Source organism: Miscanthus floridulus, chromosome 14, assembly GCF_019320115.1.
Source record: "Miscanthus floridulus cultivar M001 chromosome 14, ASM1932011v1, whole genome shotgun sequence".
Lineage (NCBI taxonomy): Eukaryota > Viridiplantae > Streptophyta > Magnoliopsida > Poales > Poaceae > Miscanthus > Miscanthus floridulus.
In genome coordinates this window covers 81,709,495-81,781,583 of record NC_089593.1, presented here as the reverse complement: position 1 = coordinate 81,781,583, position 72,089 = coordinate 81,709,495, and the positions used below count along the sequence as shown (strand labels likewise).

General features: G+C 45.6%; 1 protein-coding gene across 1 annotated transcript; it reads left to right on the top strand.

Annotated features, from left to right (window-relative positions):
- The first annotated feature begins 26,813 nt into the window (after nt 1-26,813).
- On the top strand, nt 26,814-37,175 carry LOC136504300 (dicarboxylate transporter 1, chloroplastic-like). The gene is made up of 3 exons (XM_066499171.1): nt 26,814-27,983; nt 28,404-28,625; nt 36,552-37,175. The coding sequence occupies exons 1-3, from the start codon at nt 26,862-26,864 to the stop codon at nt 36,912-36,914; spliced, it is 1,707 nt and encodes a 568-aa protein (XP_066355268.1). The 5' UTR covers nt 26,814-26,861; the 3' UTR covers nt 36,915-37,175.
- The last annotated feature ends 34,914 nt before the right edge of the window (nt 37,176-72,089 follow it).

Below are 72,089 nucleotides of genomic sequence, written 5' to 3'. Positions count from 1 at the left end.
ATAAGAACAAGCATATTCACCACAAGGTGAAGTGTGTTCACTTAGTCCCCGAGCCTACTGGAAGATGAAGAATGAATCTTGTAGCAGGGTCAAAGAAAAAGAAGTCTGAAAGCTTGCCGACGTCGTTCGACATGTGCGTATCAAGACCCCAGACGTGCTGCCCAAGATCAGTACCCTGATTCGAACAGCATGGAGCAGCTTGATAGCACACCGATGAGACATAGCAAGATCCGACCACCAAGGAAGTCCCTGGCGTCGCTGGCGATGACCAAGCACCAAGGAGTGAGGAGTCCCCAGCGTCGCTGGCGAGATCCGAGCACCGAGAAGCGAGGAGTCCCCGGTGTCGCTGGCAATGACCGAGCATCGAGTCGCTGGTGATATCCGAGCACCGAGGAGCGAGGAGTCCCCGACGTCATTGGCGATGTTCGAGCACCAAGGAGCGAGGAGTCCCCAACGTCGCTGGCGATGACCGAGCACCGAGGAGTCCCCGGCGTAGGCGGCGATGTCCGAGTATTGAGGAGCGAGGAGTCCCCGACGCCGCCGGCGATGACCGAGCACCAAGGAGTCCCGGGTGTAGGCGACGATGTCCGAGCACCGAGGAGTGAGGAGTCCTCGGTGTCGCTGGCGATGACCGAGCACCGAGGAGCGAGGAGTCCCCGGCGTCGCTGGCGATGACCGAGCACCGAGGAGCGAGGAGTCCCCGGCGTCGTTGGCGATGACCGAGCACCAAGGAGCGAGAAGTCCCCGGCGTCGCTGGTGATGTCCGAGCACCGAGGAGCGAGGAGTCCCCGACGTCGCCGGCGATGACCGAGCACCGAAGAGCGAGGAATCCCCGATGTCACTAGCGATGATCGAGCACCGAGGAGCGAGGAGTCCCTGGCGTAGGCGGTGATGTAGGAGCGAGGAGTCCCCGGTGTCGCTGGCGATGACCGAACACCGAGGAGCGAGGAGTCCCCGGCGTCGCTGGCGATGACCGAGCACCGAGGAGCGAGGAGTCCTCGGCGTCGCTGGCGATGATCGAGCACCGAGGAGCGAGGAGTCCCCGGCGTCGCTGGCGATGACCGAGCACGAAGGAGCGAGGAGTCCCCGACGTCACTGGCGATGACCAGCACCGAGGAGCGAGGAGTCCCCAGCATCGCTGGCGATGACCGAGCACCGAGGAGCGAGGAGTCCCCGGCGTCGCTGGTGATGACCGAGCACCAAGGAGCGAAAAGTCCCCGACGTCGCCGGGGATGTCCGAGCACCGAGGAGCGAGGAGTCCCCGGTGTCGCTGGCGATGACCGAGCACCGAGGAGTCCCCGGCGTAGGTGGCGATGTCCGAGTATCGTGGAGTCCCCGGCGTAGGCGGTGATGTCCGAGCAGCGAGGAGTCCCCGGCGAAGCTGGCGATGTCCGAGCACCGAGGAGCGAGGAGTCCTCGGCGCCGCTGGTGATGACCGAGCACCGAGGAGGAAGGAGTCCCCGACGTCATTGGCGATGTCCGAGCACCGAGGAGCGAGGATTCCCCGGCGTCGCTGGCGATGACCGAGCACCGAGGAGTCCCCGGCGTAGGCGGCGATGTCCGAGCACCGAGGAGTCCCCAGCGAAGCTGGCGATGTCCGAGCGCCGAAGAGCGTGGAGTCCCCGATGCTACTGGTGATGACCGAGCACCGAGGAGTCCCCGGCATAGGCGGCGATGCTCGAGCACCGAGGAGTCCCAGGCGAAGCTGGCGAGGTCCAAGCATCGAGGAGTCCCCGGCGTAGCTGGCGACGTCCGTGCGGTGAAGTGTGCCCACTTACTCCTCGAGCATGAAGAAACCGAGCGCTGAGGAGTAACCGGCGTAGCTGACGATGAAGCACGAGCGATGAACAGTCAGTTGATCGGTGGAGAAGTCCGAGCACCAGGTGATCCGATCACCTAGATGATGATCCTACAATACAAACATGTAGAACGGGTAGTACATGATGTAAAAATAAATAAACTCTAGAGAAAAATCAGCAATGGTGATGAAACGACGTATACAGTTCGACGATCAGTTGACGTGAAAATATATTTATGTTTAATATAAACCGCCCGACCAATTAGTGTGTAGCTGAGTCTCCAGCCCTAGCTAGCCCATAGCCCATAACGTCAAGCGCGGAGCCCGTGCACGTGTAGGAGGAACAGGCGTCACCAAAGAACCCCTGCCAACTACACATAACGCAGAGTGCGGAGCCCATAGCACGTGTAGGGAGGAGCCAGAGACAGGGCCATCTCTGGAGGCGTCCGAGCATCAACATGACTGTTCGGGGGTTCGGAAAATCATTTGGAGAGCAAACATGGAGAAAACAGTTCGGAAAAACATTATGCCGATATACGGAGATTGGAGAATATTTAGAAGAATATTAAAACGTGACTTAGCTTTAGACGGAGCGTCTGGTCGGCAACGTATGGCGTTATCTGGTCGACGTTGACGGCGAACACCTGGCGGGCGGTGAGTTGTTGGTGAAGGCTGTAACACCTCGGTGTTAAGCAAGCATTAACATTTTGCAAATCATGAGCATAATCATTATTATGCATTCATAAGCATGACACGAAATATAGAATTGAAACATACTAATGAAGCATGTATGTTGCATAGTTTTGTTTTAATAGATTGGATGCTATGTTTGTTTTACCATGTGTGTACCTTGGTTGATCACTTAGACCACTTAGAAGTAATTAGGATGCAATTTGGAGCAAGGTGTATATTCAAAGTTTTCTCAAATTTTGCTTTTAAAAATAATCTTCTAAAATAGGGTTTTTAATTTAAATTAACTTTAAATCTATAGCTCAAAATCTAATTGGATTTTGGCCTTACTCTTTTTGGCAAAGTTGTAGAGTACATTTTTTGAGCAACTTCTATGTTGGGTCCAACTTTTGAAACTGCTTTGAAAAGGTTTAAAATTTCATTTGAATGAATTTGGGAAAGAAAAGAAAATGAAAAACAGTTCTTACCTTAGTTGGGCCGCCGCTCCGCTTCTGGCCCAGCTAGCGAAGCCGACCTGGCCCGCCCGCACACTCGCCCGCACTCCCACGCCCGCGCCAGCGCTAGCGCCGCACCTCCGCGTGCCCGCGGCAGAGTCCCGCCGCCATGTGGCCGCCATGCGCCGCCGACGTCGCCATGCCCTGACCGTTTTGTCGGCCCGGGCGCGCCCCCGCTCCATCACTCTGCCATTCCCTCCCTTCCTTTGCCTCATCCTCACTAGGACAGCAGCAGCAGCAGCTTCCGTGCGCGCAGGCAGCTCCGCCACCGCACGCGCCTCGCCAGAGTTGGCTCGCCCGGCCACCCCAGCTCACCGTCGACCGCTCCGTCTCGCCCAAAGCTCCGCCTCCACCTCACGCACCCCGTGCTCGCCTCAGTAAGCCATGGGAAGCTTCCCTTCCTCAGGAATCCCTTGGCGGAGTAGTGGTCGAGCTCACCGGAGAGCTCCGCTCCGTGGACTCCCCCTCTCCGCTCCACCTCTCTCCCTATTTTCACGCGCTCAAGCACCGCCCTGACGCGGTGGAGCTCCTAAGCCCCTCCCTGCGCCTCATGTCGGCCGGAGATGGCCGGCCGATGTTGAGCCAGGCCACCGCGCCGCCATGGATGCCGGTGAGCTTGCTCTCAAGCTCCACTGGCCACGATAGCTGCACCAGTAGGTTCGCCTTGCGAAGGAGAGTGCGATAGAGTAGACCTCCTCGCCGGAGAACTCGCCGGCGGCGAGGTTAGCCGTGGTCAGCGCCGCCCTTCTTCCTCTCCCGCTGACAGGTGGGGTCCCGCTGACCCCTAGGCCCGTTTGTCAGCCCCTGTGTGTGTACGCACGTGTACAGATCCGGGTGGATCTAGCGTTTTTGAACCGGGATTTTCAGAAGGAATAAAAGAAACGATTTACAGATTTTGTTTAAATGCTTTAGAAATTCATAAATTGAAAAATGTTGCTCCCAATTTGATGAAACAAATTTCTATATGCTTCTTATTCTTAGATCTACAGTAGAAAAATATTGCATGTGGTTTTTGTGATATTTTGTATAGGGTTTTATTTAATTCTTGTATTTGCTGTTATCTTAGAAAATGTCTAGTAAATAGAATAGTTATCAGAAAAATATGGTTCTAGTTTTGTTAATCTCCTTTAGTGATGTACTTTGTAGGAAAAATATATGTCATGCATGTTCTGTAGAGAAATATTGATGTGTAGTTCAAGTGCCTTTAATTGATGATTTTTGTTATTTTGATAGAGAGCAAAAATTGTATAAAACATGTATATGATAATTTTTGTGCAGTGATTGTTTACTGTGTAAATCATTGGGGCGTAACCCTCTTAGCGACGCGCCATATCGGAACCCGGGTATGGTGTTAAATGGGCAAGGGCCGGGTCGTCACGCCCGTGACGCGCCGTGTCGTGATCTGGGCATGGTGTCAAGTGACCAAGGATCGGGTCGTCGCTTCCTTAGTGGCGCGCTACATCGGCGCCCGGGTGTAGTGAAAAATGAGCAAGGGTCTTCGCATCTGAGTCGACGGGTGCGAAGGGTAAGGAAGCTAGTCGAACCAACTAGGATCCGTTTAGGTAGTTGGAATGTAGGGTCACTTACAGGTAAGTTAAGAGAATTAGTTGATACCGCGACTAGGAGGCGTGTAAATATATTATGCATTCAAGAGACTAAATGGAAGGGTCAGAAGGCGAAGGAGGTGGACAATACATGTTTCAAGCTTTGGTACACAGGGACAGTCGCGAATAGAAATGGAGTAGGAGTTTTGATTGATAAGAGCCTCAAGAATGGTGTGGTGGGAGTGAGAAGGCAAGGAGATAGGATTATCTTAGTCAAGCTTGTTGTTGGTGATATGGTCTTGAACGTAATTAGTGCGTATGCCCCCAAGTAGGCCTCGACGAGAGTGCTAAGAGACGATTCTGGGAAGACTTAGATGGCCTGGTTAGAGCTATACCTAGTAGTGAGAAGCTTTTTATAGGAGGAGATCTTAATGGGCATGTAGGTACTATAAGCGCAGGTTTCGAGGCAGTTCATGGAGGTTTTGGGTATGGTAGTAGGAATCAGGAGGGGGAGGAAGTTCTGGACTTCACAGTAGCTTTTGACCTGATGATAGCCAACACTTTCTTTAGAAAGAGAGAATCTCATCTAGTGACCTTCAGTAGCGGACAACACTGTAGCCAGATTGACTTTGTCCTCGCAAGAAGAAAGGACAAATGAGCATGCTTGGATTGCAAGGTGATATCGGGGGAGTGTGTTGTTTCTCAACATAAGCTTTTGGTGGCAGATTTTCATTTTCAAGTGCGTGCTCGTAGGGATAAACAAGCTAAGATTGAAAGAACAAAGTGGTGGAAACTGAAAGGGGAGATGTCAGAGGTATTTAGGGAAAGGGTTATCAAAGAGGGCTCTTGGAAGGAAGAAGACGACATAAACAACATGTGGGACAAGATTGTAACACCCTAGGTGTTTGGCTTCCACTAAATTGCATGTCATTTCATAAACATGTGCATTATCTATGTCATCATGTCATTGTTACTGAAACGTGCATATGCAACATTTTCAACTGTGTATGTTTCATGCTTGATTGTTGTGAATGGTAGTCATGCAACATGTGAAACATTGTATTGAAACATATGTATGAATTGCTTGTTTTACTTTCTTTATCACATGTGATCAGTAGAAGTGGTATAACAACTTTGTAAAATGGTTGATCATGGTCTAATACACCTTAACTACATTTAGTTTACTTGTTGGAACATTGTTCATGTAGACCAAAATGACCAAAATGTCCTCAAGTGCAAGTTTGACTTGAATTGACCCTTGGAGTCTCACTGTTTGACTGTTTAAAAAGTGTAACTTAGAGTCTATGCATGTTTGAGCAACCTAAAGCAAAGTTGTAGTAAATTTTATAAGGAACAAAAGTTATTTTGTGACCAACTCATGAAAATGTGCACAACATGCTCTAAAGGGTCCCACAAGCCAGTTTTGGGGTTGGATTCCACACTTAGAATTTTTCTAAGTATGAAACTGAGTTTTCAGTTTTATGAACTCAACTTTGGCATAAAGTTTCTCTCTTTACTTTGCGAATTAGACTTTAGTCTCTAAAGGAGTTTTGTAGCTGGTACATAGGGCTTAAACTTTTGTTTAGGAAGTATGCGCTACTGAGCTATGGTTTAGGAGTTTGATCGACGCCAAATCTCTCCGTCAGTCGACTGATCGCGCGTCTGATGGCTGTCTCCGCCGGGCCGAGTGGCCGACCGGCCTCAGGCCGTCGCTGCCGCGTGGACACGCCGTGGAGGCCGTACGCCGGCGCTGGCCCCACCAGCTAGGCCAGGGCGCGCCTCAAGTACACCACGACGCCACCAGCTCACCCACCTCCATTTCCTTTTCCCTCTTCTTCACCGTGCAAGCCGAGGCGGAGGAACGCGCTGCCATCGCCGCCGCGCGCTTCGTCGAGCTCACGTGCGCTCGTCACCGCGCCTCGCCTCGTTCCATCTCGCCCACGGCTTCACCGTCATATCCTCGACCTCGTCCACCTCATCGTTGAGCCGGAAAGTCAAGGTAGAGGCCACGTTTCCTCTTCCTCCGCGGCGGAGCGCCATTACCACTGTGAGCTCCGACGAGCTTCCGCGAGCTCACCTCCGCACCTCAGCTCCCTCCGTCTCTTCCATAGCACCGACGAGACCTCCTCTAGCTTCTCATCTTATCCTTGCCGTCAATCGACCTCGGGTGAGGTCGCATTCGACATTCCCACGCTGCCGCAACCTTGTCGGAGTTGGGTGCTCCGTGGCCAGCTCCATCTGGAGTACTTCAGCACCTCCTCTCTTGTTCTTTTCATTCCCTAGGACACTGTGATGCTCGTTTTGAGCCTAGACAGGTTGCTACCGACCGGAGATGGCCGGCGTACTGCCGAGCCCCTCCGCCGTGCCGCCATGGCCGACGGCGACCCTGCTCCACTCAACCCTAGGTCTCATAAGGGGTACCATTAGATGCGGCTTGACACAGGGAACGCGTAGGTGACGACCTTCTCACCGGCGATCTCGCCGCCGGCGAGAAAACGTCGGTCGAGCCACTCCTCTGCCCTGCTGCGGCTGACGCTGGGGACCCGGCTGTCAGGGCCGAGCGCTTCGAGCGGGCCGGGCCAAGCCGAGCAGGCCGCGCGCGGGTCAGCAGGCCGGCCCAGCAGTGAAGCTTCATTTTTGTTTTTGTTTTTCTTTATTTTACAGATTTACATATGAATTTGTAAAATGTATATCTCAAGTTCTAGGGATCTAAATGATGTGATTCAATTTTTGTAGTGTTCTTTGTGAAGTCTAGTATTTAATAAAAATAGTATATGAGCACATGTTTTAGAAAAATTGGATGAATTAAATAGGACTTTGAAATGTGTTTTTAGAAGCATGCGAACTTGTTTGAATTTTATCTTGAGTTTCTGTGGTCCAAAAATTATGAAATTTTGTGGGTCATCTATTTTTGATTAGTAGAGTATCTGGTTAAAATTTCAGAGCTAGTGCATGTGTAGTTTGTGAGTTATAGAATTTCCTTTTATTAAGGTATGGATCTTGGGTGAATTTTTATAATTTTTCTATAGATCCAGTGAAGGTGAAATTTTATGGGTGCTATTCTTATGCTAGAAGGATGCTAGGAAAAATGGGAAATCTGTTGCTTGACACTTTTTAATAAGGTTTCCTAATTATGCTAGAAATAGACATGTCATCTATTATTTTGGATACAGCAAGTTATGCTGGTCCAATGGCTTTGAAATTTTTATGGTAGTCTATGTGCAGCATGAGATAGCTACTGTAATTTTTGTAGATTTTTATGAATAGTTTTACTATATATTGCTTAAATCACCTAATTAACTAAATAAATTGGAAAAGGATATTAAATAATTTATTTAGAAGTTGGCACTATACTTTCTGATGTTTCTTAGGTATGAAAAACAAGTTGGTAAACTTGGTTTGGTCAAATTAGGCTTTTGCACCATCGTTAAATAATTAAGTTAGCAACCCTGTCATTGCGGGACAGATTCTAGGTCTACTGGAATTGGATTTGGTCAACTTCAGAATCATGCTTTGATGTTTACAAATAAATTGTATAGAATTTCATAAGCTTTCCAGAATGTCCTCTTGCAAGTCATTTGGAGTTATAGAACTCTGGTTATGATAGAATTAAGTTACTACTTGTTGCATATGAAGCTTTAACTGTTATATTAAGTATGTCTTTACTATTCTAAGTTCATGGTACTGTTCCTAGGTGTTAGGCCTTTAACTGAAGATGAGCATCTTTATCTTAGGTTATGAAAGTTAGGTAAGTTGCTCTTATTAGTTAAGTTAAGTTGGATACATGCTTAAAGTGATTTGAATAGAGCTAATTACTCAGTAAACGAGTGTCCAGTGATGTTTTCATAAACACCCATTGTGATTCATTCATCATGAGCATCATGTCATTCCTTATGCATCCATGATATTTATCTTATGCATCGGCATGCAATAGGTGTACCGGAAGGAGTAACCCTGCTGGAATTCGAGGAAACGAACGAGCAGCAGCAGCCGACACCGGAGATTCAGGAGGAGCAGCCTTCAGGAGAAGTGCCAGACGAGGTCGCCGTTGAGTGCCCTGACCACCGTCCTTGCAACTTTGTGAAAGGCAAGCCTCGGAGCATATTAAGCCTCCTAATTTCCGAAATGCAGTTACAGTATTATTATTACATATATTGTTGCATTAAGTTTAGGTGTTGGATGCAAACACTTGCTGCATTGGTTACCCATTCCTTGTCCAGATATTGTTACCCTGAATCCTATGTAGCTCAGGCTCGAGTAGTGCTTAGCCCTGCTTAAACGCGGTAGAAGTCGGGTGATTTCCTGTCACCTGCGAGATATAGGATGATACATGTGGCACGGTTGGCTATATTTGCTATCGTGGAAAAGAACCAGTCTTAATTTGAAATGAAGACCGGGCGGAGGCTTGCCGGTTTGCAGTGACTCCGTCTGTGTCGATTAAGGACTGGATCTTGGAGCCTTTCCTGTTCATGTTGAACGCATGCCTCTCTCTTAGTTGGCCGGCCTGAAGACCGACCGTGAAGCCGAGTAGCTCACCTCAGGCCGGGAGTCGATAAGTATAAAGTGCGCCTCGGAAGGGAGCCGTAGGCGTGAGTCCAAGGGCAGGTGATTTAAAAGTCCTGATCGTCCTGGCAGAAGGGTAATCCCTGAGAGTGCTGGCACTGATCGAACCCGCGAATTTGGTTCCTGAGATGTTCCAAAGGTAACCCACGGCTACCCTTGCAAAGTATGCCAGGGTGAGAGTTAGGAATACCCCCTCAGCTGAGTTGTAATTCGATTCGAGTCGCCGTCTCTCCCGGTTAGTGAGAACTTGACGGGCTTATCTCCAATGTAGATACACTTAATAACTTAATGGTTCGGAAATGATGATATGATGAGGACAGCCTTATGATACCTGCTATGGTTAATATTGTTTGCTCCTAATAAGTGAGTGCTCTAGTACAGGTGCTAATCTAGTGGACAGGTAATTAATGATAAGCTTGATAATCAGTTTAAATTGGTTACTATAATCATAAGCTCTTTTATGCAACTGTGTCAAGCTAGCCCACCTGAAAAGCCTTGCATGATCCTTGGTGTCTTTTATTTCTGATTTTTGTCGGGTAAGTCTAGCTGAGTACCTTCTCGTACTCAGGGTTTATTTCCCACCTGTTGCAGATGACCAGTTCTACTTTGGTTGCTGCAAGTATTGCCTTCTCCCTGCTGGGGATGAAGACTAGACCGTTGGGCGCGGTCTCCTCTAGTTCTCGTATCTGATGATGCTTTTGTGGGACATGACTCAGACCTGGCAATGTATTTGAAACTATGAAGTTATGTACTAAACTATGTTGCTTCCGCAGATTTAAACTTGGTTTGTAATATTTTATTTCGAACTCTGATGGATGTAATCCGAATGCTACTTGTGAACTGTTGTAACGAATGATGTGTTATGTTGAATCATTACGATCTTGGTTTGTATGTCGAGAGTTGGTTGAAATCCTTCGTGATTTCCGGACTACCGGGATTATGGGAGCTTAAGTACAGGAATTTGATCGCTTCGGTGATTGTTTTTGTACTTACGTTCTTATGATTTGGTCGGTTCTGTTACAAAGATGGCAACCAACATTCGGAAGGTAGCCTCAGAGGTGTGTGGAGTTACCAAAGGAAGAGGACGCGAGGCTAAAGATACTTGGTGGTGGAACGAGGAAGTCCAAAGGGCTATTAAGGAGAAGAAAGAATGCTATAGACGCTTGTACCATGATAGGAGTGTGGACAACATAGAGAAGTACAAGGTGGCAAAGAAGACTGCAAAGCAAGCTATAAGTGTGGCAAAGGGTAGAGTGTACGAGGATCTTTACCAACATTTGAGTACAAAGGAAGGAGAGAAGGACATTTATAGGATGGCTAGGGTTCGGGAGAGAAAGACATGGGACTTCAACCAAGTTAAGTGCATTAAGGATGAAAGGGAGCATCTCTTGGTGAAGGAGGATGAGATCCGACATCGATGGCAAGAGTATTTTGACAAATTGTTCAATGGTGAGAATATAGACACAACCTTTTAGTTGGATGACTCTTTTGATGACACCAATAGGCGCTTTGTGCGGAGAATCCAAGAATCTAAGGTCAGAGAGGCGTTGAAAAGGATGAAAGGAGGTAAGGCGATGGGACCGAATGGTATCCCAATCGAGGTGTGGAGATGCCTCGGGGACATAGCTATAGTATGGCTAACCAAGCTGTTCAACCATATTTTTCGATCGAACAAGATGCCTGATGAGTGGAGGAGAAGTATATTGGTACCGATCTACAAGAATAAAGGAGATATTCAAAGTTGTACGAATTACCGAGGAATTAAGTTGATGAGCCATACTATGAAGCTATGGGAGAGAGTTATCGAGCATCGCTTGAGAGCAATAACGCGGGTCTCTATGAACCAATTTGGTTTCATACCCAGAAGGTCAACCATGGAAGCCATTTTCTTAGTAAGACAAGTTATGGAGCGGTATAGGGAGAAGAAGAAGGACCTACACATGGTTTTTATTGACTTGGAGAAGGCTTATGATAAAATACCAAGGAATGTTATGTGGTGGGCTTTGGACAAACATAAAGTCCCAACGAAGTACGTCGGGCTCATTAAGGACATGTACAACAATGTTGTGACTAGAGTTCGAACAAGTGATGGAGACACGGATGACTTCCCGATTAGGATAGGACTACATCAAGGGTCAGCTTTGAGCCCTTATTTGTTTGCTTTAGTGATGGATGAGGTCACAAGGGACATACAAAGGGACATCCCTTGGTGTATGCTTTTCGCGGATGATGTAGTGCTAGTTGATGAAAGCCGGACAGGAGTGAATCAGAAACTGGAGTTATGGCGGGAGACTTTGGAGTCCAAAGGTTTTAGACTCAGTAGAACTAAAACTGAGTATATGAGATGTGACTTCGGCACTACTACTCGGGAGGAGGAAGATGTTAGTTTGGAAGGTCAAGTAGTGCCTAGGAAGGATACCTTTTGATATTTAGGATCAATGCTACAGAGGGACAGGGATATTGATGAAGATGTTAGCCATAGAATCAAAGCAGGGTGGATGAAGTGGCGGCAAGCGTCTGGTGTCCTATGTGACAAAAGGGTACCACAGAAGCTAAAAGGCAAGTTTTATAGGACGGCGATTAGACCTGCTATGTTGTATGGTGCAGAATGTTGGCCTACAAAAAGACGACATGTTCAACAGCTAAGTGTCGCGGAAATGCGTATGTTGCGTTGGATTTGCGGTCATACAAGAAGGGATCGAGTTTGGAACGATAATATACGTGAGAGATTAGGGGTACCGCCAATTGAAGAAAAGCTTGTCCAACACCGGTTGAGATGGTTTGGACATGTGCAACGGAGACCTCCAGATGCACCGGTGCGTAGTGGAATCCTAAGTCAGGATAGTAATGTGAAGAGAGGCAGAGGAAGACCGAAGTTGACTTGGGTAGAGGCAATAAAAGGAGACTTGAAAGGATGGAATATACCCAAAGACTTAGCCTTAGATAGGAGTGCTTGGAAGACAGCTATTCACGTGCCTGAACCTTGATTGCTTCTGATAGGTTTCAACTCTAGCCTACCCCAACTTGTTTGGGACTTAAAGGCTTTGTTGTTGTTGTTGTTGTTGTTGATTGTTTACTGTGTAGAACATAGGAAAAATATTAAATCTGTTGTTTGATACTTTTCATAATACAAAGTATTTTCATGCTCATATTTATGCCATAGCTTGTCATTTTTGTGTAGGCTATTTTACTTATCCAAATGCCATGTAAATTTTGTGGTAGTCTACTTAGAGTAGTACTATGCTACTATAATTTTCTTAGATTTTTCTGTGCTACCAAAATAGGTGTTGCTGTTCAAACCTAGTTTCAATTAGGGTTTAATTAACCTTTTTAATGCATGTTTAGTTGATAATGTTTGCTTTGGTGTATCTTTAAAGCATCTTAGCTTGCTGTGGTCACTTGGCATGTTAGTATAGTGGTTGTAGTAGTAGTATAGTAGTACATATTCTTGGATGATGTTGGCTACCTTGTAGAAGAGCTTTACTTCTACTATGTCCAATAAAGTTAAACATGTTCATCTACATTCTATGCATCATGATCATTACATGTTATCTCTCCGATGCACCTATGCATGAGCACTTATACATCTGCATCATACAGGATCACAGGAGGAGTTGCTAGTAGCAGTTTAGGAAGAGCAGACCGGGACAGATCCACAAGAAATCCAGGCACAGGAGGTGCCAGAGGAAGTGGAGCAAGGAGAGGACTTGCCCGAGTGCGTGGATCATCAACCTAGTTCGTTCAAACGAGGCAAGCCCCGGAGCATTCTAAGTCTCCTACTTTATAAAAGCAATTCTTTCTATATATGAGTTTATATATTGTTGCATTAAGTTGTAGGAGTTGATTGAAACCGTTGATGCATTTATTACTATCCTTGCCTACCTTATTACCTTTTTACCCTGTTAGGTCAGGATCGAATAACTGCTTAGCCTTGCTTAGACCGGTAGCGATCGGTGATTTCCAGTCATCTACATTTATAGGTGGTTACTAGAAGAATTTAGCTATGGAAAGAATGATATCCTGGAATTAACCATGTGTGATGGATAATTGGAGACCGGACGGAAAAGTTGGAGGCAACCAGATAGGGTTCTGGGGTGCTGTTAGTTTTATGTCTGTGTCGATTAAGGATCGATCATTGCTCATCCCTCTTGTCATGTTGAACGTATGCCTCACATTTAGCTTGCCGAATAAAGTACCTTTCGACCGCGAAGCTAGTGACACTATTCGAGCCGGGATAAACTCGGATTGGTAGACTGGTGCTGAAGGGGGTATGACGGGGATGCGAAGAGTGAGCCCAAGGTGCGTCCTGGCTGTTGGGCGGTCCCTGGGTAGTGCGGTCCATGACTGTTATCCCACGGCTACTTTGAAAGTGTCATTAGTGATCCATAGCTCACTTGATCGGTGAGTGTGGTTTGTGTGAGGCATAAATCACCAGCTGGTTAGGAATTGATTCGAATCGCCATCGCTCCTGGATAGTGAGCACTTGACTCGAGCTACAGCATCGTAGTAATTATGATGGAACACTGATGGTTATCTGGATGGTATGGGATATTCTAAATCTAAGTTGGTAACTGGATGTTATTGGTTAATCAAGTGATTGCTATAGTATAGGTGCTTACCTAGATGGATAGGTCATAATAAAGATGATGCAAAGTACTTAAAATGGTTTCTTCATGATAGCTTATGCTTTTCGCAAACGAGTCAGCTAGCCCACGAAAGAAAGCCTTGCATAATCCTTGGTGTCGCTTTATTTTGGTTTAAGACGGGTAAGTCTAGCTGAGTACCTTCTCGTACTCAGGGCATTGTTCCCATTGTTGTTGCAGATGGTCAAATGTACTATGGCTATTGCATTAACTGCCTATACCCGGCGATGGGCGACAACTAGGACCAAGGGCAATGGTCACTCCGTATCTCTCATCTGATGCTTTTGTTGGAGATGACTACCTACTGGCACTGTATCTGAACCAAAAGTGTGTGTGTGGCTTTAAAACTATTTGCTTCCGCTATTTTAGTTTGAACTTGGGTTGTAATAACTTTATGTTCTAAACTCCGATGTATCCAACTGTCATTGCAAACTTTATGTAACATGTGATGATGATTGCTAAACTTGTACGATCTTAGTTTGTATGTCGATTTGTTTGAAATCCTTCATGATTTCACGGACTACCGGGTTATATGGGCTTAAGTTTGCTAAATTATCTGCTTTGGCGAAAGATTTCCTTACTTAATCTCGTATAATTGGTCGGTTCTGTTACAGCTGGTATCGGAGCAAGGTTTAGCAGGTTACTATTCCCATGAGTATTTAAAACCAAAATTGTGTTTAAAACTGAGTTTTAAAACTTAATAGTGTGCTAGTGGTCATATCCTGTATGCCCAGTTAAGGACTCTAGGTGGCTTATTTAAGTACTGACTTGGGGGTCTTTGCATCATATTTCTATTTCGTTGCTCATACGGCGTGCTATTGTATGAGTGCCATTCACTTGAGTGGTAATGTATGGATCCATTGCCTCTACGCCTCGGTAAGTGAGAGTTGTGAGAGCATGATCGGATACACTGCCGATCTAGGGAAGTGCTTATATGATGCCGGATTATTTACATGCCATACGCGTGTTTGTATGAAGGTATCCAATGTGTGGGGAATTCCGTCCTGTGGTGACGATGTCGTCGATAGGACGATGGTTCGGGTAGTTGCTACCGTTGTACGCGTATCTAGGGATGCGTGTAGAGCGAGTAGATTACTTTACTGCTTTCGTGCATATTTTTCATACTGTCAGGGTTTGGGCTGAAGTGGATCTTTTGCAGGTACATAACAGCGCTATCGTGTAGTACGTATTAGCTATGTTTATGAGAGACAGTTGTATGCCACCGTCTATGCCGCTAGCAATTGTTATTTTTCCTAAGTTTGTGAGAACATACGGAACGTGCATGCATCATGTTGTTACATATCATTAATGGCATTGTTCCTCCCCTTATAAGTTGATTATCTCATTTTGATAAAAATGACAACTTAACCTTGTTCTCACGTGGGTAATAAAATTTTTTTTTTGCTACAGATGGCACACACAAAAAGCAGACCGCTCGCAAGTCCACCGAAGGCAGAGCTCCTCGCCATCAGCTTGCTCCACGTACCCGTCAGCACCACACGTTTCTTGGAGAGTTTGGGATGCCTACACTCTTGTGGAGAGTGCTCAGCTATGTAGGCTATCCTGATGGAATGGAGCCCCGCTATTTCTGGACAAATGAGCAGTTGGGGGAAGGTCTCTTGGTTACTGTGGAGGTTGTTGTTCGTCCCCGAGGTGATGGTTCTGAGTGGACTGGTTGGCGTTATGAGTCAACTGGCAGGACCGCTGAAGAAGCAGCTGACAGGGCAGCCTTTGGGATACTGAGGGATATCATGGATCGTTTTCCTTAGGAATTGGCAGCCGCTACAGTTGGAGTCTTTCCAAGGGGCAACCCCTCCACTGACTCGTGGCAGCAAGCAAGAGGAAGATCTCTGGAGATTGGTGCAGCAGAAGGATAGAACAGTGATAACCCTGCTATGAGCACCATGTTCGCAGTGATGAAGGCTTTCGATGGAGTAGAAGGTAGCTTGAGACATGTGTCTGGTGCTCTTGGTCAGGCCCACGATGACCGACGTCAGCTTCAGAGGGATCACGACGCTGAGATTGAGAGGCTCAATGCAGAGATGGCTCAGTTGACTCATCAGAGGGATCAGGCGACCCAGAGGACTGGAGTCTATGAGGGAGACGTACATGCACTGAGAGAGCAGGTTGAGCGTCTGACCACCGCCAACAGGAACGCTGAGCGCATGTTCATCCATGTGCTCCACCAGAGGAATGAAGCCTGGTCTGCAGAAGATGTTCTGAGAGCTCGACAGGTTGAGCTGGAGCAACAGCTGGCCAATGCAGAAGAGTACAACGACAACCTACATGAGGAGGTTCATTAGTTGAATAACCAGCTCCACCCTTACGTCCCTCCTGGAGCAGCAGAGATGGATCTAGATGAGGACGAGGATCCCGAAGAGCCTGAGGCACCAGCTGATGATGACAACGATGATGTGGATGGTGACAATGTCGACATCTCCGACTTAGACAGCGACCACGATGAGTAGGCTAGTAGTTGTTGCGCTAGCTACTAGGGTTTCGTTTGCGATGACCTTTTGCATGGTTGGCATGTCTGGCATGTAATAATGAGTAGAAAGACTAAGACCTTGATGTAATGTTGGAAAACTTGGATGTGTTTGTGGCGATATCTAAACGTCAAAAGTCCAGTGTATGTATGCTGGCAATTTGGTTGTAATGGACGTGATGTGTGCGCTTAAGTAATCTAATTAGTGATGTTGTGTTAATTGGAATGACTTATTGTGCCCCTGTTTTATTACATGAATTTATTCTCTCCAGTGAATTCAGTATGGCATAATTTTTCATTCACCTGCAATTTCTACAACATCGCCTAATAATTACTGTTGCTGAAATATGCAGATGCCGAACACTCGCCGTATCGTGTATGACGCTGCTGAGGCAGGTGGCAGTCCACTAGGAATGAGAACCATGATCCACCACCACCTCCTCCTCCACCGTACACCGCGGAACAGTTCTTCGCACAGTTCCTTGGAAGTCAACGCAACATGGAGGGCTTGCAGCAGAACATGGAAGCTGCATTGCGCCACATTACTGACAACACCCGCCGTGGGTTAAACCTAGGTGGACATGAAGCGAACTAGTATAGCAGTTTCAAGGACTTTATGGACACCAGACCACCAATTTTCAAAGAAGCGGCAGAGCCATTAGATGCAGAAGAGTGGATAAACACCATGGAAGATAAGTTTCGTGTTCTAAGGATGATAGAAGTGTTGAAGACTGAGTATGTAGCTCATCAGCTACAAGGCCCTGCAGGAATGTGGTGGAAGCACCACCGCACCACTTTTCCCCCCAATGCCCACATTACTTGGAGGGAATTCACTGAGGCTTTTCGTGGAGTTTACATTCCACCTGGTTTGACAGAAATGAAGTTTGGAGAATTTTTAGCACTGAATCAAGGCACCAAGACTGTGACACAGTATCTACATGCATTCAACAATCTAAGTCGCTATGCCTCTGACATGGTGAATACCGATGCCAAAAAGATCGCTAGTTTCAAGAGAGGTCTGAATCCCAAGATGATGAAGCATGTGGGTACCAACACGAGAACTGGTTTCAATGACTTTGTTAGTGACTGCTTAAAGCAAGAAAAGAACAACAATGTATATGCTGCATCCAAGACTCATAAGAGGGCTTTTGAGTCAGGTCCGTCCCAGCCAAGGGCCCCGATGGCAAATCGTTCTGCGTATCGTCTGCCTGCCCCTGGTGCAAGGTTCAGGCCACCCCAGTGGAGGAATCAGAATGCCTAGCAACCTTAGAGGAATCAGAAGCCATTCAAGATGGTGGTGCCACAAGCCAAGACCGGACACGGTAGTTCATCTGGAGCTGCTACTCAAGTAAGAGGACCGTGTTTCAACTGCAATCAACCTGGGCACTTTGTGAAGTTTTGCCCATATCCCAAGAAGCAGCAGAATCAGTACCAAGCTCATGTGCACCACACCACCATTGATGACATCCCAGAAGGAGAGCCCATGATAGCTGGTATGTTTTCTATCAACAATCATCCTGCAGTCATTTTGTTTGATTCGGGATCATCTCATTCATTCATAAGTCAAGCATTTGCAAGAAAGTATGAGCAAAAGATAGTTGAATTAGAATGTGCTTATCAGATAAGTTCAGCTGGGGCTGATCTGTTAACTAATCAGATAATTCAGGGGGTAACCCTGAGTATAGCAGACATGCAGTATAAGCTTAACTTGATAGTTATGCCAGGGCTAGTTCTGGATGTGATTATGGGAATGAACTGGATGAATAAGATGGGAGTAGTAATTGATGTTGGAGGAAGAAGCATTTCTCTCAAGGAACCTGTTGGAGAAGGTACATTTCAAGTAACCTTACCTCGGAGAATAGATCTAGCCAGTACAACTTGTGCAGTCCAAACTACTCTTCTAGCCAAGATTCCAGTAGTGTGCGAGTTTCCAGACGTGTTTCCAGATGAGTTACCCGGTCTTCCACCGAACAGAGATGTTGAGTTTACCATTGAGTTAATCCCTGGAACACCACCAATCTCAAGAAGGCCTTATCGGATGCCTCCAAATGAATTAGCCGAGTTGAAGAAACAACTCCAAGATCTGTTGACTAAGGGTTTAATTCATCCAAGTTCATCGGAATGGGGATGTCCCGCACTGTTCGTGAAGAAGAAGAAGGATAACTCCTTACGGATGTGCGTGGACTACCGGCCACTGAATGCGGTGACAATTAAAAACAAGTATCCTCTACCTCGGATTGATATCTTGTTTGATCAATTGTCAAAAGTCAAGGTGTTCTCCAAGATAGATTTGAGATCAGGGTACCATCAGATCAAGATTAGACCACAAGATATACCCAAGACCGCGTTCTCCACCAGATATGGTTTGTACGAGTATCTTGTCATGTCCTTTGGTTTGACCAATGCTCCTGCATACTTTATGTATCTGATGAATTTGGTCTTTATGCTGGAGTTGGATAAGTTCGTGATTGTGTTCATTGATGACATTTTAGTATACTCAGAGAATGAACAGGATCATGCAGAGCATCTAAGAATTGTCTTGACTAGACTCAGAGATCACCAGTTATATACTAAGTTTAGTAAATGTGAGTTCTGGCGGAAGGCAGTTCTTTTTCTCGGTCATGTGTTATCTGAGAATGGAATCTCAGTGGATCCTAGTAAGGTACAAGAGGTTATGGATTGGAAGGCACTAAGCACAGTTCATGAGGTTCAGAGTTTTCTTGGATTAGCCGGTTACTATCGTCATTTTATATCGGACTTCTCGAAGATTGCCAAGCCAATGACAAGTTTGCTACAGAAGGATCTTAAGTTTGTTTGGACAGAGGAGTGTGAGGCAACTTTCTGCACCTTGTGGAATTTGCTAACCACTGCTCCTGTTCTAGCGCAACCGGATATAGAGAAACCGTTTGATGTGTTTTGTGATGCATCAAAGAATGGTTTAGGATGTGTTCTGATGCAAGATGGAAGGGTCATTGCTTATGCCTCACGTCAGTTGAGGAAGCATGAGGTTAACTATCCTACGCATGATTTAGAGCTTGCGGCCGTTGTGCATGCTCTAAAGATTTGGAGACACTACTTGCTTGGGAATGTGTGCAATATCTTTACAGATCATAAGAGTCTCAAGTACATATTTACTCAGTCTGAGTTGAATATGCGACAGAGAAGATGGTTAGAGATGATAAAGGATTATAATCTGAATGTGCACTATCATCCGGGAAAGGCAAATGTAGTAGCAGATGCCTTAAGTAGGAAGTCACATTCTCTTGCTGTGCAACCATTGTTTGAAGATGGGTTCAATTTATTGCATCCTGCTGTGTTGCATAATATACAGGTTAGTTGTACCTTGAAGAGCAAGATCATTGAGGGTCAGAAAACAGATAAGGGAATATTCCATATCAAGGAGAAAATGAAGAAAGAACCTACTAAGCACTTTAGAGTGGATGAACAAGGAGTGTTATGGTTTAAGGACCGTCTGGTTGTACCTAAAGATCGAGAGCTCAAGAACAAATTGATGGATGAAGCTCATCACTCTAAGTTGTCTATCCATCCTAGAAGTAGCAAAATGTACCAACAATTGAGACCTCGTTATTGGTGGACGAAGATGAAGAAGGAGATTGCAGCGTATGTTGCTCGTTGCGACATGTGTTGTAGAGTGGAAGCTCTTCACATGAGACCCGTAGGAATGTTGCAACCTTTGTCAGTACCAGATTGGAAATGGGATGATATAAGTATGGATTTTATCACCGGTCTTCCCACCACACCAAAGGGGAATGATTCGATTTGGGTGATTATAGATCGCCTTACCAAATCAGCTCACTTTTTACTAGTCAAGAACGCTTTTCGACCCCCTCAGTATGCTGAGAAGTACATTGCAGAGATTGTCCGATTACATGGTATACCAAAGACTATCGTGTCTGACCGTGGGTCACAGTTTACCGCTCATTTTTGGGAGCATCTTCATAAAGGTTTGGGTACTAGCTTGGTTCGTAGTATAGCTTACCACCCACAGACAGATGGGCAGACAGAGCGAGTTAATGCTGTTCTTGAAGATATGCTTAGAGCTTGTGTGTTATCGTCTAGGGGTTCATGGGAATCATGGTTACCTTTGGCAAAGTTCGCTTACAACAACAGTTACCAAGAGAGTATCAAGATGGCTCCATTTGAAGCATTGTATGGCAGGAAATATAGGATACCATTGAATTGGGTTGAGCCTGGAGAGAGAAGGTTTTACGGAATCGATTTTGTTGACGAGGCTAAGAAAAAGGTTCGTATTATCCAACAAAACATGAAAGCGGCACAGTCACATCAGAAGGGTTATGCCGATAAGAGAAGGAGACCGCTTGAGTTTGAGGTAGGTGACTACGTTTATCTAAAGGTTACTCCAATGAAGAAAGTACAACGGTTTGGAGTAAAGAGAAAGCTCGCTCCTAGATTTGTCGGACCGTATAAAATACTAGAAAAGAAGGGTCCAGTGGCTTACAAGTTACAGTTACCAGAAGCGATGGGTTCGATCTTTCCAGTCTTCCATGTATCACAGTTGAAGAAGTGCTTGCGTGTTCCGGAAGAGAGAATAGAACCTCAGGGCATTCGGATCAAATCAGACTTGGAATACCGTGAGCAACCGGTTCGAGTTTTGGACACTAAGGACCGAGTCACTCGGAATAAAGTGGTGAGAACATATAAGATACAGTGGAGTCATCACGATGATGGTGATGCGACGTGGGAAACAGGAGAATATCTGCAAAACGCTTATAAGGATTTTTATAACAAATGGTTCGTAACTCAAAATCTCGGGACAAGATTCTTATAAGGGGGAGGGCTGTAACACCTCGGTGTTAAGCATGCATTAACATTTTGCAAATCATGAGCATAATCATTATTATGCATTCATAAGCATGACATGAAATATAGAATTGAAACATACTAATGAAACATGTATGTTGCATAGTTTTGTTTTAATAGATTGGATGCTATGTTTGTTTTGCCATGTGTGTACCTTAGTTGATCACTTAGACCACTTAGAAGTAATTAGGATGCAATTTGGAGCAAGGTGTATATTCAAAGTTTTCTCAAATTTTGCTTTTAAAAATAATCTTCTAAAATAGGGTTTTTTATTTAAATTAACTTTAAATCTATAGTTCAAAATATAATTGGATTTTGGCCTTACTCTTTTTGGCAAAGTTGTAGAGTACATTTTTCTGAGCAACTTCTATTTTGGGTCCAACTTTTGAAACTGCTTTGAAAAGGTTTAAAATTTCATTTGAATGAATTTGGGAAAGAAAAGAAAATGAAAAACAGTTCTTACCTTAGTTGGGTTGCCGCTCCGCTTCTGGCCCAGCTAGCGAAGCCGGCCTGGCCCGCCCGCGCACTCGCCCGCGCTCCCGCCCGTGCACGCGCACCCGCACCAGCGCCAGCGCCGCACCTCCGTGTGCCCGCGGCAGAGTCCCGCCACCGCGTGGCCGCCATGTGCCGCTGACGTCGCCATGCCCTGACCATTTTGTCGGCCCGGGCGCCCCCATGCTCCCTCACTTCGCCATTCCCTCCCTTCCTTCGCCTCGTCCTCGCTCGGACAGCAGCAGCAGTAGGTTCCGTGTGCGTAGGCAGCTCCGCCACCGCACGTGCCTCGCCAGAGTTGGCTCCGCCTCACCCAAAGCTCTGCCTCTACCTCGCGCACCCTGTGCTCGCCTCGGTAAGCCATGGGAAGCTTTCCTTCCTCAGGAATCCCTCGCCGGAGTAGTGGTCGAGCTCACTAGAGAGCTCTGCTCCGTGGACTCCCCCTCTCCGCTCCACCTCTCTCCCTATTTTCACGCGCTCAAGCACCGCCCTAACACGGTGGAGCTCCCAAGCCCCTCCTCGCGCCTCATGTCGGCCGGAGATGGCTGGCCGACGTTGAGCCAGGCCACCGCGCCGCCATGGATGCCGGTGAGCTTGCTCCCGAGCTCCACTGGCCACGATAGCTGCACCAGTAGGTTCGCCTTGAGAAGGAGAGTGCGATAGAGTAGACCTCCTCGCCGGAGACCTCGCCGGCGGCGAGGTTAGCCGTGGTCAGCGCCGCCCTTCTTCCTCTCCCGCTGACAGGTGGGGTCTCGCTGACCCCCGGGCCCGTTTGTCAGCCCCTGTGTGTGTACGCACGTGTACAGATCCGGATGGATCTAGCGTTTTTGAACCGGGATTTTCAGAAGGAATAAAAGAAACGATTTACAGATTTTGTTTAAAATGCTTTGGAAATTCATAAATTGAAAAATATTGCTCCCAATTTGATGAAACAAATTTCTATATGCTTCTTATTCTTAGATCTACAGTAGAAAATATTGCATGTGGTTTTTGTGATACTTTTGTATAGGGTTTTATTTAATTCTTGTATTTGCTGTTATCTTAGAAAATGTCTAGTAAATAGAATAGTTATCAGAAAAATATGGTTCCAGTTTTGTTAATCTCCTTTAGTGATGTACTTTGTAGGAAAAATATATGTCATGCATGTTCTGTAGAGAAATATTGATGTGTAGTTCAAGTGCCTTTAATTGATGATTTTTGTTATTTTGATAGAGAGCAAAAATTGTATAAAACATGTATATGATAATTTTTGTGCAGTGATTGTTTACTGTGTAGAACATAGGAAAAATATTAAATCTATTGTTTGATACTTTTCATAATACAAAGTATTTTCATGCTCATATTTATGCCATAGCTTGTCATTTTTGTGTAGGCTATTTTACTTATCCAAATGCCATGAAATTTTTATGGTAGTCTACTTAGAGTAGTACTATGCTACTATAATTTTCTCAGATTTTTCTATGCTACCAAAATAGGTGTTGCTATTCAAACCTAGTTTCAATTAGGGTTTAATTAACCTTTTAATGCATGTTTAGTTGATAATGTTTGCTTTGGTGTATGTTTGAAGCATCTTAGCTTGCTGTGGTGACTTGGCATATTAGTACAGTGGTTGTAGTAGTAGTATAGTAGTACATGTTCTTGGATGATGTTGGCTACCTTGTAGAAGAGCTTTACTTCTACTATATCCAATAAAGTTAAACATGTTCATCTGCATTCCATGCATCATGATCATTACATGTTATCTCTCCGATGCACCTATGCATGAGCACTTATACATCTGCATCATACAGGATCGCAGGAGGAGTTGCTAGTAGCAGTTTAGGAAGAGCAGATCGGGACAGACCCACAAGAAATCCAGGCACAGGAGGTGCCAGAGGAAGAGGAGCAAGGAGAGGACTTGCCCGAGTGCGTGGATCATCAACCTAGTTCATTCGAACGAGGCAAGCCCCGGAGCATTCTAAGTCTCCTACTTTATAAAAGCAATTCTTTCTATATATGAGATTATATATTGTTGCATTAAGTTGTAGGAGTTGATTGAAACCGTTGATGCATTTATTACTATCCTTGCCTACCTTATTACCTTTTTACCCTGTTAGGTCGGGATCGAATAACTGCTTAGCCTTGCTTAGACTGGTAGCGATCGGTGATTTTTGGTCACCTACATTTATAGGTGGTTACTGGAAGAATTTAGCTATGGAAAGAATGATATCCTGGAATTAACCATGTGTGATGGATAATTGGAGACCGGAGGGAAAAGTTGGAGGCAACCAGACAGGGTTTCTGGGGTGCTGTTAGTTTTCCGTCTGTGTTGATTAAGGACCGATCGTTGCTCGTCCCTCTTGTCATGTTGAACGTATGCCTCACATTTAGCTGTCCGAATAAAGTACCTTTCGACCGTGAAGCTAGTGACACTATTCGAGCCGGGATAAACTCGGATTGGCAGACTGGTGCTGAAGGGGGTATGATGGGGACGCGAAGAGTGAGCCCAAGGTGCGTCCTGGCTGTCGGGCGGTCCCTGGGTAGTGCGGTCCATGACTGTTATCCCGCGGCTACTTGGAAAGTGTCATTAGTGATCTGTAGCTCACTTGATCGGTGAGTGTGGTTTGTGTGAGGAATAAATCACCAGCTGGTTAGGAATCGATTCGAATCACCATCGCTCCTGGATAGTGAGCACTTGACTCGAGCTACAACATCATAGTAATTATGATGGAACACTGATGGTTATCTGGATGGTATGGGACATGCTAAATCTAAGTTGGTAACTGAATGTTATTGGTTAATCAAGTGATTGCTATAGTATAGGTGCTTACCTAGATGGATAGGTCATAATAAAGATGATGCAAAGTACTTAAAATGGTTCCTTCATGATAGCTTATGCTTTTCGCAAACGAGTCAGCTAGCCCACTAAAGAAAGCCTTGCATAATCTTTGGTGTCGCTTTATTTTGGTTTAAGACGGGTAAGTCTAGCTGAGTACCTTCTCGTACTCAGGGCGTTGTTCCCATTGTTGTTGCAGATGGTCAAATGTACTACGGCTATTGCATTAACTGCCTGTACCCGGCGATGGGCGACAACTAGGACCAATAGCAATGGTCACTCCGTATCTCTCATCCGATGCTTTTGTTGGAGATGACTACCTACTGGCACTGTATCTGAACCAAAAATGTGTGTGGCTTTAAAACTATTTGCTTCCGCTATTTCAGTTTGAACTTGGATTGTAATAACTTTATGTTCTAAACTCCGATGTATCCAACTATCATTGCGAACTTTATGTAACATGTGACGGTGATTGCTAAACTTGTACGATCTTGGTTTGTATGTCGATTGGTTTGAATTCCTTCGTGGTTTCACGGACTACCGGGTTATACGGGCTTAAGTTTGCTAAATTATCTGCTTCGGCGGAAGATTCCCTTACTTAATCTCGTATAATTGGTCGGTTCTGTTATAAAGGCGACCTCGGAGGTGGTTCCGAGATCGAATCTGCTGTCGCAGGGGCTGGTGTAGCCAGTGATGAATCGTCGTCGTGGACCGGCATGGATCTCCACGAGATTGACGACGAGAACGCGTTGTTGATTTGAGGTCCATCTGGTTCGCCGTGGGATCAAGCGCACACCCCTACCTAGCGCGCCAACTGTCGACAGATTATTGTCGGTAGTCCACCGAGGGGTATCCCGCGATGGTAGATTTGTCGGTGGGGGTGTGCGTAATCAGGAACCGGATGGTGACACAAGGCGCAGAGACAGCGATTTAGACAGGTTCGGCCCGTCTGATCGACGTAATACCCTATGTCCTGTGTCTTTGGTGTATTGTATTGAGATGTAGTAGATATATCTAGATGGATTGTGTCCGCTAGAGGACCCCTGCCTCTCCTTATATAGTCTGGAGGAGTTACAAGATAAGTATCCTATTTGGTACTATACAATGTCTTACGGTGCACGCCGAGCAGCGCCGTGCATGTATTGATCTTGTGGGCTGGGCCACCCCTGGAGGCGCAACCCATATAATCTGCCGTGGGTATCCGGAGGCATACCCCACAACCATTTTTTCAGTCCTCTGTGTCTCAGTTCTGTGAAAATGTGTGCCAGGTCACGACAGTATATGGCACAATGCTTGAAACTTTTGTCAGGTGAAGCACTTGTTGCTTTTTTTTCGGAAACCAAGCACTTGTTGCTTTTGCTGGTGACTACTTTGCTTGCCGAACCACACTCTTTCACACGAGACAGGTTTACAACCTACGTGGAGCATGGGGCTAACGTCCATCGTGTCACGTTGGGGACGGGCTAACGAGGGCTTCCCCAGCGCTACTTTTTAGTAGCAGTAGCCCCAAGGGCTAGAATTGGATAAAAAAAAGTAGATGCGCTATATTTGTCCTAGTGGTTTATACAAGCTATATATACTTATGAAGAGAGAAGGTGATGCATACTAAAAAAAAAAAAAGAAGAGGGGAGGAAATAAATATGAGGCATGATGAAAGAAAAAAGTTTCTTTATAAATCATAAGTAGTGATAGTTTGTACTATGTGAATAAGGGCAGTCCCAATGGTGTATTGATGATGGTTTCTATCCTCATTAAATAATTTGCCACGTAGGCAAAATGCTGACATGGCAACGTAATTAATGAAGAAAGAGAGCAAAAATCCTAAAAATTGTTTCCTCATGAAGAAATCAGGTCTTCTCTTGACCTAATGTACCAAGAAACTATGAATTGCCATTGGGGAGAAACCACCAGTTTCTAGGGGACTCGTGCCACACTCCCATTGAAGGAAGAAGATAGAGTTAGAAGAGAGAAAGAGAAAATAATTATTACACAAAGACACCTCCACTATGGAAGGTAGTTTCTATAGATGATTTTTTGTGCTATTGAAATTGCATCAGTTTCTTTCATTGGGACTACCCTAATAATCTCAATATTTTCTAGTCTACACGGATTATTTTATTTGTACTGGAATCACTAGAATTGTTAGTCTCCATTAACATTGATGGTGCCTGTGGCTCGCCTCTTGGCTTCCTCAACCGTCACTAGTTACACACTTTGCATGTGATGTGAAAACTTGAAGAAATTTTGAAAAGATCTCTCTTTTCTCTATCGAAACTTGACGCAATCTCCCCGCAGCATGAACACGAGTCACTACCACTGATCACCGGTGTACCAACGCTGGGTCCACGAAGACCAGTCTCCGATTCCGATACGAGCAAAGCTCCGGGCGCCCAACGCCATCTCCACCGTCCATCCACTTAAACCCCACCCTCAGTCCCACCACTCACCACCTCCCGTTCCCAGTCCCACCACCCCTTGCCTCAGAGACCGCCGCCATGGCGTCCGCCACCGCGGCCTCGCCGCTCACCTGCCACCACCTCGGCAGCGTTGGCGCCCGCCCCAGCGTCCCGTCCCTCTCCTTCCCCCTCCGCCGCCGCTCCTCCTCCTCCTCTAAGCCCATCTCCCTCTCCCACTCCCTCCCCTCCAAGCCCTCGCTGGCCCCACACCCCGCCGCATCCGCATCCGCAGCCTCCCGCCGCTGCCTCACCCCCGTCTCCGCCTCCGCCTCCGCCGCGGCCGCCCCAGCCCCGGACCCGGCTCCGGCCGCCCCGCCGAAGAAGCCCGCGCTGCAGGGCGCAGCCATCCAGCCGCTCCTCGCCTCCCTCGCGATCGGCGTCCTCATCTGGTTCGTCCCGGCCCCCGCCGGCGTGCCCCGCAACGCGTGGCAGCTCCTCGCCATCTTCCTCTCCACCATCGTCGGCATCATCACCCAGCCGCTGCCCCTGGGCGCGGTGGCCCTGCTCGGCCTCGGCGCCGCCGTGCTCACCAAGACGCTCACCTTCGCCGCGGCCTTCTCGGCCTTCGGCGACCCGATCCCCTGGCTCATCGCGCTCGCCTTCTTCTTCGCGCGCGGGTTCATCAAGACCGGCCTCGGCTCCCGCGTCGCCTACGCCTTCGTCGCCGCCTTCGGCTCCTCCTCGCTCGGCCTCGGCTACTCGCTCGTCTTCGCCGAGGCGCTCCTCGCCCCCGCCATCCCCTCCGTCTCGGCGCGCGCGGGCGGCATCTTCCTGCCGCTCGTCAAGTCGCTCTGCGAGGCATGCGGCTCGCGCGCCGGCGACGGATCGGAGCGGAAGCTCGGGGCCTGGCTCATGCTCACGTGCTTCCAGACCTCCGTCGTCTCGTCGGCCATGTTCCTCACCGCCATGGCGGCCAACCCGCTCTCGGCCAACCTCACGGCTGCCACCATCGGCCAGGGGATCGGCTGGACGCTCTGGGCCAAGGCCGCCATCGTGCCGGGGCTGCTGTCGCTCGTGCTCGTGCCGCTCATTCTGTATGTGATCTACCCGCCGGAGGTGAAGGCCAGCCCCGATGCGCCACGCCTGGCCAAGGAGCGGCTCGCCAAGATGGGACCCATGAGCACGGAGGAGAAGATCATGGCCGGCACGCTGCTGCTTACGGTATATAGTTAATGATACATATACATATACTTGCCATTTTCTGGCAACATTTAACTTTTTGCCATTACTATGCCTTTACTAGCATTCTTTCAACTTTTCTTGTGCTATTAGTGTTCTTTATTTATGACTTGAATCCTGATGGTTAAAATTATTATCAGCTATCTTTCATAAGTAGTTTATAGTGTTCTATTATGAATACAATAGATGCACCATTTATTGCCTTTGGAGTGTTAGGATTCTTGTTATCAATGGTTTAGTAATCGACTGAACTCTGACCTGTGACTTTGTGATGTTCATTTCCTTGACAGTCGTTGTCACTGAATGCAGTTTTTTTTCATTGCCCTGTCACATCTAACTTGAATAGCAATTGGATCCACTTTTCTTCACTGAACATTATGCCCTTTCTCTGCATGCCACCAGGTTGGTCTTTGGATCTTTGGAGGAATGTTGAATGTGGATGCGGTGTCTGCAGCAATTCTTGGCCTAGGAGTCCTCCTAATCACAGGGGTTGTCACATGGAAAGAGTGTTTGGCAGAGTCTGTGGCGTGGGATACGCTTACATGGTTTGCAGCACTTATAGCAATGGCTGGCTACCTCAACAAATACGGGTTCATCTCTTGGTTCAGTGAGACTGTTGTGAAGGTACACTCTCTTTTCTTCACACAACTCTCATCTCTCATGAGCCTTGGATCTTGGCATTTATAAGGTTAAGATTTTTCCTTTATTCGTGAGAAAATTCCTTATTTGACAATGGAAATTGACATGCTTCCTTTATTTTTTTCCCACAACGAGAAACCTGAATTTTATTACTTAAAGCAACAAAATTACAAACACAATGAGTTCAAAGACATAACGTCACAGATTGACAGATCCCACCCAATTATCATCCATACTTCTGATCACAGAGGGACCAGAACGTATGGAACCACCTCAGCCCCCCGATATGCTTCCTTTATGGCCCTGAAAATCTTTTTCTCCCTTATATGATACCGGGTCTTTCTTTTATGCCTTAATTTGACAATTCCATCAGTTTTGGCTGTTAACACGTTAAAAGATTAGATGAAAAGACCTTTTTGTCCCTCAGCCCTCTTTGTGCCAGTATTGGAGTCCCAGCACCAGGATTTGTAGTGTAACATATGTGAGGCAACAAGCAATTTCAAAAAACCACGCGTAGTTTTAGTTACTGATCAAATCAAGCTTATCATGAAAGTATGAAGCATCTCTTTCTCAGTATCTATCAACATGTTAACATCATACATGGATTTTTCATCCTATTTCTTTCCCAATATCGTTCAACATGTTAATTTCATACATATTTTCCTATCTATTGGTGAGAAAAAAAATGTGCTTAATGTAATCATCTCATGAGAAAATAGTATGCTTCTTTTTCTTAAAGAATGAAACAGTAAGTTTTGTGAGGAGGCCAGCCTTCTTTTACTTTTTGGATGTCCTCTTTTTGTGAGGCTAGACTTCAAGCTCTCAGAATGTGTGAAGATAAACGAGTTGCTTTTCTTCTTTGTATAGATTCTCTTGCTTAGCTCTTTGGTTCTCTAGCCTTCCTCAGGCTTGAGGCTCCCTCTGGGAGCTTTGTTCATAGTTGTCAAGGACCTCGGGTCCTCGGATAGCTGGACCTCGGCTACGTAGTTCGTAACTGCGATCCGTCTTCTCCGGCGAGGTTTTCCCCTCCGCCGCAGGCTTGGCTTTGTTGAGAGAGAGAGATAGTTTAGGAGATAATAACTTGCTTAATCTCATATGTCACACCCTTACAGGATAAGTAGACCGGCGGCCTAACAAACTTGGCAACAACCATTTGGAAATAAACTAATTTAGAAATAAACTCTCCCAATATCAAGGCCATGCAAATCTAGCCACTTTCACCGGCCCTGCCTTCCTCCTGCGCGCTGCTCGCGCCTGCTGCGGATGCTCGGGCCGTGGCTCTCCTGATATCTCGGGCCCGCCGGCGACGTGCATATGTATGGCCCCACATGACATCTCTCCCCCCCTCGAGATCCAGCTCGTCCTCGAGCTGAAACGTTGGATACTTGCTGCGGAAATCATCGAGATCCTCCCAGGTAGCCGAGGAAGCCGGTTCACCGCGCCAGTGAACCAAGACCTGACGGACACCGCGCGCCAAGCGAGCTTGCTCGACCCGTGCCGGCTCTGGGACCACCACGCCATGGTGGATGTCTGGTAGTGGTGGTGGAGCGGATGGAGGCGTGCCGACGAACTTCTTGAGGGTGCTCACATGAAACACGTCGTGGATGCGAGCTTGCGGGGGTAGCTCGAGGCGCACGGCGACGTCGTTGATGAGTTGCACCACACGGTAGGGCCCCAGGTAGCGAGCTTTGAGCTTGCCTGTCGTAGATTGGGGCAGAGAGGACGGGGCGCGCTGACGAAGACGAAGAAGCGCCCAGTCACCCACTGTATATGAAACCGGCCGGTGACGCTTGTCGTAGTGGAGCTTTTGCGCTGCCTGCGCTTGTTCTAGCCGGTGACGGACGTCGGAGAGGAAGGCCTCACGCGCCTCCATGTCCTGAGCGACTGCCGCGACCCGCGTCTCGCCAGGCTCATATGAGCGGATGGTGGGCGGGTCCCGGCCATACACCACGCGGAACGGCGTCTCGTGCAGGGACGACTGGTAGGCGGTGTTGTAGATGTACTCGGCCCACCGCAGCCAGCGGAGCCATTGACGGGGACGATCGCCGGTGAAGCAGCGCAGGTACATGACGATGACGCGGTTCGCGGCCTCCGTTTGCCCATCGGTCTGGGGATGGAAAGCGGATGACATGCGCTGCTTGGTCCCAATGAGACGCATGAGCTCGCGCCAGAACGTTGAGGTGAACACCGGGTCGCGGTCGGACACCATGGACTGCGGCACGCCGTGAAGGCGTACAATGTCGGTGAAGAACGCCTGTGCCACGGACTCGGCGGTGTATGGATGAGCGAGGGCGATGAAGTGGCAGTACTTGCTGAAGCGATCGACGACGGAGAGGATCACCGACTTCCCGTTAACACGGGGCAGCGCTTCGATGAAGTCGAGCCCGATATCCGCCCAGACGACTGTGGGGATGGGCAGCGGCATGAGGAGCCCTGCCGGGTTGAGGTGCTCCGACTTGTACCGCTGACAAGTGACGCACACTCGTACAAAGTCCTGCACAAGACGACGCATGTTTGGAAAATGAAAGTCATGTCGAAGGCGGTGCAGAGTATGCTGGACGCCCTCATGACCGTCGTCGTGGACCGTCGCGATGATCTCCTGCAGGAGAGGGGAGGACGGTGGTATGTAGAGGCGCCCATCGTAGAGCACCATGCCGTCCGCCACGGTCCAGGGAGCCGCGCGTGACCCAGCGCGGACTTCGTCGTGGATGGCCACCAGCGCGGGGTCGAGGGCCTGAGCGTGGCGAAGCCGGCCGATGAAGTCGAAGCGGGGCGCTGAGATCGCACGGAGACCGCCCGTGCCGTCCTCGTCGTCGCGGCGTGAAAGCGCGTCCGCCACCGTATTGGACGCCCCCGACTTGTACTCGACGGTGAAGTCGAAGCCGAGTAACTTCCCGACCCAGTGGTGCTGCGGAATGGTGGCGAGACGCTGGTCGAGAAGATACTTGAGACTGTAGTGGTCCGTCTTCACGAGGAAACGCCGTCCCCACAGGTACGGCCTCCAGTGCCTCACCGCGAGCACCAGGCCGATGAGCTCCCGCTCATACGCGGCGAGGGAGCGATGCCGGGGCGCCACGGGCCGGCTGAAGTACGCGATCGGATGGCCCTCCTGTAGCAGTACAGCCCCAAAGCCATAAGTAGAAGCGTCACACTCGACGAGGAAGGGCTTGGTGAAGTTCGGCAAGGCCAAGACCGGAGCTGAAGTCACGGCCGCCTTGAGTGCGCTGAAGGCTGTCTCGGCGTCGGGATTCCACGCGAACCCCTCTTTTTTGAGGAGGGCCGTGAGGGGGGCTGCGATGGCGCCGTAGTTGTGGACGAATTTCCTGTAGTAGCCGGCCAACCCGAGGAAGCCGCGCACCGTGCGCGCCGAGCGGGGACGCGGCCAGTCGTGGATGGCCTGGACCTTGGCGGGATCCATGGCAACGCCCAACGCCGAGATGATGTGGCCGAGGTAGGCGACGGAGTCGACGCCGAACGAGCACTTGGACCTCTTCACGAACAAGCGGTGCTGGCGTAGCAGGTCGAAGACGACTCGGAGGTGGCGAAGATGGTCCGCCCACGAGGTGCTGTAGATCAAGATGTCGTCAAAAAAGACAAGGACGAACCGGCGGAGGTAGGCGCGTAGTATGTCGTTCATCAACGCCTGGAACGTGGCCGGAGCGTTGCACAGCCCGAACGGCATCACCAAAAACTCGTAGAGGCCATCATGGGTGCGGAACGCCGTCTTGTGGATGTCGTCCGGTCGCATCCGCACCTGGTGGTACCCAGAACGTAGGTCCAGCTTGGTGAAGAAGCGCGCGCCGTGAAGCTCGTCGAGGAGCTCATCGATGACGGGGATAGGAAACGCGTCCTTGACGGTGAGGGCGTTGAGGGCGCGGTAGTCGACGCAAAACCGCCATGAGCCATCCGCCTTCTTCACGAGAAGGACTGGGGAGGAAAAGGGCGAGTCGCTGCGGCGGACGACGCCCTGTTCAATCATCGCCGCGCACTGGCGTTCCAGCTCATCCTTGTGGGCCGCCGGGTACCGGTACGGGCGAACGGCGATGGGGGCGGAGCCGGGCTTGAGGACGATGGCGTGGTCGCGGGTCCACTGTGGCGGAAGGCCCTTCGGCTCGGTGAAGATGTCCCCGTAGGCGGCCAGGAGCTCGTCCAAGAGCGTCCCACTGGCCGCGGCGATGGTGCACAGACGGGCGGTAGTTGACGATGGCACCCCCGACCAGCAGATGGTGCGCCCGTGACGCTGGAACGACATGGACCGCGTGGCGAAGTCCCACACGATGGGCCCCAGCGTTCCCAGCCATCGTGTGCCCAGCACCAGATCATACCCTGCGAGAGGCATAACAAACAAATCGGTGTTGAACGCGGTGTCGTCGATGGAGAACAGGGCGTTCCGGATGACGCCAGGGCAGGCCACCCGTTCGCCATTAGCAACTGTCGCCGTCATGCGAGGGCGGGGTTGGACGGGCAGCCCGGAACGTCGCGCCGCATCCTCGCCGATGAAGCTGTGGGTGGATCCGCTGTCCAGTAGGGCGAGGAAGGACGCGCCCCCTACAGACACCGTGACTTGGATCGTGTCGGCGACCGGCACGCCCGCGACCGCGTGGAGGGAGAACACCGGGGACTCCGTGTCCGCCGCGTCCTCAGCCGCAGTGGTGTCGTCGTCATCGTCGTCCACGGCGCAGTCCAAGAGGAAGAGCCGTTTGCAGACCTTGTTGTGACCGCGGCTGTACTTCTCGTCGCAATTGAAGCACAAGCCGAGGTGATGCCGTTCCTCCTGTTTGGCCTGGCTGAGCCGCCGCACGGGCCGTCCCTCGACCGTGGTAGTGGTCGCGGCCGCCTTGGCTGCTTGAGGTTGGGGCTGGATGTGGCGCGTCCCCGCGTGGGTATGACGCCCCGTGCAGGAGCCTTGGCCGAGGCAGTAGTGTACTGTTCCATGAGCTCGAACTGCCGCGCGAGACTCATTGCGGCGGCGAGGGATTGCGGGTTTTGGGTTTGGACGGCGAGGCTCAGCGGTGGTAGGAGACCCCTGTGAACAGCTAGACGCGCTGGTCCTCATCAAGGCGTCCGGCGCGGGGAAGGAGGCTCTGGAAGCGATCTTGATACTCTTCGACCGTGCCCGTGCGACGACACGATGCGAGCTCGAAGAGAGGGGCCGATCGGAGCGGCGGCCCGTAGCGGAGGTTGAGGAGCTCCTTGAAACGCATCCATGACGGGGTACCCTCGTCCGCCTGAACTTGCATGTACCACATCTGCGCCCCATCAGTGAGGTTGTAGGACGCCATCCACACGCGCTCCTCCGGCATGATTCGCTGTTGGGTAAAGAAGGACTCACACCGGTTGATGAAAACCAGTGGGTTGCTCTTGCCGTCATAGTGCGGAAAATCCGGCCGCCAATGCTTGGGCGGGCGGTCTTGGTGATGCTCTCCGGTGCCAGGCCGTGCGCCCGATGCGGACGAGCTGGTGGCGGTGATGTCGGCGATCGCCTTGGCGTTAGCCTCGATCGACTTCTGCATCAACGTCATGGACTTGGTGAGCGCCTCAATGGAGGCTTTGAGGTCGTCACCCATGCTGCCCAGGCAGGACGCAACGGAGGACGAGGAAGCAGATGAAAGGGCGGCGGCGGCAACGGCTGATGGTGGGTCGGCGGCTGGGCGTGGTGAGGTGGACCGAGACGACGAGGATCGCCGGGATAGTGATACCAGGTTGTCAAGGACCTCGGGTCCTCGGATAGCTGGACCTCGGCTACGTAGTTCGTAACCGCGATCCGTCTTCTCCGGTGAGGTTTTCCCCTCCGCCGCAGGCTTGGCTTTGTTGAGAGAGAGAGATAGTTTAGGAGATAATAACTTGCTTAATCTCATATGTCACACCCTTACAGGATAAGTAGGCCGGCGGCCTAACAAACTTGGCAACAACCATTTGGAAATAAACTAATTTAGAAATAAACTCTCCCAATATCAAGGCCATGCAAATCTAGCCACTTTCACCGGCCCTGCCTTCCTCCTGCGCGCTGCTCGCGCCTGCTGCGGATGCCCGGGCCGCGGCTCTCCTGATATCTCGGGCCCGCCGGCGACGTGCATATGTATGGCCCCACATGACAATAGTTGTGGTTCCTTTTATTGTACAATTTCTTCTTTTTATTAATATAAAAAGTTATAACAGTGGGGGCCTGCGCTGCTGTATTTTCTGTTAAAAAACAGTAAGTTTTTCATGGTATTGTCCATGCCACATTTTCAGTAGCTGGTGTGCAGCTTCTTATTTACATTCACTTTAATTGCAGCTCACATCTTTTAAATAGTGCAAGTTTTAATTATATTTCATAATAAGTATGTTTATACTGTATTTCGGCATTTCGCAGAGTCATCCTTTCATCCCACCTTTCACTTCTAGACTTTTGACATGTCACATAAACCATCATAAAATAAAAATCCAAAGACGATCTTCTGTCTGAACAAGAAAACAGAGCCCATCACATGCCCTTCCAAAGCTGCAGAGCACAGAAACAGGGGAGCAGGATTAAGGCCCTGTTTGTTTTGTCCTATCCGGCATCTGTGGCGGTAAAAAGCTCAGAATCACTCCAGACGCCCTGCCCTGTGTTTGATGCACTTCTGCTGGCTGCCCTTCAGCATTGCGTAGGGTTTTCAACAGGAAACATGAGACGCCGTGACGCGAGGGAATCAGTGCTTCCCCACGACATAGCTGCTGCGGTATATGCGCTACTCCCGTCCATGGAAACAAACAGGCCCTAAGAAAACCAAGTTATTTGTGCTTGTTTCACTGAGAGGATTGGGGCAGATGAACTCCAAGCCTCAGGCACGGTAAATCAGGAGCCCAGGCTGCTTGGCCATTGCGCTCAGGCTGCAGGATCTCTGGTCAGTCGGGCTGCCACCCCCAATGGCGCTTGGGGCACAGCTGCCCTGGTTGCTCAGGCCGGTGCCGCCCATGCCACTCGGGCCGCCACTGTGACGTGATCCATTGTGCATGTTTCCCTGCTGACCTCAACTGGATATGAACCCACCTGCTGACTAGGGTTTTGGGACGGAGGGGCACGGGGGAGAGAACAACAGAGAGGATAAGGTGTTTGAGCTTGTGACGGGAGAAGGCTGAGGGCCGTGTGGCTTTGAGGAAACGGGCATTTTAGACCATCTCCAGCTAATCTGACATGAACTTGAAGGTTATCATTGTCAGAATGGACGGAAATGTCAAAGTAGACCTGGTGCCATATAAGGGAGAATTTTTTAGGGCCTTAGAAGGAACCATGTCAACTTCTAGTGTCAAATAAGGAATTTTCTCGTCATTGTTAGGTCTTCATGATTAGCATGCTTTACGAACTAAATTACCTTATTTAAGAGATGTTGGGCATGATGGATGCTTTTTACTGCAATACAACATGATCCAGCAATCTGGAGCCTAGAAATTTAGTGTTTTCTTTCTTTACTGTTCATTTTTAACCTAGTTCCACAAAAATATGAAAATTTACTTTGGGCAAAGAAAGGTTATGAAGGGTATGCATCTCTTTACCCTTAGCCAGAAACAAGTAGCAATTTATTGTGCTGTTTGTTTGTGAAGGGGTAGGCTGGGTAGTCATCATGCTATAAGAACCTTGTGTAACTTCACTAACTTGTGTTTGACACTGTTAGATTTGACACAGGAGTGGTTATCTTGGTTTTGTCTGAACTTAATACTGCTGAATTCATATGCTTATGGATGTATCTATGCAAACTATAGGAAATAAAAAATTGAAAGACATTAGTTTGGTAATTGTAACATGATGCAGTTTAAATTATATTGGGGTCTGATATTACTAGTTGTTTTGTTATTTTTTCTGACATCTACAATATAGATAGATTGGTAGGTTCTTTTTAAGTACTTCTGCTAATTTATCATTTATTGACCTTATTGCTTTTGTTTCAGTTTGTTGGAGGGCTTGGCTTGTCATGGCAAGCCTCATTCGGTGTCTTGGTGCTGCTGTACTTCTACTCTCACTATTTCTTTGCCAGTGGTGCGGCACACATCGGAGCAATGTTCGCCGCGTTCCTGTCAGTGGCGAGTGCCCTGGGCACCCCGCCGCTCTTTGCTGCCATGGTTCTTTCATTCCTCTCGAACCTCATGGGTGGCACCACCCACTATGGCATTGGCTCTGCTCCTGTCTTCTATGGCGCCGGGTATGTCCCATTGGCTCAATGGTGGGGCTATGGGTTTGTTATCTCCGTCGTGAACATCATCATCTGGCTTGGGGCGGGCGGCTTCTGGTGGAAGATGATTGGGCTGTGGTGAGCACCACATTAACTGCGACCTTTGTTTTCTGTTGTTTCGATCGAGTGGGGAAGGAATACTATTCCTGAATTTGCGGTGCCACAGATGCCGCTGTCCACAAAGTTTTGTTGTCGACATGATTGCAACCCATTCTTTTAGTTGGTATCGATACATTTGTTCGAACCTTCCGGCAGCTAATTGCGAGGCCAGGGTGCAGTTTTTAACTTGCAAAGTTAATCATATAGAGTTGTGCTCAATGGATCTTGGGGATCATTCTCTCTCTATGTGCCCATGACGATGACTATTTGTGCTGGTTCCTTTTCATGTCCCGATTCTGATTCTGTTCATCTGTTGCGACAGCACTATGTTCTGCATTATATTGGCGCATCCGATAGATTTATACTACTGGTTGGATCTTTGTGCATTCCAGTTAACATTGCTTCTGAGAATTCCGTAAATTGTTGCGAGATGATGCTCGAGTAAAAATTGCTGACCTAAATACCAACGGCAATCACTGGGATCCTCGCATATGACTTACTCCTACCTGAGGATGAACATTGCGCTCTTTCATTCTGGAAATTCGCTAAGCCTGCTTGGAATAGCTGCAGCAGCTGCTGCTGCTGCAACCTCTTCCTACGGCTAATGTTCAGCCACTGAAGAAAAATCCGCAGCTGCAGCACTGATGATTGCTGGGGTTCATGGCTCGATAGTGGAGCTGCTTGACTTGACGCTGTTTTTCCCTTTTGTCTTAAAGTACACTCAGAACATTAGGTGCTCTGTGAAAGGTACACTGTCGGAAGTCACGAAATCATGGTCAATCGGGTGTGCTTTCTTGCGCCACTTTTTTATGCCAGAAGATATGTACGTACTGTTTCATTATTTGCTGGTGACGTTCGATATCTTGGAAAAAACAGCGTGATTTTGGACGATATCTTGAAAAAAAAAACAGCGTGCTTTTGGACGACTTGCGAGACAGATGGCGCGATTCAGTTGAAAGTTAGTGCGCAACTTGTACATATGAGATTCCTGTACTGTAGGAAGCCAAAGCCCAAGAAAATGACCGGCACTTTCGCCATGGGTGGCATCGGTACCCAAACTTCCAAAGACCAAAAACACCCTTTGCCTTAGCTTTTGCTCAACCAGAGAAACGGCAGCTCAATCTTTTTAAACTAATTGATCTCTTTAGATTACAAAAGGTTGGGGCCTCTGCGTTTAGCTTTGATATCTATATTTCTCTTAAATAATGCCATGGGGTGTTCATTTGATATTTAAGGGAACAAAACCCTCTACCAAAGTACTACCAAGCTTGGTCCTTGAACTTCTACCTCAAGTCCTCAACCATAAATATTATGCTATTGAATACCCCAAATATTCTCACCACTCCTTTCATTTGGGTTTATTAAGCATGCATGGATGACACTCTCTGCCAACAAACAAGCTCTGGGTAAACCTTTGCCAATGTAAATAAGCTTGATACAATCCTTGCTTATTCGAACAATTAAATAAACAATCCCCTTACTCACCAGAAACAAAAAAAAAAAAAAGAATAGAAATAGAAAAACCCTTACACTGATAATTGAACTTGCCATCTCCAAGGAAGCAACACTGAAACATGGGATCGATGCTAACTTGTGGTAAGGAGCAAAGCTCAACCTGTTAATCTCAGGCACCTTTACAAGTGGGGTGAATAATGTGATGACACGAAGAGGCCGATCAAAGAGACATCCAATTTCGTCCTCTCAGATGGAAAGGTGTGAATCGCCGTGCTGGGACAAAATATTGCCAAAACGTACGTAAATCCAGTGTACCACGTTCGATGCACGGCATCGAAATCTTTTCACGAAAAGTTCGAAAAAGTAGGAATATATTTAGAGCTCATCTGGTAGTACAAATATGCTCTGAGCCTCTGATGATAGTCCTCATTCCCTTCCTTTTTTTTCCTCGGTTAGTCTCGAGCTCACAGTGCACCTTTAAGAACCTCAGTTCAAAGCCCTCTCATGAAACATCCCTTTCCATCTTTACTCTCTAATCTAATGCCAATTTTTGAAGTGCATCATTCTTTCCTAGATGCAAACTAATCCAAGAAAGGTTCAGTAAAATTCATGTGTTCCGATGGATCCCAGAAGGGACCTGCTGTCTTGACTGTTATCTCCTCTGTCGGCTATTGAGCTTTTTTTGGCCACATGACTGTAATCAATTAATGCTTACATTACATTGTTTCTTTTTATTACCACCAAAAATGTTTTTCTTGTCTGATCTCCTTCCTCCATGGAAACAAGCTAAGGGCCTCTTTGGTGTAGCAGTACTGTAGCGGAGCCATTGGAGCCTCTCAAGTGTGGCTCCTCCGGCCCTCTCTCTCTAATGACTGGAGGAGCCGGAGCCCCTGCATGCAGTGGCGGAGCGTGGCATAAGAATAAGAGGGGGCCAAATTGATCTTTGCAGTACTAAATCCTGATGAAAATTAAATAGGCATGCAGTTCAACCTGCTAAGAATTTATGGTCATTGAATTTGTGTCAGAAACGGGGAGGTGGAGGCCCAGTTTCGCCGCCAGTATCCTCCGCCCCCGCCTGTAGGGATGTGTACAAGATCCGGAGCCTGTCGGACGGGAGCCGTGCCAAAGGCGGCCTAAAACATGCATGGCCTCACTTGCTCACTTGTTTCATCGTTTTTCTTTTTCAAAGCTAGACGGCTAGAGAATATATACGTGGTAAGGGGAGTGTTGTGTGCCTATAGGTCACGAGTTAGTCTCTCTGTTCTTAAAAAAAAACCCAGTCATTATGCTATTATATGGATGAGGTCTTGTTCGTAGAATCAAGAGGATTGAGGGATTTTTTTATCCCCTCCAACCCCCTTGTTCTAAAATGAAACGGACAGACCCTAATGAAATATTCTAGGGGACGCTTCCTAGAAGTCAAGTTTTTTTTATCTCTTTTTCACTGTTGAGTTTAGCTCTAGTTTTTCCAAGCCATGTGTAGTTTATCTTCCATATTGACCACCTTCCACTAGGTACCTACGAGTACAAGAATGCCCTCGTAACACCGTCACCCTTTTTGTTACTATTCAAAAATATGTTCACATATCACGCACTGCTTTCTAATCCCACGCACGTAGGCGCGTGTTTCGTTCTTAACAAACAGTGATGGTCTATCCTCTAGTAGTGAGCAGAACATGCACAAACGGAGGTTTATTTTTTTTCTTAAAAAAACTGTTCCCACCGCTTTTTAAAGAAATATCTATTTTAAATTACATGCGCCATACATGCGAATGAAGAATCCTTTATCCTAATGGAATTGTGACATTATGAATCAATAGATAGATAGATATATTAAGGCCTTGATAATGTCAGAATAAATAAATAGTTGACCAAATCACGATTTTAATCGGTGCAACACTTCATTATGCTTGCACGTGAAGGCGTATCTTTGAACCAAATTATACACTATCTGGACATACAAACTCTTGCGCTGCATGTGCAGCTATTTTTAATTAACGGTGAAAATAATACACTGGAATATACAAACTCTTGCGTCCCTCTACGGGGGATAAATCGCTCGGTTGTTGTTCAACGCTGTTTGGCGTTGTTCATAATCACTGTGTGTCCATAGTTCTGTATTCTTTATTCGCTTTTTTGTTAATGTCCATAGTTTGTGTCAATCCACGTGACATCGACCTCTCCACACGTCTTGAATTAGAAATTAGGCAATTGGCACATTATTTAGGGACCAAACAAATCTTATGAGAGAAATTTTAGGAAGGGTTTGGTACGGGTCTAGTCTCCACGCATTTAAATAAACTACTAATTACATGTGTGTGACAGTCGATTGACAAGCACAGCTTGGAACCTTCATGGTTCAAACACACTTGTTATTTCTCGGTGGGGAAACCTAAAACTAATAAATACTCCTAGCATGTCATTTTTGCTATAGCTACGACTTAAGAAGACCTTGCATAGCTTGATCGATCTATTGGACGAATTTCTTAGACTTCGAGAGACTAAACACATGGATGAGCACAGGAAGAACTATTTTCATCACAGTTTTGTCAAAGTGTCAGCAATCGTGTGAGCGAAGCAATTCTGGGTTCGGTAGCAGCCGGGCCCACACAAGCAATTCATGTGCTACTCTTCTCAGACCATACGGATTTACGGAAGACTTGAAGAAAGGCGCGCCAGTGTGGAATGTTCGAGAAGCCCCTGGTGGGTATATATTGCTAGAGGTACTCATAACACGGACAACCAAACATCAACTGTATGATCACAGAAGTACTTGTTTTTTTTTAATTTTGTATCACAGTACTAACACAAGCCTACACGAACGCGAACGCGCACACGCACACACTCCTATAGAAGCACACATCCCAAACCTCTCGAGACTGATAAAGTCAACACATGTATCTCACTGCCAACGGTCACTTTGCCTATCATTGAAAAAATGACATAGTTAAATTATGAAATAAATCTAGAAAAATGTGAGTATGTATGTTATGTCAAGAGCTTGAATCCAGATTAATAGGTTTCAAAATCTAAATATCTATATTTGCCTTAAATTTGGCATGTAAAATAACTTTCACTACTACACAAATCTTTTCTGAGGCAGGCATTTTTTATTAACTTTGAAAATCTGTGCACTTACAATAATATTTTGGAACCCTAAACAATTTCAATTCAGAAACTTTTCAACTATAAAGTTGTAGATCTCGTCGAGAGCTACAATTTTGATATAAAGTTTGTCTTCGTCCAAGTTCATACATAAAAGTTATGAATTATTCTTTGTTGCAATCATTAACTGAGGCGAACATCTTAAGACGACCGCCTCCGTAAATCGATTTACGGAGGCGGACGCTTATAATAACCGCCTCCAAAAATAATCGATTAACTGAGGTGTTTGGCTTACGGTGCACACCTCGGTTACTTGTGGATTAACCGCGGAGGCACTAGTACAGAAATGAGTTGTACTCCCGGTTGGGAAACCCCTTCAGTCCTGGTTTCCCAACCGGGAGCACGAATACGGGATTAAAGGGCCCCTCTTTTAGTCCCGGTTTCTCGCCCGGGACTAAAGGTCGGTTGGTAATACCAACCGGGGCTAAAGGGACCTTCTGGCCTGGCCACGTGGGTCGGCCCTTTAGTCCCGGTTGGTATTACCAACTGGGACTAAAGTTTTTTTTTTCTTTTTTTGTTTCTATTTTCAATTGATGATTCATTTTGGTTTTCGAATACGTATTCTATATTGCTAATAATATACGTATTCTACACGCTTATAATGTTCGAACATTTTGTACAAACTAAAGTATGAAACTAACGTATATATTACATGCATATACATATATTGTATGTTATTTTATGTATATATAATATGTATATATATATTACAAATAAAGCTTACATTGTATATTCTATCATATCCTTGGGATAACAAATTCACTCCATTTGGTTTGGCTTCCATGTTTCGTTCACGTCATTGTAGAACTCGCCGGCGGGATTTAAGATCTGGTCATTAAAAAATCCTGCTATGGTCTCTTGAATTGCTTTCAGTTGGTCACGTCGTATGACTTTTTCCTTCAACCATAGAGTCTTCAATAAAAATTAAAGGAAAAATATTAATATATATATATATATATATATATATGTATATATATATGTATATATTGGTCATGTGATTACATATATATATATATATGAGCAATAAAAGAAATTGTGAATATATGAATATATTTATATAACGTACTTTGAGGATCTCTTCAGGAGTTTTTTTTGCGTACGCCATGATGAACTCGTAAACATAGTATCCGCAGTAGTTGGTCCCCTGTTCTTGCCTCAGAACCCACTTTTACGAGAAAAAAGATCCGGTGAATTAAAAGCATGCATGGTGTTAATTGAATTATATATATATATATATATATATATATATATATATATATATATATATATATATATATATATATAGCTAGTACTTACTTTGTGTGCGATTACATCCAGTGGCGCTTTGCAATGTTTCATGTGGTGTTCCTCAATGAAACTTTTTCAAACACTGCGCCTAATAAAAAAAATTAATTTGGCATTTATTAATTGTTGCAGTTAAGAGATCAGGGTATATATAGTTGCTAGAGAGACCAAATTACCCTTGGATAATATCTATCATGTCTTGGTACTCTGTTTGCTCTTTTCTTAACGAGTCTAAGATGCTCAATCGACTATTGGCCATATCGATGACCATCAATATCCAGTGATTGCTGCATATGTTTTTATACACAAATATGATCGACATTAACTAGAGTCAACATATATATATGGGAGATAGCTTAGCTAGTAAGCAAATAATTGAATAAATGTCCATATGATCGACATTAATTATTTAACACTCACTTGAAGTTGTAGGGGAAGAGTATGTCCTTATTTTGTTGGTTCACTAAGAACCTCATGAGATTTTTCTCGAGTTCAGCTTTTCATTGAGGCGGAGGATATCAACGAAACCAACATCATTATCCTTTCTCTTTCTGAGTTCTGTCATCTCATATATGCATATATAAAAAATATAGTGTGAGGATATATAATTTATATATATACATGTAGCTTTATATATATACACTTTAATAGTAGAAAATAATCACACTTACAGACAATAGCAGCTAATGAGACTTTTGTCGAGAGAGTCCAGGTGGCATAGTTGGTGTAATTCTGAAAACTCGACCTATATAATGTCATCGTCACGGAAGTAATGTTGGTTTCTAACTCTGACAGAAACAAAGGTCTCTCCCCGTTCACACGCCGCCATGTACCACTTGTTTAGCAGGTACATTTGCATACCCAGTTCACCTAAAGTCTCAGGGTTGTATAGACTCTTTCCATGTTCAAATTTCTTCCAAGGATCCACTTTTGGATCAGATGGTCCTTCAGCGAGCACTTGGACAAGGTCCAAACCAGTATCCTCGTAAAACCGAACCAGGTCCTCAAAATCGACGTCCAGTAAGTCTAAGTTTGAACCATATTCATTACGAATGACAAGAGGAGGGGACTGATTGTTGCGATTGTTGTTCGAGTTGTGCAACACCTTTCCCTTCTCTAGTCTTTTTCTGCGCCGCCTCAAATGACTTAGTGAGAGAGCGGTCGTAGTTCGATTTTGGTAGGGCATTTTGAGATTCCCGCTTTTTTCTGGTCCACCTTCTTTCTTAGAAGATCTGGAGGTAGGTAGAAGTACGGTTTCTCCGGGTTCTCCCTCGCTTCTCGTTGCTTTCTTACTTTTTTGAAGAAACTGTTCACATCTTTTTGTACTGCAGCATTTAATTCCTTTTCACTTTTCTCATAAGACAGTTTTTAGGGAATAACTGGATTAGAGGAGGCTTTCTTCTTTGCCGGCTGGTGGGCCAACAGCTTCGTTTGTGGGGCAGACCTCTTAGGAGTTGGCTGCTTCTTGGTCATCAAGGGAGGCGGGGCAGCCATTGGAGGAGGCGTTGGAGACCTCTTTAAAGGTGGCGGCGGTGGCAGCGTTGCATAATCATTGCCCGGAGCACTATGATGATCTGGAGATTAAATAATTAGACTTAGGTTGGCGGAGGCCCTGCTGTGTGAGTACAAAAAAGAATAATTAGGTATAAGAAATTGTTATTATTAATCATGCATGTCAATAGAAAATTAGTGAAAAAATTGTTTCGTTCATTTTTGTCCGCACCTATTGTCTGGCAGTTGAGGAAGCGACGGTGGACTAGAGACCCCGGGAATAATGATGTAGCGCTTGCGCCATAGTATGAATGTCTTCTCTACTTCTCCTAGAGTCTTCTCCCCATCACCTCCTGGAATGTCAAGAGCCAGATCACTAAAACCTTTGTTAACTCTATCTACTGAGACGCTAACATATCCAGGTGGTATTATTGCTCCATGGATTCTTGGTGTCCTGGTAGGATCTCGAGGAGAAAAAACACCGAGAGCCACCATGATTGTGGCATTCCCTTTTAGAATATGTAGCTCACATGATGTAAACAGTGCAGTGATGTCATCCACGGGGAAACGTAGCATTGCGTCATCTTGATTTGGCAACTCTGTGGAAGCGCAGCTGCTTTTCAACTGATCAGGGGGCTAATATTAATGTTAATTCCTAGATCTGATGCCTGCCTTTGGGCACTCATTGCTATTTGCACTTGCTTTATGATTTCATCCTGCATTCTAGCTTGCATGTCTTTTTCGCGCTCCTATGCTTGAAGCAACGCCTCCCATGACTCATGAACATATTCCTCCAACCTGCTGATCCACGCTGCTTCCTCATCCTTCCTTCTCTACCAGCTTCTGTAGGTATCTCTATCGTTAGGGAAACCATGCTTCCAAGAAATGTTCCGTCCTAAACCTCTCGTTCGGCCACTGTGTTCAATAGTCCCGATGGCATATGTCAGTTCATCCTTCTCTTTATTGGGTCTGAACGCACCAATAGCTTTAGCTTGTAGAGCATAAGAAATCTTTGTGTTGCTCTTTCGAGTTTTGGGCCATGAACCAGCTTCCCGGTCTCTAGGTCCAGTCTTTGCGCGTTTGGGCCAATTGAGTGATTCTGGTGTGATACCCTTGGCAAGAATATCCGCTTCCATTTTTTCCCACATGGGAATGGCAGTCGCGTAGCCACCTGATCCCATGCCATGGTGGTATACCTTCTGTCGGACATTCTCTTGGTTCCTTCTCACCCATTCCTCACCCTCTTCCGATGTCTTGTACTGTACAAAATTATTTTAGTAGGGCCTCAACTTCGCGAGCGGGCCCCCAGTATTGAAATTGGGCGTTAGGTTCTTCTTGACGTATTTTGTGTATAGGGATTTCTTCCAAGTCTGGAATTGTGTGGTCATCTTCTTCATAGCCCACTTTTGAACTAGCTCCTTCAATTCATCATCGTTGATATCATCATAATCATCTGCTTGCAACGTGAAATGTTGAAGGATATCATCCCAAATTAAATTCTTATCAAGATCAGAGACAAAACTAACATGAGGCTCGTTGATCTTTTGCTTCCATTCACGGGCACTGATCGGAAGTCTGTCCCTTATAAGGTACCCACAATGTTGCACGAAATTCCTTGCATGTGGACCAAGTGGTTCACCCGTCTCGGTATTGAATTTCGATATTATGTAGCGCCCCTCCAATGGCTTTTTCGGGCCTCGAATATTTTTGATGTTCGCCATTGTGGTCGTCGATCCAGAGGGCTACATATAAAAAAAGAATAAATAAATATCATGTGTACACATGATAGATGATAGATATTCAAATATATATATATATATAATATTCAAATATATATATAAATATATATACCTCGCCAGTATTTTCTTGCACAGTATTTTCTTGATTATTTTCAAGAGCCAGGTATTGACTCATGTCATCTACATCCTGCTAGTCACCATCGGCAAATTGAGTGCCGGTGTTGATAATATCCATCATTTCTTCATCCATGTTGTCTCTCGGGGCAGCCATCTAGCTTTTACACTACTAGATATATCTATAAAAAATAAAAACTATATATCTATAAAATGGATCGAGTCATGTGCTTAAAATTAATTAAATAACTACACTCGAAATTCAAGTCTCCAAAGCATAACTTTGATTTCTTATTTTCTAGAAATATTTATTGGCAAGTGATATATATAACAAGTCTCGAAATTCAAGTCTCCAAAGCATAACACGGAGCTCTGGTTAGGGTTTGCATGCGCGAAACTTGATTAGGATATATATAAGAGTTTGGAGTGGAGCTCGGCCGGGTTAGGATTAGGAGCGAGTTCATGATATTAGGTTATATATATATATCCTGATCTACATTGGTGTATATAAATATATCAAAATTCATGTCACCCTAATTACGAAGAATCAAATATATATAACTATAGAATTCAAGATTATTTACGCCTTTGTTAGGGTTTAGAGCGGAGCTCGGCCGGGTTAGGGTTTGGAGCGAAGCTTAGGATATTAGGATATATATCAACATTAATGTAAATATATCAAAATTCAGATATATATACCAAAAAATTCATAGCACTAATAAAAACAATCTTTTCAATTGTGACGAAGATTCTAATATATTTCTACAACTATATATTGTACCATGCAAATAATAATTAGGGTGACATGAATTTTATTAGTGCTTGTGCTCGATGTCCATCATTGTTAATTGTCATCGCCTGCATCTGCATGCCGCGGTGGCGTGGTGGCGAAGCCGTGGGGTAAGATTCCAATATGTGCTCCCGCACGATTTGATGTTTTTATGTAAGGTGGGATGAAGCGGTGTATAGTAGCATGTTTACTTCAGTTTAGTTAACAAATAACAAGAACTAACGCTGAATCGAGTAACACGATTTTGATGTGTCACTTGACAGGTCCAGGTAAAAAAAGGATTAATTCATGCCGAAAAAGAGGTTGTCGGCTCTAATTAAAACATTCATCGTGCTTACACGTGCACCAAGCAGACCCTAAGGGTGTACTGTAGGTATATGTATTCGGTTTTATTATTGCTCGACACCATATATATTTGTGTTGCTGAACGAGGATTCCAAGCAAATCTCAGTGTTTGGTTCCTTTACCAAATCGGAGCGTCTTCAGATTCATTGAGACGAGATGATTTCGCTTGCTTCCGTAAGAGAGCTAATTAAAATGGCTCTTGACCTCTTGTCTATCGGGACGACGAGCTACTTGTTTCGCTCCCTAGGATCAAGCGAGGCTACGATGAAAAAAAAACAATTTGTCATCAGATAGATTTTGATGGAGCTGAGGACCGCGGTGCAGAACAAGTAGAATGGAGGTGCCTCAGGGCCACCCCTGAACACACTCACACACACACACTGTTGCTCACATATAGCACGGTGAGCACAAGCACGATGGTGAGGACGAGCACGAGCACAAGCGCGCACGGTGAGGAGATCGAGGACGACGAGCGTGGAGGATGACGAGCGTGTGGAGCCAGCCAGGGCGAGGCGCACGTGCGTGTAGAGCCAGCCGCCGAGGACGAAGGACGAGCTCAAGGCGCGGTGCTGGCTGGAGGTGATCTCTCGACGACGAGGATGAGCGCGCGGCGACGGGGACAACGACGAGCGCTCTGACAAAGGGGATGACGACGAGCGCTCCGATGAAGGGGACGACGAGCGCACGGCGAGACGTGCGAGCGCGTGGTGCCAGGGACAAAGCTGGTGATGACAAGGATGAGGATCGATGACAGCGATGAGGGCATGGCAGATCCAAATCAGATCTGGGTGAGGGCGCGGACAATGGCGATGGATCTGGGTCTTGGCGCTGCGCACGAATGGGACAGGCGCAAGCCGGGCCGCTAGCGGAGACGGCGAGAGATGGGAGAGGCGCGTGGAGGTAGTTGGAGCCGATGAGGAGCGACGACGGCATGGTGGCTCTCAGGCGATGGATGAAGATGATGGAGGCAGAGAAGAAGACGAGGCGATATATATTTAGGGGATCTTTAGTCCCGGGTGGTATCTTTAGTCCCCGGTGAAGCCATGGCCTGGGACTAAATGACCTTTAGTCTCGGGTGATTGTTAGAACCGGGACTAAAGGTCTGACCTTTAGTCCCGGGTGCAGCCACGACCCGGGACTAAAGTTATTTTTTGGCGGGCCACAAAAATGTAGCCCACCTTTAGTCCCGGGTGGTTGATCCACCCGGAAGTAAAGGTGGGCTGCAGTTGGCTTTCTGGTAGTTTCTAGAAGTTTTTCCTTTTTTATATATTTTTTTATATAAATATGCAGAGAGTTATTAATTGCCTAATAAATAAAATATTATCCAAAAATTATAAAAAAATTCCTGGACTTGGTTTTGCATTATTATACACAACAAAAATTTGTAACCTAAACTATTTTGTTTTACTGTATAAATATTTAACATAGTGTAAATAATAATTACAATTTGCACCATGCAAAAATATACTACTTGATTAAAATTATTAAAACTATTGCTTTTCGATAGGAAATTAGTTTTCACATCTTATTAACGTTGATCATTTGGTTTTTCATCACACATTCTCCACGAGAAATCCACCGTTAAGCAGAAAATTCATTTAAACCGTAGAAAATATGAAAACATGACCAAAAAAATCTGAAGTCACAATTATTACATAATAGGTCTAATACATCACCATATCAAGCCGGGACTAAAACAATTTTTTCACTAATTTTTTCACATCAGATGCATTGCTTTTGCTTTTTGCTTTGTGCGACATAGAAATCCCACCATCAAACACAAATTTAATCTAAACATAGAAAATAAAGGAAACACCTAATAAACATCTCATAATTCAAAATTATTACATAATACCTCTAATACACACTATTAAACTTTACTATATATATCAAGCGGGCACAGTAGTGAACTTCTTCTTAACGTATATCCCTTGGTTATGATCGCGCCATAACCATGGAGTGTCCTCATCATTTAGCTGGATGCTTGGGTCTTTGTTCACTGTGAAGGGTGGAATTCGGTCATTCTTTTCATAATCTTCTGATATGTCTGACTTGTCTTCAATTCTGACGATGTTTCTTTTCCCTGAAAGAACTATGTGGCGCTTTGGCTCATTGATTGGGTCGTTGTTGTTTTCCCTCTCTTCGGTTTTGTAGACATGTCCTTGACATAGAACACCTGATTCACATCCTTGGCAAGGACGAACGGTTCATCTTTGTACCCAATATTGTTGAGGTCTACGGTTGTCATTCCATATTGGTTGTCGACTGCCACCCCGCCTCCAGTCGCCTTTACCCATTGGCACTTGAACAAAGGTACCTTAAAAGTAGGTGCATAGTTTAGTTTCCATATCTCCTCTATGTGGCCATAATATGTTTGCTTATTTCCATTAGGGTCGGTGGCATCTATGCGAACACCACTATTTTGGTTCGTGCTCCTTTTATCTTGGGCTACTGTGTAAAATGTATTCTCATTTATCTCGTACCCTTTGTATGTGAGGATATGACACGATGGCTGCCTAGCCAACAAATACAATTGCTCATCAATACTCTCATCACCCTGACATTCTTTTCACAACTAGTCGCTGAAAGTTTCCATGTGCTGACGCGTAATCCAAGCTTTAGACTTCCCTGGAAACTCGGATCGGAGCAACTCTTTATGTGTCTTGATATATGGATCCACCAAGGAGGAGTTTTGCAGAACTATGTAGTGTGCTTTATTAAAATAATTGTCCTACGTACCAATATATGGTTTCTTCCCTAGTGTCCCCTTTCTACTTAGTCTCCCCTTGTGTCGCGATTTAGGAACACCAATCGGGTCAAGGTCGGGAATAAAGTCAACACAAAACTCAATGACCTCATCTGTTCCATAACCCTTGGCGATGCTTCCTTCTGGCCGAGCATAGTTGTGAACATATTTCTTTAGGACTCCCATGAACCTCTCAAAGGGAAACATGTTGTGCAGGTACACAGACCCGAGAATGCTAATCTCCTTGACCAGGTGAACTAGGAGGTGTGTCATGATATTAAAGAAGGAAGGAGGAAACACCAACTCAAAGCTGACAAGACATTGAACCACATCATTATGTAGTTTAGCTAGATCCATTGGATCGATTGCCTTATGAGAAATTGCATTGAGGAATGCACATAGCTTCATGGTGGCTAGACGTACATTTGGAGGTAGAATTCCTCTTAATGCCACCGGAAGCAATTATGTCATGAGCACGTGGCAGTCATGGGACTTTAAGTTTAGGAATTTCTTCTCTGGCACATTTATTATACCCTTTATATTCAAGGAGAATCCAGATGGTATCTTGATGCTTGCTAGGCATTCAAACATGTTTTCCTTCTCTTCTTTGCTAAGAGTGTAGCTAGCAGGACTTAAGTAATGGCGTCCATCATCTGTCTTCTCTGAATGTAGGTTGTCTCATTCTTTCAAACACCGTAGGTCCTGTCGTGCTTCAAGTGTATCCTTAGGCTTCCCAAACACACCCATGAAGCCTAGTAGGTTCACACAAAGATTCTTCGTCAGGTGCATCACGTCGATCGCGCTACGGACCTCTAGGACTTGCTAATAGGGTAGCTCCCAAAATGTGGACTTCTTCTTCCACATGGGTGCGTGACCGTCGGCATCGTTCGGAACAGATTCGCTGCCATGTGCCTTTCCAAATACTACTTTCACATCCTTGACCATATTGAGTACATCCTCACCAGTTCGGTTGCCCGGCTTGGTCTGGTGGTCTGCCTTACCTTTAAAATGCTTGCCTTTCTTTCTTAGGGGGTGATTCGTAGGAAGAAATTGACGATGGCCAAGGTACACAACCTTTCGACATTTTTTCAAGAATATACCTTTAATGTCATCAAAATAGTGCGTGCATGCATTATATCCCTTGTTTGATTGTCCTAAAAGATTACTTAGAGCAGGTCAATCATTGATTGTTACGAACATATTATGTCTCCACTGGGACCCATCAGTAGGGTGTCTCAACATATTGTCTACCTTATGGTCTTCTTTGTGCCATCACAACAACTTTGCATGGTCTTTGTTTCTGAACAGACGTTTCAAGCGTGGTATTATAGGAGCATACCACATAATCTTGGCAGGGATTTTCTTCGTAGGACATTCGCCCTCAACATCACCAGGGTCATCTCGCCTGATCTTATACCGCGATGCATGATATATCGGGCATGCATCTAACTTCTCATACTCCTCGCCATGGTAGAGGATGCAGTCATTAAGACATGCATGTATCTTCTGGATTTCTAATCCCAAAGGGCAGACTACCTGTTTTGCTTCGTACGTAGTGGCGGGCAATTCGTTATTCTTCGGAGGCATCTTCTTTTGGATTTTCAGTAACTCCCCAAATCCTTTATCAGATACACCATTCTTTGCCTTCCATTGCAGCAATTCTAGTGTGGTACCCAACTTTTTTTGCCCTGAGTCACAAGTTGGGTATAGCAATTTCTTGTGATCCTCTAGCATGCGCTCGAACTTGATCTTCTCCTTTTCACTTTTGCATTCTCTTTGTGCGTCACGAATGGCCTGACCAAGATCATCAGCGGGCTCATCTTCTGCCCCTACCTCTTCTTTAGCTTCCCCCATTGCAGTATCATTGAAGGCACCATATTCAGCAATAATGTCATCATCGTCCCATTGTTCTTCTTCATCTTCTTTCATTACAACCCCGGTTTCTCCGTGCTTCGTCCAACAAATATAGTTTGGCATGAAACCCGACTTCAACAAGTGTGAATGAAGACTCCTTGAGCTAGCATATTCCTTCAAATTCTTACATATGGCACATGGGCAGCACATGAAACCATCACGTTTGTTTGCCTCGGCCACACGTAAGAAAGAATGCACGCCCTCAATGAACTCTTGGGAGCGGCGATCAGCATTGTACATCCAATGCCGGCTCATCTGCATTACATGACATACATACCATATTAAAACCTAGAACATAATTAGTTAATTATACGACATGCATGCCACCATACAAGGTATTAATTTATGAAAGTCTCGCTACAATGTAGACAATCCCAACTACCACTAAAAAAACTAAAGCTAAAATGCACTTCAGCAGCATAAGGATTTCGCGACCAATCCCAACTAAAACAGACAGATCATGCGTTTGTTCAACATCTATGGGCTTCTTCCGCAGGATCACTGCCTCATCAGCCACCGTAGCCGCCTGTGTAAGAGAGTTTTGCACGTGTTCAACATACTCTTCCTCCCAGTACCAGCCTGAACATCTAGTGCCATCCTACTGAAATTAAAACAAAAAATTAGAACTTTAATCATAATCATCATGAAAATAAGTATAAATTAATCATAATCATCAAATGCGACAAAATAACTCACATTGCGATCCGGACACTTGTAGAAGATACGGCCCTTGTTGGGACACTCCTTCCTCACCCGGTACTCCATCATAATCTTCTCCTCACACTTGCCGCATGCAATGAGAGGGAGGTCCGGCCTCAGTCGCTTTGGAACCCGATGAGAGGCCGAGGACCCGGAAGCAGTTGCCATCTATTCTCTATACTCATTTTTAATATAATATAAATTTCCCATTTTATAAACAAATAAAATTAAAAAAAACTCTAAAATTCTCTATATCTCTAAACCATGAAGTGTGCTATGCATGCTAGAAATAAAAACTGAATACTAGTTTTGAATAACTACTTTAACCTTCCTTCATCCAAATATTCAAACTTTAAAGTGATTTTGAGCTTAAATGGCTTACAAATAAAAAAATCCACCATAAAAAACCACATATATCTAGTCCATAAAATAAGATATGCTACTGATGAAACATGAGAGTATAAAGTTGGTAACCTTTAGAACTGAAGAATCGAAGAAATCTTGTGATTACCGGTGATGAAGCAAGAACACTGAGGTCAAAGTGGCTCGGGCTCGGGGAGAAAGAAGGGGTATATAGGAGGGGACCTTTAGTCCCGGTTAGAGACACCAACCGGGACTAAAGGTCCCTTTCTAGTCCTGGATGGAGCCTCCAGCCGAGAGTAGATTTTTACTTCCGGTTGGAGGGACCAACCGGGAGTAAAAGTTAACCTTTAGTCCCGGCTGGTAGCTCCAACCGGGACTAAAGGTTCCCTGCAGCAAAAGCCTGCCGCAGTAGCCGTTGGGTAGGGAGCTTTAGTCCCGGTTGGAGCTACAAACCAGGACTAAAGGTCTCTCCAGTCCCGGGCGCGAAAAATACCGGGACTAAAGCAAAATTTCGAAGTGGATCAAAAGTCGTTTCTCTACTAGTGAGGTTGGCTTACGGTGCCCACCTCGGTTAATGATTAACCGAGGTGGTTGTTGGGCCGGCTGTCCGTTCACGAATAACCGAGGCGGGCAACCAGTCCAATCGCCTTGGAGCCCAAAAACCAAACGGCTTGGTTAAGTCTTTATGTAGTAGTGTTTGTTGGCAATAGTTGTTCAAGTTTCCATATGCACTGACGTTGTTAGTATATATTTTTTGATGCATTTATAGATATATTGTTTTCAAAACTAGTACAAGACATACAACAAACACACATACACACACGAACACTCAAGACTACAAGTGTCTATGATATAATATAATGAGTTGATAGATCTTGAGATTGACAAAATCACCGGACACATCGCTATCGATGACCTATCGGATACCAAAGAATAATATTATAGTCAGCTTCTCGAATATAAAAATATGAGCACCCATGATAAAGTCAAGACATAAACTCGTATGATCAATTTTCACCACAAGAACCAACTAAGCCGCGTTCAGCCACTTTTGAATATCTTTGGGTATAGTAAGAATGCTTTTTGAAATGGCTAGAGCTCTGCCTTGCATTAAAGTAGAACAAGAAAAAAAAATAGGGCAAAGTCTAGCCGTAACAGCAGGGATGCTCCAGCAGCTTACAGAACTCACTCACCTAAGAACAAAGAATGAAGCTCAACACCACAAGAACCACAAAGCCCTTATTGCAGGTTTCGAAAAAGCACGACGATGGACGTGCTTGGTACTTTTGCCTAGCCAAGCAAGAAACTAGACACTGATAATTGTTTAGTTCATGTGTCTCGCGTGCCTTGATTCCTGCGTTGGCAAGATTTTCCTTGCTGCTCGGGGAGAGCCGAAATAGCTCGCTCGGCCTAGCAAGCGTCCCATGTAGCGCGCCTTCTAGACGAGGCAAGGTGTCGCTGTTGAATGTCTTCTTTCGCTCATATCAGCTAAAGGTGTGGATCATTCATTTGAAAAATGCACCGGTCAAAGTATGGTAAAAGTGACAACTGATAAACAACATTTTGTTGTTTCAAAGAAAACACTGACAACTAACTTTAGCTCTAGTGAACAACTCCCGTTGTAGCCAGTGAAAGAAAGAAGTTGTGGGCGCGTAAGCAAAGCAAGCGGCTCAGAAAGCATCAAAGTCCTTTGTCGCAGTTAGATCTTCTTTTGTCGTTTGCAAAATGTTTAAGGGGGTGTCTAGAGGGTGTTATATCGAGTATCACATGAGGTGTCACATTAAGTGTTCCGATAGTAATGAAAAAACAAATTACAGGAGTCCTCAGTAATCCGCGAGACAAATTTACTAAGCCTAATTAATCCAGCATTAGCACATATATTACTGTAGCACCATATTATCAAATCATGGATTAATTAGGCTTAAAAATTTGTCAAACAAATTAGTCTCAATTAGTGCATTTAATTTCATAATTAGACTACATTTAATACTCTACATATGTGTCAAGCATTCGAGGTGGAGTGGACAACTGACTCGGCCCCCCCCCCCCCCCGGCTCACATGGCGGATTGGCTGCTGCGCTGGATCGAGAGGGGAGTCCAGGAGGCCCAGAGGCTAGAGCAGGGCGGCCAACCCGCACGCGCAGGGCGAATGGGGTTCACTTTGGTCGGTCGGTCCCATCGGCCGGCACAGCGGCCCCCACCGACGTGCACCATTTTTTTGGGTCTGTTCGCTTGAAGGAATTTGGAGGAATCTGGATGAATCTGTGAGAGCATGAACAGTGAATTTCAGCCATGAACAGTGAATTCCGGCTGAAATTTCCACCTGCCGAACGCACCCTTTTTGTGCGGTTCCCATCTTACCCCTGTGGCGTGGGTCCGTTCGCGCGGTTCCGTGGGTACTCTCTCCGTCCACATTTCAACTACATGACTGCAGCAGTGTAAATAATTATAAAATTTGTACAAATTCAACTAGTTTTGACTAAATTTATAATGAATAAATAGTATTATGACTAGATTATTAGAAAAATATATTTTATAACTAATTAATAGTATTTATTTTGTATCGTAAGTGTTATTTTTTTATATAACTTTGATTAAACTTTAATCGTTTGATTCCTTGAAAATGAGAATTTTATCCTTTTACGGGCAGAAGAGAGAATAGTAAAAAAAAAACTCCTTCTGTCTTAAAATAAAATACACATATCACCGAAGTCAAATATTTTTAAAGTTTAACCAAATTCATATAAAAATGAATTAATATTTATTATGTATAATAAGTATCAGATTGAGCATGAAGTATATTTCTATAAGAAACTTATTTTAAGATATAAATGTTGATATTATTTTCTATATTTCTAGTCCTTAAGAAGAGAGACGTGTGGAGATTTTGGTGTTGCAATCCATTTAGCTAGGACAGTCCCAAACTAGAAATTATGAGGCGAGGTAGTTTATGTACTTATCAAGTACACACAAAAAAAAATTCTAGTTGATGGTTTTTTCAAAATAGATTTTTGTCCAATTACTTATCTTGTCTCTCCTATTATCCACCTATCACACGCTTTCTATCTTGGTTCTCGTTGAAAGGTCCTTGTTTGGTTTTGGTAATTGAGTGACAACATAGGTGGACTAATATGTGGTTATGTGAGAATACACAGGAGACTAGTCCACAGGTGAATATGTAATGAAGGAGCTCATTGCATATGAGACATGACATGGAGTCATGTGACTAAAGTGGAGACGATCAAGATGAGGCTTGGCTTGATGGACCGGTTACAAGAGTGAAGGGCAAGTCAGAGTCTTTGAAGCGCTGGACCACGTGGTGGGATATTTGAGCAAAGACTTGGCACTGATGGACCGATGCAACAGTGAAGAGCAAGTGAGATCAAGATCGATGAACCAATAAGGTCATATGATGATATGAAGTGGATCATATCACTGTTAATCATGTTGGTGCATGTGTTGCATCAACATTGGAGGAGATAGAATAGAATGCGCAAGGCAAAGGTATAACCTATAGGGCATTTTATTTCACCGGTCATAGGTGAGTAGAGAAGTTGATGATCGGGTTTAGAACAGATGGTCATACTATTGAGAGGGGCAAACTTGTTTGCATATTGGTTATCTAGTGCCACTCGAGTGATCTAACTTTGCATTGTTGCTAGGATCGAGTGGCGTGGTGAAAAGAGTGGTAATCCTTAGATAAAATGTTTGTGAAAAGCTAACACATGAGCATAAGGTGGTGTATCACTTGGTGGTGTTGGCACATTTATAAAGGAGAAGAAGTTGGAAGCGAGGAGGAGGTCGCAGGAAGCTTGGATTGCTTTCTAGACATTGGCGGACTGTCTGCCCTTTGGTGGCGGACTATCCGCGGTCCTTGGACACTAGCGTTTGGGAGGGATCATACATGATGCTTGTACTGTTCATCGGCTGATAAGTGAACGGTGGACTATTCGCGCCTAGGTGGTGGACTGTCCGCTGGCTGAAATCGGTGGCGAGCAGAGTTGCTGGAAACTCTGTCTAGGCTGTTGGAAATGAACTGCAGACTATCCCGCTCTATAAGGGCGGACTGTCTGCCGACTAATTTTTGAGGAACAGGGGTTCTTGGACAGGTTCTGGACATTTTTGTCGAGTTTGAATAGCGCACTGTCCGCCTATAATTGTCAGACTGTCTGACGCTATCGTTTGAACTCTAATGGCTAATTTCAGGTGAACGACGGACTGTCAGGGCCCTAAGGGGTGGACTATCTGGGGTGACCATTGCTGCACCTAACGACTAGTTTCAGCATAAGGGCGGACTGTCCAGGCTATAAGGAAAATGGACCCTAGGCCCATTTACTTCGGATTTTGGTGTTTAATGACCAACACAACCAAATTGGACTAATGAATTTGCAAGTAATTATTTTGTAGTTCAATAGGGTGCAAGACGTGACTTGGACGAAGGCGACATGATGATCCCACCATCAACACCATAAGCAAGACCCTAGAAGCACAAGAGAAGACCCAAGATATCAAGTATAGCCCAAGCACAAAGATGGGAACCAAGCTAGACGCAAGATCGTGAAGAAAGGAGCTCGATAGAGGTAACCAGACGTGGCCCTTATAGGGACCGAATGCGTCTGATCAGTTGCTCAGCAGTAGTAGGCGTCAGTAGCTGTGACCAGACGCTGAGCGAAGCAGTGACCGGACGCACCGATGACACTGTTCTTTGTCACGACAATGTTTTCAGCGTGACCGGACGGAGCGGCACTGGACGACCAGACGCACAAAGTACAATGTCTGATCGAGTCCAAAGAGGTTCTAGAGCGGCGCCAGCGTGACCAGACACGTCCGATCGAGTGAGACCGGACTCGGCCTAGAGTTCGATCAACGCGCGTGCTCTAACGGTCGGGATGACCGAACACGTTCGGTCAGGACGACAGCAGCGTCAGGTCAGTAGCAGAAAGCTAGGTTTCACCCCCAATGGCTACTTTCTCGGTGGGGCTTATAAATAGACCCCCCAACTAGCCATTTGAGTAGTGGAGAGTTGATGAAACATACCAACGGTGTTGATACACCATTTTAGTGATCTCCACTTGCATAGTGCTTAGTGATTCATTAGGTGATTAGCGTAGGTGCTTTGCGAAATGCTTAGGTTGATTAGACCACCGCTTATGTGCTTGCTCTCGGTTTAGGCCTAGTGTTTAGTGAGGTTTACACACCTCTTATCACTCGGTGCTTGCGCGCACCATTATTGTATATCGGAGGGGCTTGTAGTCTTGCGAGATCACACCAACTGCGTTTGTGGTGTGGCCACCACCGTGTACCGGAGGGAACAAGGCCCACGGTGTTTTGGTCGGAAGGTTGATAGTGAAAATGGCGGGGAGCATCTAGGAGAGGCTTGCTGGAAGGCACGTCGGAGACCCACTTGCGCGTGGGGAAGGCCCAAGGCTATCCATGGAGTTATCCGATTGGGAGCTTGACCCTTACCATGGATTCCTTGCGAGGGGCTCCAACGAGGACTAGGGGGAAGCTTGCGCGCTTCTCGATACCTCGGTAAAAATATCAGAGTCGTCGATGGGAGTTTGTATATCTCTACCTTACTCTTTAGCTTCCACATTTACATTGCAATTTTGGTTTGTGCTTTACTTTCCTAGCTTAGTGATAGGCTAGTTGATAGGTTTGGAACCTAGGTTGCATAACTCCTTTTTGCGGTAGAGATAGCAAACCCGTAGTTGCACATTTAGATAGTTTATCTTTTGCATAGGTTTTTGCTAAGGATTGAAAAAGAGGCCATAGTTTAGAGTTAGAGTTTTAAGTTGCCTAATTCACCCCCTCTCTTAGGCATTACGGTCCCTTTCAATTGGTATCGAAGCCGGTTGGCTCAATTTAGACCTTTGGCTTCACCGCCGTTGAGTCGACACTATTTAGATTGGTTGGGATTGATACCTCTAGGCCTCCGCACTTTGACGGCGCTAATTTCCCCTACTATAAAGCTAGAATGGCTTGTCACCTTAAGGCGGTAGATTTGGGTGTTTGGAGAGTCACTTTGTGATAGGATGAAACCCATTAAGAATCTCGATAAACCCACAAAGAATGGAGAAAAAGAAATTAATTTCAATGCTAGAGCTAAAAATTACATGTTTGAATCTTTTAGCATGGATGTGTTTAACCAAGTGTTCACTTTAAATACGGCACATGAAATTTGGTTAAAACTCCAAGAGCTCCATGACGGCACAACTAATGTCCGTGAGCAAAAACATTGTCTAGCTAAACAAAATTATGATTCCTTTAAAATGAATGATGATGAGCTTGTTCGTGATATGTATTCTCGTTTGAATCTAATTATCAATGAGTTCCATTCAATAGGATTAACGAAGCTAGATGATGCGGATATCGTGAGGAAGATCATCTTCATGCTACCACAAAACAAATATGCAAGCATCATCACCATCCTTCATAACATAGAGGACTTGAGCACCATGACCCCAGCCATAGTAATTGGCAAGATAGTGGCATTTGAAATGTCACAGAAGATGGGTCAAGAAGAAGCCTCATCATCAAGCAAAGGCAAAGCTCTCACATGTAGTGAGAAAAAGAAGATGAAGGGCAAGCAAGTTGAGACAAGCTCAAGCTCAAGCTCCTCAAGTGAAGATGAAGAAGAAGATGAGGATGATGATGATGAAGAATCAAGTGATGATGATCAATCTTCCTCCTCCACCTCCAACCTTGATGAAGAATCAATCAAACTTATCAACAAGGTAGAGAAGATGATCCAAAGGCTCAATGGCAAGGGTGTGCCCATCCAAATTCAAGATTTCATCTTCACCAATCAAAGAAATGAGCAAAGAAAGGATGCTACGGATACGACGAGTTGGGGCACTTTATGGAAGTTTGTCCAAACAAGCCCACACCCAAGACAAAAAAGAAGGCGTGCAAGGATAGCCCTCACATCAATAAGGTCATGGGATGATTCTTCAAGTGAAAAATAAGACCACCACAAGAGGCACGGGCACAAGCACTCATCATCAAGCACTTCTCGTGTGTGCCTTATGGCATGAGATAACAAAAAGCATATCCTAGTGATAGTGACAATGATAGTGATAGTGATGATGAGCTACCTTCTTATGATGAAATTGTGTAAGAAAACTAAAGTTTGCACTAGTCAACAAAAGAAGTTTGAAAAATTAAAAGAAAAACTAGATAGCTCGCAACAAGCTTATGCTACTTTGCTTGAACAATATGAAACTTTTGCCAATCTTAATGTGGAGCTATCTACTAAAATTGAGCAACTTGAGACTAGTGCAAACACAAATAATTGCACAATCAATGATGAGCAACTTGTAAAGAAAAATGAAAAAATTAAAGGAAAAGTTAGCTAGCTCACAAGATGCTTATAAAAATTTGCTTGCTAAAATGGAAACCATGTGCAAACATTGTGATGAGCCAACTAATAAAGTTGCTAATCTTGAAGCCATCGGTACAACCCTCACCAAGACACCTAAAAAGAAAAGTTCTATCTTTGACATGCCTAAAAAGGATGCTTCTACTTCTTGCAATGATTTATATTTAGACTCACCCTTGTGCAACCAAGTTTGTGTTGAGAAAATTGTTGTAGATACATGCACACAAGAGGTAACAATGGAGAATGAGCAACTCAAGCAAGAAGTGGCTCGCCTTACCAAGGACTTGGCTCAAGTAAATGGCAAAATGGAGCAAGCCCAACTTCATCAAGATAACCCCGTCAAGAGAGTGAAGAAGCTTGATGAAGAACAAACTATGGTTTGCTATGTGTGACACAAGGAAGGTCACAAGTCCTATGAGTGCAAGGTGAAAAATGGGGGAGGAGCTAAGAAGAAAGAGAAAAACAAAAAGGAAACAAGCAAGCTCTCCAACACCTACACCAACAAGGTGGACAAAAAGGACTCAACACCTTATCTCTTGAAGAAGAAGAAAAATGACAAGGTGGTGGCCATCAAGGTGAACAAGCAAGCCAACAATGGGGCCAAATGTGCTTGGGTGCCAAATGAGATCATTTCCAACATGAAGAGCACCAAGAAGGTTTGGATCCTGAAAGAGAAGTGAGAAGTCCGATGGACTTCGGGCAATTTGGAGACTTGGCAAAGTATGGGTTCATTTCATGGGGTGCATCATTATGGACAAGGAAATTGCCAAGTGGGTTAGTGAATACTATGGACCCAAATTCCTCTTCCCATGTTAGGTAACTAGATTTAATTTCTTGCAATTTCAATGAGCATCTAGTTCCTTTTCATGCCTAGGTTTCCATTTGCATGTTTAATCTTTTATCTTGCATACACTAGGTATATCTTATGGTAGGCTTGCTCGGTTTCACTCTTAACCCTTGGAGCAAACCTACATGGTTTAAATTGTTTAGGAGCACAACACATAGCTTGTTTTACAATTATTAATCTAATATGTGCTAAAGTCCAAATTGTAGATAATTTCTCTCGAATATCACCTTCGAAAATGATTCTCACATTCATGTGATGTCATCTTTCAAGTGGTATTTTTTATTCTAAAATCACTGTGCATGTATCCTACAAGTATTCCATACTTGTGTGCACAAATTTAGGGGGAGGTCACTCTACAAGTTGGATGCTTTGAGACTAACACCTTTTCAAGCTTATCATGTGTGTAGTAGTCTTATTGCAAGAAAAATAGAGTCCCCGGAGTTAAGCATCATACTTCAAATATCCACCACCTATCGCAAGTGGTATAAATCAAATTGGCTTCCACATGTGGTATTTCTAAACTGATATCATCATGTTGATTTCACTTTGGTATTTATATGCTTTCTCCATGCATTATATAGATTAAACTCCCTTGAGCATTAATTTGCCAATTATGCATAAACTACATTCTTCATCATATGTATGCATATATTTAGGGAGAGCTTAGTCTATGTAATGTGAGAGTCAAATTTTGTGACATATTCCATCCACATACAAAGGATCACAAAGTTTGACCCTCCCTTGTGCTACTAATGTCTTCCTTTTTGGTGTTTGATTCCAAAGGAGGAGAATTTATAGAACCAAAAGCAAGCCCGATCATAATAATTTACAAGTGGTAATGGTCCGAAAAAGGGAGGATAGTGGATTATGGAGTTAGGGGGAGGCTTAAATCCATAATGCCACATGGGGATATTTCCAAGGGCAAGATAAGTTTCCAAAGATATTTACACGTGGTATCTTTTAGCATCATATAACCTTGCCCTTTGCATTGAATCCTAGCAAGTACATAGTTTTTAAATTTCAAAATTTTTATTATTTGCTTGTTTTGGTCGTGTTGTCATCAATCACCAAAAAATGGGAGATTGTAAGGAAAATGGACCCTAGGCCCATTTACTTTGGATTTTGGTGTTTGATGACCAACACAATCAAATTGGACTAATGAATTTACAAGTAATTGTTTTGTAGTTCAATAGGGTGCAAGACGTGACTTGGACGAATGCGACATGATGATCCTACTATCAACACCATAAGCAAGACCCTCGAAGCAAAGAGAAGACCCAAGATATCAAGCATAGTCTAAGCACGAAGATGGAAACCAAGACGGACGCAACATCGCGAAGAAACGAGCTCGACAGAGGTAACCGGACGCAGCCCTTATAGGGACTGGACGTGTCCGATCAGTTGCTCGGCAACAGCAGACATCAGCAGCTATGACCGGACGCTAAGCGAAGCAGTGACCGAGCGCACCGATGACACTGTTCTTCATCACAGCAATGTTTTTAGTGTGACTAGACGTAGCAGCACTAGATGACCGGACACACAGAGTACAGCTTCTGATCGAGTCTAGAGTGGTTCCAGAGCGGCGCCAACATGATCGGACAGATCCGATCGAGTGAGACCGGACTTGGTCTAGAGTCTAATCAATGTGTGCGGTGCTCTAATGGTCTGTAACATCCTAATGGGCCAAAGTGGGCCCAATCCAATCCAGTTATGGGCCGGTGCTGTAGCAGAATGGGGCGGTTGCTGCAGTATCCGAACTTCGGGGTTACTGTAGGCAGAACACTGTTCACCCGAAGATTGGCGACCAAATTCGAGGGAACTGTTCATACAGTTTACTGTAGCACCTCGAAAAACACTACGCAACCAGTTTAGTACCATACTGGAAACTGAGGAGTCGCCGGATCGACTTAAATACTAGGGCCAGGGACGCGTAGTAACCTTTGGTTAACCGTTTTGAACGAAGCGAGGACGAAAGTTCAAGCGGGTTGCTACGCGGGTGGGACCACTCCTTGGAAGAGTGGGCCTGGGCCATGTATGTCGGGACTGGTTGTTACATGGTCAGGATGACCGGACATGTCTGATCAGGACGACAGCAGCATCCGGTCAGTAGCAGAAAGCTGGGTTTCGCCCCCAATGGCTACTTTCTCGGTGGGGCTTATAAATAGACCCTCCAACAAGTCATTTGAGTAGTGGAGAGTTGAGGAAACATACCAAGGGTGTTGATACACCATTTTAGTGATCTCCACTTGTATAGTGCTTAGTGATTCATTAGGTGATTAACATAGGTACTTTGTGAAATGCTTAGGTTGATTAGAGCACCGCTTATGCGCTTGCTCTAGGTTTAGACCTAGGGTTTAGTGAGGTTTGCACACCTCTTTATCACTTGGTGCTTGTGCGCACCATTGTTGTACATCGGAGGGGCTTGTAGTCTTGTGAGATCATACCAACCGCGTTTGTGGTGTGGCCGCCACCGTGTACCAGAGGGAACAAGGCCCATGGCGTTTTGGTCGGAAGCTTGATAGTGAAAACGGCAGGGAGCATCTGGGAAAGGCTTGCCGGAAGGCACGTCGGAGACCCACTTGCGCGTGGGGAAGGCTCGAGGCTATCCACGGAGTTACCTGACTAGGAGCTTGGCCCTTGCGAAGGATTCCTTGCGAGGGGCTCCAACGAGGACTTGGGGGAAGCTTGCGCGCTTCTCGATATCTCAGTAAAAATACCAGAGTCATCGATGGGAGTTTGCATATCTCTACCTTACTCTTTAGCTTCCGCATTTACATTGCAATCTTGATTTGTGCTTTACTTTCCTAGCTTAGTGATAGGCTAGTTGATAGGTTTGGAACCTAGGTTGCATAACTCCTTTTTGCAGTAGAGATATCAACACACTAGCAAAACCATAGTTGCACATTTAGATAATTTATCTTTTGCATAGGTTTTTACTAAGGATTGAAAAAGAGGCCATAGTTTAGACTTAGAGTTTTAAGTTACCTAATTCACCCCCCTCTTAGGTGTCACGGTCCCTTTCATGGGCCTATAAAGGCAGACTGTCCGCAGTTCACTTTTTAGCATGCATCCAAATGGCTAGTTTTAGGCCTCCCTCTATAAATAGAGGTGGTGGCTGGCCATTTGAGGGGCTGAGCACCTTGGGGACTTAGTGTCCTTGTGTGAGAGTGCTTGGGAGCCCTCCAACTCACTTGTGATTAGTGCTAATCATATCCGCTAAGTGAGAAAGCGATTCTAGTGCGGTGCATGAGAGATTACAAGTGTTGGCACTAGGTGATCGAGTTGCAAGCCGGTGGTGCTTGTTACTCTTGAAGGTTGCCACCTCCTAGACGGCTTGGTTGTGGTCTCCATTGAAGCACGCAAGAAGATTGTGTAGTGCTCCATTGAAGGATTTGTGAGGGGTATCATGCTCACCCCGCAGGAGCCACGACGAGCAACACTAGAAGAGGGTGTCACTGAGCTACCATCACTTTTGGGGTAGGTTCTTGCGGTGCCCAATGTGTGGGCTCGGCGGGTGATGCCAATTAGCCGCCGAACCATGAAGTGAGAGATCGACACAACGGGGACAAGCATGTTGACAAGCACGTGAACCTTGGAAGAAAAATCACCGTGTCATCCTGATCTTCCTGTTGGTTTGCATCCCCATTACACAAGCTTGTATTTACTTTCATATACATTGCACTTGTGTAGTTGCTCTTGTAATTAGTTTGCTTAAGTAGCTTGCTAGTTACCTTCTTGCTTGTGTAGCATAGAAGTAGCTCCCTTACGTGGCTAATTTGGTTTTAGTAAAGTTGTTAGTCACATTGCTTAGTTTGTGTAGCTAAGTGATTTGCGCTCTCTAATTTGGCTTGTGTAGCCTTGTTATTGAGCATTGCTAGTGAGCTTAGGAGCTTTGTGCTTTTGCATCACTACCATGTGTAGGAGCTCCCCGGTTGCTAAAGTACTAGTGCATAAGTTTGTGTGATCTTGCTCTAGAATTAATTAGGTGAGTTCTCGCTAGCCCAACACTTTTGTTGCCTAATTAGGATCTTTATAAGGTGCTTGTGAACTTAGATAGAGGGGTATAGTTTTGGCTAGACCGATAGTGAAAGTGCAATCAAGCCTTATTTATGGGTTTTGGTGATAATGACCTTGCAATTAGAGAACTAATGAGATTTATCAAGATGACAAGGAGGGAATTTATATTCGAGGATGCTACACGAAATGGAGGAGCCTCCAACTACAAATATAGATGGCTTCAAACTCAAATGAGGTTTAAATTCTTTTATATATTGAATTTGAGTATAGGAAAAGCCGTACTATAAAGGGGGATACAATGCTTAAGCTAATCTGTGCTACCAAGTACTCAAACAACCACATACATCATTAGATTCACAGCCAAGACAGTCTACACTTCACTATTATCCTTACTGTCTTATAGGGTGCGAGCTCTGACTCGCTGGACCCCTTGGGTGCGGGCTCCGGTTCGCCCGACCCTTTGGTCACGAGCTCCGTATCGCCCGACCACAAGGTCATGGGCTCCATCTCGCCTGACCCCAAGGTTGCGGGCTCTGGTTCGCCTGACCTTTTGATGGCGGGCTTTGTCTCGCTCGACCCCTAGGTCGCGGGCTCCGTCTCGCCCAACCCTAAGGTCGTGGGCTCCGGCTCGCCTGACCCTTTGGTCGTGGGCTTTGTCTCACCCGACCCTTTGGTCACAGGCTCTGGCTCGCCTGACCCTTTGGTGGTGGCCTTGTCTCGCCCGATCACAAGGCCACGGACCTCATCTCGCCCGACCTCTTGGGTGAAATGTCCATTGGGGGCTAGGATATATATACCTTTTCTTTTTCTCCCCAACGGCCATCTGCGATTTAATTGACCATTGGGGCCTGGGGGTATATATACCTTTCCCTTTCTTTCCCAATGGTAGACATAGAAAAATGAACCAACCTGCTCCCCTCTTCCTGACTTCAGCACACTCAAAATAGAGCAGGAGCTCTCTCTCTCACTCACTCCATTGTTGACCTCAAGCCCCCAAGCAAATCCATTGATTTCCTCATCAATCCTTGAGGGATAAGGGTCCAAAACTTGATAAGAGAGCATCTCCATTTATTCCTAAAACTCTAAAGAGCACTTGGTTCACGTCTTAGTTGGCGGTTATGTTTGTTACTCTTGGAGCTTGGCTCCTAGCCGGCTAGAGCATCACCCATGGAGCATGCCAACTTGTGTGGGAGCCCGGGGAGGTTTGTAACCACCGCTTGCAATGAGTAAAATCACCCCTCATCTCAAGAGTTCACTCTCTTGACTTGAGAACAAGGTAGGATTGCAAATCCCTAAGCCTTAGTGGTATACCTCAACAACGTGGACATAGGCAAGCCTTAGTGGCGAGCTGAACCACGAGATAAATCCTTGTGTCATCTTGTGCTTGTGTTGCTTCACTTGTGTTCTTGTTGTTATTGAGGTGATTTCTGGAATTGAGGCCGATCTACTTGTGTGTGGTGCTTCCACCACTTTCAGCTATCAATCTATGATCTACCACCCTACAGGAAGGTAAGAAATTTACCCTATCTAAATTTTGTTGGGTAGATTTTGAACTATGAACTAATCTCTCCTGCAGGTACGGTAGTGCTGCGGGTGAATTTAATTTTGGTTTAAGTTGAATTTTTATAGGCCTATTCCCCCTCTAGACGTACCAGAGATCGTACAAAGTGGTATCAGAGCGAGTTACCTCGTGTGCGCTTCACTACGTGAGGTATGGAGCCCAAGGGAGGATTCGATGTCGTGAAGCCCATCAACATCGATCCGAAGGATGTTGGGCTGCATGACACCGACAGTAGTGAGCTTAGCGCCTCTACAGCAAGCAACTCCACACTCCCACATCTGGAGGCAACCGATGCCGAAAAAGCTCAAAATGAAGAAGAAATTAGAAGAAAAAGAGTAGCTAGAAAAGGGAAAAGAGAAGCAAGAGAGAAGAAGGAGCAGCAACAGTTAGATGAGAAAAAAGCAAGAAAAGAAGAAAGAAGACTCAAGAGAGAAGATAGAAGAAAAATAAGAGAAGCAAGAAAGAAGAAGGAACAAGAAGCAAAAGCCTCCAATGCATCTTCAAGTGAGCTATCTAGCAGCTCCAAAGATGGTGATGATGATGAGTCCTACCAAGTACATAGCAAGAAGGATAAGAAAGGAAAGGACAAGAAGAATGTCAACAATAAATATGCCGCCGTATCCTTTAACTATTCTTCTATGTCTATGACTAACCATGATCGTAAGTCTTTCATCAATGTGCCTATGGGTAAGTTACCTCATTTCGATGGGACTAACTTTGCCAGATGGAAGCACTTGATGAGAGCCTATCTTATAGGTCTTCAGCCTAAAATTTGAGAGGTTGTTTGCAATGGATTTGAGCCACCTGTTGATCCCAAGAATCCAACCATAGAAGAAATAAGAATCATCCACCTCAACGGTCAAGCTACTAGTGTGCTACTTAGTGCCTTGGATGGTGATGAGTACAATAGAGTGATTGGTGTGGATGTTGCCAAGCAAATTTGGGATAGTTTGCATCTTGCACATGAAGGAGTTGACAAAGTGAGAAAGGCAAGAATTGATTTGTTGATGTCCAAGCTCAACCGATTTGTTATCTTGGATAGAGAAGGGCCACAAGAGATGTTTGATAGGTTGATGATAATGGTGGGCAAGATTAGAGGCTATGGTTGTGATGAGCTAGATGATCATAAAGTTGTCAAGATTCTGTTGGAAGCTTATTCACCTAGAAATGAGACCGTAGTCACTTTAATTAGAGACAAGAAGTTTGAGCACTTCACACCAAATGATGTACTTGGGAGGATCTTGACCTTTGATATGCAAAGTGAAAAAGCAAATGAGAGGAAGAAGCTTGGAGAATTGCAAGTAAAGCTAGAAGACATCAAGATCAACAAGGATGTAGCTCTTAAGGCCAACAAATCAAGCAAGCAAGGCTCTACTAGTAAGTCCAAGATCAACAAGCAAGCTTCAACTAGTAAACCCAAAGCAAGCAAGCAAGTTCAAGAAAGAGTAGAGACCACCTCATCCTCTAGTGAGAGTGAACATGATGATGACCAATATAAGAAAGTGGATGATGTTGCTCTCTTTATGAGTCAACTATTCCAAGAGTTGGAAGCTAGTGGAAGAGGCAAGGGAGATCAATCCCTATGCAGTGCGCAAAGATTTGGGCATTGATAGATTCTGGAATGAGTTTCATTCCAACCTTTATGCCACTATCATTCTTGCATTCAAGAAAACCAAGATCATCAAGATGCAGTATATTGATTGGGATGAGATGCAGGAGAAGGATGAGCCTGAGTTTAACAAGGTGATCAAAATTTGTGATAGGTTCCAACTTTTAGATATTATAGGTTTCTAGTATAACTAGAATGAGGAAGTCCTTGCACAGTTTCATGCCACATACTTCTATGACCAGACCTCTAATGAGATTCACTAGATGACTGATGCTTGGCACTACTAAGTCGACTTTATCACTTTCAATAGGATTCTTAGCTTTGGGGAGGAGCACAGAGGTTACACTTACATTCATGATGAGCCTCGAGCTGAGATCTATGACATCAGTTACATGTGGAGAGATAGAAGGATTGCAGATGGCAAGAGGAGTGGTCTACACAGCTTCTATTACATCCTCAATAACCTCATCAGGAACACCATCAACCCAAAGGATGGAGCAGCCTAAGATATTAATGGCTATGTGAGAAATGTGTTGGCTAGATTCGCTCCAGGTGGGGACATGTTCAATGTCCCTAGATTCATGTGGACTAAATTGAGATTTGTCGTGGAGTATGGGAGGAGGGGTCTGCCCTATGCCCCTTACCTCATGTTAATGATTGAGAGGGTCACTTGATTTTATTTTTTGAAGGATGGGATGCACATCATCTACAAAATTGAGAAGACTCAGCCTGCTGCAGCTACTCAGGGAGCGGGGAGCTCTTATGCTCATGTAGATATCCCTGAATCTCCCCACTCTAGGTCTCACAGTGGAGGCAAGATGAAGAAGTTTGGCAAGTGGTTGAAGGAAATCTTTGGAAAGTGCACCTATGCAGCTGACAGAGCGTATGAGACATAGCTTGAGCAACATCTGCAGCATGGATAGGACCTTCCACCACTTCCTCCTATTCCACCTCCTCCATAGTATGACCTTCCGAGTCTCTCTGACATAGATTCAGATGATGAGGAGGAGCAGTAGGGATGAGCAACAGATTGGGATGAGACCCTGGAGGGATACCGTCAAAGGCAGGAGTCAAGGCGTTCCACTCGTTCCACTTGCTACCCCACCATCACTCACCGTCAGGGCCGTGCACGTATTGACTCTGACAACGATGATTGTGATGGTGGTGCCGGGACTACTGCAGGAGGTGATGATATTGATTGGACTAACATCCAGGGAGATGACGAGTAGGTGTTGATCTTTCTTCTTTTCCTCTTTTTTTGGTGCTTTATGCCAAAGGGGGAGAAAATTAGAGGGGTCAACAACTCAAAAGCTACGCTTCATGTCCTATTCGATGTGTGTTAGTATTCACTAGGTGAAAAGTTTGAGAGTTGCTCAAAACTTTAAATTGTGAAATAATGCTACTATTTGCCTCTTTGTTTATCGGATATGGACATGTATCGTTGTGTGGATTAGAAGTCATCTTATTGTGCTAGGTTGCATTTTTTTTTGTCTGAGCTAGCTATGTGGTGCTTGACTCTGTCTTGCTCGTACAGTTAGGTGCGGCTCTGCCGCACAGCAGCAAGCACATCTGTGCATAAACTGTCATTTGTATCATGTTTTACTTACCTAACACAATATGCAGCACCCCATAGGAGCTTGGATGTAGGGGGAGCCCCATCACTTTCACTAAAATGTGAATCTTGGCTTCTTATGCCAATTTGAGAATTCAATTCTCTATTCACATATTTAGGGGGAGACTCTACACCCATGGCTCGAAAAGTCTCAGTATTTATTTCATATCTTTTGTAAGCTCTAATTGGGTTGTCATCAATCACCAAAAAGGGGGAGATTGAAAGTGCAATTAAGCCTTATTTGTGGGTTTTGGTGATAATAACCTCGCAATTAGAGAACTAATTAGATTTATCGAGATGACAAGCAGGAAATTTATATTCGAGGATGCTACACGAAATGGAGGAGCCCCCAACTATAAATATAGATGGCTTGAAACTCAAAGGAGGTTTAAATTCTTTTGTATATTGAATTTGAGTATAGGAAAAGCCGTACTATAAAGGGGAGATGCATCCAAAGATTCACAGCCAAGACAGTCTACACTTCACTATTATCCTTACTGTCTTGCGGGGTTCGAGCTCTGACTCGCCCGACCTTTTGGGTGCGAGCTCCGACTCGCCCGACCCCTTGGGTGCGAGCTCCGACTTGCCCGACCCCTTAGGTGCGGGCTCCGGTTCGCTCGACCCTTTGGTCGCGGGCTCCGTCTCACTCGACCCCAAGGTTGCAGGCTCCGGTTCACCCGACCCCTAGGTCGCGGGCTCTGTCTCGCCCGACCCCAAGGTGGCGGGCTCTGGTTCGCCCGACCTTTTGGTCACGGGCTCTGTCTTGCCCGACCCCTAGGTCATGGGCTCTGTCTCGCCCGACCCCAAGGTCGCGGTCTCCGGCTCGTCCGACCCTTTGGTCGCGGGCTTTGTCTCGCCCAACCCTTTGGTCGCGGGCTCTGGCTCGCTCGACCCTTTGGTGGTGGCCTTGTCTCGCCCGATCTCAAGGCCGCGGACCTCGTCTCGTTCGACCTCTTGGGTGAAATGTCCATTGGGGACTAGGGATATATATACCTTTTATTTTTCTCCCCAACGACCATCTGCGATTTAAGTAACCGTTGGAGCCTGGAGGTATATATATATTTCCCTTTCTTTTCCAACGGTAGACATAGAAAAACAAACCAACCTGTTCTCCTCTTCCTCACTTCAGCACACTCAAAATAGAGCAGGAGCTCTCTCTCTTTCAATCCATTGATTTCCCCATCAATCCCTGAGGGATAAGGGTCCAAAACTTGATAAGAGAGCATCTATATTGATTCCTAAAACTCTAAAGATCACTTGGTTCACATCTTAGCCGGCGGTTGTGTTTGTTACTCTTGGAGCTTGGCTCCTAGCTGGCTAGAGCATCGCCCGTGGAGCTTGCCAACTTATGTGGGAGCCCCGAGAGGTTTATAACCATCGCTTGCAGTGAGTAAAATCACTCCTCATCTCAAGAGTTCACTCTCTTAACTTGAGAACGAGGTAGGGTTACAAATCCCTAAGCCTTAGTGGTATACCTCAACAACGTGGGGTAAGCCTTGGTGGCGAGCTGAACCACGGGATAAATCATTGTGTCATCTTGTGCTTGTGTTGCTTCACTTGTGTTCTTATTGTTGTTGAGGTGATTTCTAGAATTGAGGCCGATCTACTTGTGTGTGGTGTTTCCACCACTTTCAGCTATCAATCTATGATCTACCACCCTGCAGGAAGCTAAGAAATTTATCCTATCTAAATTTCGTTGGATAGATTTTGAACTGTGAACTAATCTCTCCTGCAGGTACGGCAGTGCCGCGCTCACAGAGCGGCAGTGCCGTGGGTGAATTTGATTTCGGTTTAAGTTGAATTTTTACAGGCCTATTCACCCCCTCTAGGCGTACCAGAGATCCTATATATAGTTTTAATTCCGCATTTGTTTCGGTTAGCCAGCGCGATTAATTTTAAAAAAGACTATTCACCCCTCTAGTCCACCATCTCAACCCTACACTCTTGTAGATATACATTCTTATATAAGAAATCATTTTTTGCTCTCTCTTCTTTATTTTCTAATGCCACATTATTATTTTGCTTA

Excerpts from the sequence above, each read along its gene's own strand:
- LOC136504300 (XM_066499171.1), top strand. The coding sequence starts at position 26,862 with ATGGCGTCCGCCACCGCGGCCTCGCCGCTCACCTGCCACCACCTCGGC. Across the intron at positions 27,984-28,403 it reads CCGGCACGCTGCTGCTTACG|GTTGGTCTTTGGATCTTTGG; the intron begins GTATATAGTTAA and ends GCATGCCACCAG. Across the intron at positions 28,626-36,551 it reads TCAGTGAGACTGTTGTGAAG|TTTGTTGGAGGGCTTGGCTT; the intron begins GTACACTCTCTT and ends CTTTTGTTTCAG.